General features: G+C 41.9%; 1 protein-coding gene across 6 annotated transcripts; it reads left to right on the top strand.

The window, feature by feature from the left end:
- The first annotated feature begins 18,081 nt into the window (after window positions 1-18,081).
- Window positions 18,082-57,100, top strand: si:ch211-106e7.2 (uncharacterized). Of its 6 annotated transcripts, XM_021598890.3 has the most exons (5): window positions 18,084-18,420; window positions 19,005-19,054; window positions 43,390-48,167; window positions 49,671-49,739; window positions 52,390-57,100. In XM_021598890.3, the coding sequence occupies exons 3-5, from the start codon at window positions 43,415-43,417 to the stop codon at window positions 52,518-52,520; spliced, it is 4,953 nt and encodes a 1,650-aa protein (XP_021454565.2). In that variant the 5' UTR covers window positions 18,084-18,420; window positions 19,005-19,054; window positions 43,390-43,414; the 3' UTR covers window positions 52,521-57,100. The 6 variants fall into 6 exon arrangements, with proteins under 6 accessions (XP_021454563.2, XP_021454565.2, XP_036825387.1 ...); XM_021598888.3 differs by lacking the exon at window positions 19,005-19,054 and having other exon boundaries at window positions 18,082-18,420; XM_036969492.2 differs by lacking the exon at window positions 18,084-18,420 and having other exon boundaries at window positions 18,517-19,054.
- The last annotated feature ends 2,131 nt before the right edge of the window (window positions 57,101-59,231 follow it).

Raw genomic sequence — 59,231 nt, 5'->3', positions numbered from 1 at the left:
CCTGCATAAAATTAATGAAAGTTCACGCTATGGGCAAAAGCAACTGTGACGAGCCATGTTGCTAGAGCATCACACAGGATGGCACTCGAAGTTAAAAGTCCTACCCCTGGTAACATGTAGAAAGGAATACAACAACCATACTTTGTAACTAAACGTTAATTAGTTAGCTAGATTATTCCGTCTCTTCGTGGTTGGGTAAAGTAACTTTAACGTTACAGAATTATTTGGTCAAATTAACGTTTGCTATTGTAAGCATGAGCACTTAGCTGAGTTCGTTATAACCAGGCCTTTTGCTATAACATATTAACTTCAGCATATTAACTTCATCTGTCTACTGTAAGGAAGTGCTATTTCTTATGCAGGTGACCAGCCTACTGCTATTACATTGCTATAACTGAGACAACGTATTTTCACAGTAAAACATGTTAGGTCCCATACAGGATAGCTCCCACACCCACACACACAGCACACACACATTACACACACTAACTGCCGAGGACACACAGATAAGACATACACCCACACATTGGGAGGAAGAGACAGCCTTGACTTGCAGAAACCAGCGCACACACCTAATCTTCTTAGCTGAACATTGTGTGACAAGGAACGGCACGACAAGACTCAGAGGGATGACGGACGGCCCAACAGGACCAACCAGAAGACCAGAACTTCTAGACTCAACCTACTTTCTGTACTGTATATAACATACATGCACTCTGTTATCGGGGCTTCTTTTCTGCTGGTTCCTTAAGAACCGAATGAAATGGGCCTGTATACGTTGTACCAGATATCTTTACTCATAATTAAACTGTCACTTGTCATACAATAGACCACCTTGTCTGAATCGATCCTTGACCGGCTCACCCTCCTACATATCCCATTATCAACACTACCAAGTATTACTCAATAGGAAACATCACTCAATAAAGCTTACACAAGCAGGCTGATGTCTCTACTCACAGCACATAAAAAGGAACTGGCCCAACCACAATGCCTTAAGTCTCAGTATCGGCCAACGGCTGGCTATGTGAAAACAGGAACTGCACATACATTAAGACACACAAACTCATTGCACACATAAGCTGCACAAGATTATAAACTTATCTAGGACACACACCCACACACCCACCCTGGACTCAGGAAAACAACAAGGACATTGAGCAACGGCTGAAGCGATGGGCTGCAGGAGCCAATCATCGGAGGCTACGCCTGGACCTGATCCAACCAGAGAACCAGGACTTCAAGACTCAACCTACTTTCTGTGCTGTATAAAACGTAAACAAACTGTATTAGGGGCTCTTCCTCTTTTAGCTCACTCGGAGTTACTTGACTGAGCCCGTGCACGCTGTACCAGATATCTTTACTCTGAATAAACTGTCGCTTGTCATACAATAGATCTCTTTGTCCGAATCGTTCCTTGGCCGACTCGTCCACCTGCACATCTCATTTTATCAACACTATGTTGTTAGCTAATGTTATCTAGATGTGTCAGTCAGTTCTCCCACAGAATCACACCTGTCAATATAGTGCTAGCTAGCTAACGTTAGCTAAGTTCACGTTAAGTTAGCCAACTTGCGGCAAGCAGAGCTGGACAGGTAACATTTCAAATGATTGACAGTTTGCTAACGTTAGCTGAAAGTTTACATTTAGTTAAAGGACGTTAACTAGAATCGTTAGTGACACGTTACATGACTGATGCCAGCTAGCTAGTCATTCATCAGACTTGGACATTCATTTTCTTATAGCTCCCACTCTATTGAACTATGTGGGAAAGTCACCGTCATCTACATCACCACCTAGACAATCTTATACAACTACTACCACATTCACCACCTCAAGACAGTCTGTCATAACTGGCGTTCCCAGAGGACACATTGTGGGCTGAGACATTGTGGTGTCTGAATATGATGGAGTCTCACTACTCTTTCCACTGTAGTGAACACACAGGTGAGTGGCATGGTTTTTAAACTCACCTGTAACGTTAAATTATTTTTATGGGCATGTTATGTTTGTTTTTATATTTCATATTCTCTCTCTGTGAAACACACGTACACACATGCTAGAAACAGAAATGTGTTTGATTTCAATATTCTATTTATTTTTACTGTTAGGTGTGCTGTTCTCAGCGACGTTCCCAGACAGTGCAATAGCCAAGACCTTCACATGCAGGGCAAGAAAGTCCAGCTATATGTGCACACATGGCTTGGCTCCTCATTTCAAACACTTGTCTAAAAATACTAGGGAGGAGGACTATCTCTCTTTGATGAGAGCCTTAACAGGAAAACAGTCAAAGCAGTGTGAATTCCACGTCCGTTTATGAGATGAGGACAGTTGTGACGTTTTTATGATTCTAAATTTATGGGATATGCGACCTCTTTGGACCTTAAAGCGGTCTGAGAAGAGCACCGAAGATCTACCAAAGAAAAACATGGTTCAGGTCTCCATGGATGGACCAAATATAAATTAGTCATTTTACTCATAGTCCCACCTAGATTTTGATGTACACCTTATAAACATTGGTAGTTGCGGTCTCCATATTGTACATGGAGCATTTCAGAAGGGAGTGGAAGAAACAGTGGAAAGTTGACAGTGTACTTCATGCTATTTACCAACTTCTGAAGGATACTCCAGCCCGCAGGGAGGACTACTTTAACATCATTGGATCGCCAGATCCCCCAATGCCACTTAAGTTTTGCAAGACACGGTGTGTTGAAAATGAGCCCGTGCTTGAAAGAGCTTTAGAGTTTTTACCCCATATGGTAACAACATATGTGAAGGCTGTCGAGAAGAGATGTTCAAATCCAGGCACAAAGTAATTTGAGGTGATTCAGGAGGCCCTTAAGGACCCTCTCATGACGGCAAAACTGAATTTAATATTTTCAGTGAGCAAGGACGTGACACCATTCCTCACGCGCTACCAGACCGATAAGCCTGGTAGCGTGGTAGCGGGAACAACTTCCGGCGCCGACAGAGATGGCCGCCTCGCTTCGCATTCCTAGGAAACTATGCAGTATTTTTTTTTTTTTTTCGTGTTATTTCTTACATTGGTACCCCAGGTAATCTTAGGTTTCATTACATACAGTCGGGAAGAACTACTGAATATAAGAGCAACGTCAACTCACCATCAGTACGACCAGGAATATGACTTTCCCGAAGCGGATCCTGTGTTCTGCCTTCCACCCAGGACAACGGAATGGATCCCAGCCGGCGACCCAAAACAAAGACGTCGTAAAAGAGGGAAACGAAGCGGTCTTCTGGTCAGGCTCCGGAGACGGGCACATCGGGCACCACTCCCTAGCATACTACTCGCCAATGTCCAGTCTCTTGACAACAAGGTTGATGAAATTTGAGCATGGGTAGCATTCCAGAGGGACATAAGACACTGTAACGTTCTTTGCTTCACGGAAACATGGCTGACTCGAGAGACGCTAACGGAATCGGTGCAGCCAGCTGGTTTCTTCACGCATCGCGCCGACAGAAACAAACATACTTCTGGTAAGATGAGGGGCGGGGGCGTATGCCTTTATAATTAACGAGATGTGGTGTGATCACAACAACATACAGGAACTCAAGTCCTTCTGTTCACCTGATTTAGAATTCCTCACAATCAAATGTCGACCGCATTATCTACCAAGGGAATTCTCTTCGATTATAATCACAGCCGTATATATAACACCCCAAGCAGACACATCGATGGCCCTGAACAAACTTTATTTGACTCTTTGCAAAATGGAAACCACATATCCTGAGGCTGCATTCATTGTAGCTGGGGATTTTAACAAGGCTAATCTGAAAACAAGACTCCATAAATTGTATCAGCACATCGATTGCGTAACCAGGGCTGGTAAAACCTTGGATCATTGCTATTCTAACTTCCGCGACGCATATAAGGCCCTCCCCCGCCCTCCTTTCAGAAAAGCTGACCACAACTCAATTTTGTTGCTCCCTGCCTACAGACAGAAACTAAAACAAGAAGCTCTTGCGCTCAGGTCTGTTCAACGCAGGTCCGACCAATCTGATTCCACGCTTCAAGACTGCTTTGATTGTGGATTGGGATATGTTCCGCATTGCTTCCAACAACAACAACATTGATGAATACGCTGATTCGGTGAGCGAGTTCATTAGAAAGTGCATTGACGATGTCGTTCCCATAGCAACGATTAAAACATTCCCAAACCAGAAACCGTGGATTGATGGCGGCATTCGCGTGAAACTGAAAGCCCGAACCACTGCTTTTAACCAGGGAAAGGTGACCCTAACACTAACCGAATACAAACAGTGTAGCTATTCCCTCCGCAAGGCAATCAAACAAGCTAAGCATCAGTATAGTGACAAAGTAGAGTCACAATTCAACGGCTCAGACACAAGAGGTATGTGGCAGGGTCTACATTCAATCACGGATTACAAAAAGAAAACCAGCCCCGTCACAGACCAGGATGTCTTGCTCCCAGGCAGACTAAATAACTTTTTTGCCCGCTTTGAGGACTATACAGTGCCACTGACACGGCCCGCAACCAAAACCTGCGGACTCTCCTTCACTGCAGCCGAAGTGAGTAAAACATTTAAACGTGTTAACCCTCGCAAGGCTGCAGGCCCAGACGGCATCCCCAGCCGCGTCCTCAGAGCATGCGCAGACCAGCTGGCTGGTGTGTTTACAGACATATTCAATCAATCCGTATCCCAGTCTGCTGTTGCCCCATGCTTAAAGTGGGCCACCATTGTTCCTGTTCCCAAGAAAGCTAAGGTAACTGAGCTAAATGACTACCGCCCGTAGCACTCACTTCCGTCATCATGAAGTGCTTTGAGAGACTAGTCAAGGACCATATCACCTCCACCCTACCTGACACCCTAGACCCACTCCAATTTGCTTACCGCCCAAATAGGTCCACAGACGATGCAATCTCAACCACACTGCACACTGCCCTAACCCATCTGGACAAGAGGAATACCTATGTGAGAATGCTGTTCATCGACTACAGCTCAGCATTTAACACCATAGTACCCTCCAAACTCGTCATCAAGCTCGAGACCCTGGGTCTCGACCCCGCCCTGTGCAACTGGGTACTGGACTTCCTGACGGGCCGCCCCTAGGTGGTGAGGGTAGGTAACAACATCTCCACCTCGCTGATCCTCAACACTGGGGCCCCACAAGGGTGCGTTCTGAGCCCTCTCCTGTACTTCCTGTTCACCCACGACTGCGTGGCCACGCACGCCTCCAACTCAATCATCAAGTTTACGGACGACACTACAGTGCTAGGCTTGATTACCAACAACGACGAGACGGCCTACAGGGAGGAGGTGAGGGCCCGGAGTGTGGTGTCAGGAAAATAACCTCACACTCAACGTCAACAAAACAAAGGAGATGATTGTGGACTTCAGGAAACAGCAGAGGGAGCACCCCCCTATCCACATCGAGGGGACAGTAGTGGAGAGGGTAGCAAGTTTTAAGTTCCTCGGCGTACAGATCACAGACAAACTGAATTGGTCAACCCACACAGACAGCGTCGTTAAGAAGGCGCAGCAGCGCCTCTTCAACCTCAGGAGGCTGAAGAAATTTGGCTTGTCACCAAAAGCACTCACAAACTTCTACAGATGCACAATCGAGAGCATCCTGTCGGGCTGTATCACCACTTGGTACGGCAACTGCTCCGCCCACAACCGTAAGGCTCTCCAGAGGGTAGTGAGGTCTGCACAACGCATCACCGGGGCAAACTACCTGCCCTCCAGGACACCTACACCACCCGATGTCACAGGAAGGCCATAAAGATCATCAAGGACAACAACCACCCGAGCCACTGCTTGTTCACCCTGCTATCATCCAGAAGGCGAGGTCAGTACAGGTGCATCAAAGCAGGGACCGAGAGACTGAAAAACAGCTATCTCAAGGCCATCAGAATGTTAAACAGCCACCACTAACATTGAGTGGCTGCTGCCACTTTAATAATGGGAATTTGTGGAAATTATATCACTAGCCACTTTAAACAATGCTACTTAATATAATGTTTACATACCCTACATTACTCATCTCATATGATATAGAGTACAGTATATACATATACATCTACTGCATCTTTGTGTAATACATGTTTCACTAGCCACTTTAAACTATGCCACTTTGTTTACATACCCTACATTACTCATCTCATGTATATACTGCACTCTCATATGTATCTACTGCATCTTGCCTATGCCGTTCTGTACCATCACTCATTCATATATCTTTATGTACATATTCTTTATCCCTTTACACTTGTGTGTATAAGGTAGTAGTTTTGGAATTGTTAGGTTAGATTACTCGTTGGTTATTATTGCATTGTCGGAACTAGAAGCACAAGAATTTCGCTACACTTGCATTAACATCTGCTAACCATGTGTATGTGACAAATACATTTGATTTGATTTGAAGCCCATGGTGCCATTTTTCTCTACAGAGCTGCTTGATGAGCAGATTCCTAAAGCCAGACCTCATGAAAGAAGCGAAGACCCCTCAAAAACTTCTTGATGTTGAGGTGAGCCAGTCGTCCAATCACATCGACTTCGGCTTCGTTACTCGAAGAATTGTGAGACTTGAACGCAGGAAAGAAAATTGGACAGAAACATTGATGGACTTCAAAATCGTTTGCAAGAAGTGTATGCTCACAACTGTAAACAAACTCATTGAGATCTCCATTGAAGTACTCTCTGGTCTCGCATCTTTGTTGGATCCAAGGGAAATGGCAGGCACAAATGGAAAGATGCCGTGTACAGCCAAATTTAAGGACTTCACCTACCTTGTAAGTAGTCATCGGGTGAAGGAAGAAGATTGTGATGACATCATTTGACAGTACTCACATTTTATTGATGACATTGTCTAAGCCCAAACACTCAGTTTGTAAACGTTGATCCTGCCCAAGAGAGCGTGGACACATTTTTACATGAGTATATGTCAAAGGACAAAGAGCTCAGAAATCTACGGAGACATTCCTCTAACGCCTCTTACTGTCACATGGGCAAGCCTCAGTAGGGAGTGGATTCTCCATCAATCGGCAGATTGAAGTGGAGAACTTGAAGGAAGATTCATATGTAGCACAGAGATGTATAGTTGACCACATAAGAGCTGTGGGTGGCATACATAATGTGTGCATTGACAGACCTCTGCTGATAGAGGTACGTGACACATCAAGAAGAACAGAGACAGAAGAATGGATGAGCAAAAAAACAGGAGGAAAGAAATTATAGATTAAATAGATGAATTTAAAGGGAGGAATAGAAGACTGACCGATGACATAAATGCTCTCGACCTCAGCAGATAAATATGCACTCAAAAGTGGAGAGCACAGGCAACCTCACTTTTATTGCCAAGTCCAATAGCTTGATAAAGATGGTGGTAAAGATAAGAGCACAAAATAGCTGAAATAGAAACACTACTCAACGAAAAAGTGAATGACCTGAAAAGCAGATGAAGGGGCATAGCAGCAAAAAGCAAGGGTTGAGCACTGTTTTAACAGTTTGAGAAAGGGCAAAACACTACTCAGTAAGTGATACATTTTTTATTTTTTATTATTCTTATTATATTTTTTTTATAAAGCTAATGAACCAAAAATGCCAACAAACCCATAACACAATGGTTAGGGAAATGTTTTATTCATTTTGATCCAATTTATTTTACATATAATCTTTTATTGTTGCAAAACATTTTATTTATGGTCATATGTTTTTGTTTATCTATTCATTTGGTCATGTTCGTGAAAAAAAGGTCATGTTTTTGCTCTGCAACATGTTTTGTGGTGTTAAGCTGGTGCTAATGAAATAAACTAAGTGACTTAACTCTTCAACTCATAAATAAGTCTGTCGCTCAACTTACACAATATATTGTTTTGCTGTGTTAGAGAAGGCAAGAGACCACGTAGTCTGCCATCACTGTAACACAGCACAATTTAGACGTGTTCACACATTCAAGCCTCTCTCTTTTTTATTGTTGTCTGTGAGCTTCTGTAAATCCTGCAAGTTTTCATGATAAAAATTGTCAGTGTTGTAACAATAATGAATTAACCTTGATCTGTGTCTCAAACTATGCCATTTTTCGTTTTGAGGGAATTGGGCCTGGAAAGTCCTTGAATTTGATGTTTAAGAAGGTGTAGGAACCCTGCCTCATGTCTACCTGCATTTTATGTTGTGACATTAAAGACTGAAGAACCACAACTGTATCTCCGTTTGTCTACACTTCTCAATTTTGAGGTTTGCATCTGAATTCAGGGGGCACAATATATCGGTGAACATATCGGAATCGGCCGAAATTAGATAAAAATGCCAACATCGGTATCGGGCCGATGTTTAATTTAACGGCGATGTGCAAAACCGATGTCAAAGCTGACGTGCCTACCTATATAACGTGACGTGATGACGCCACATAAAATTTTGCGCTACACGTGCAACACTGCATTCCTAACCTTGCCCATAATGTCTGCTTTGTGGATCGAGCAGTCAACAAGTCGAGCAGTCATTTGAAAGAGTAAGAAAATTTCAGCGAGACAACTCAAAAGGCGAAAACCATTAACTTCTCTAGGCTAGGTGGGATGTTAGCGTCCCACCTGGCTAACATCCGGTGAAATAGCCGAGCTCAAAGATTCTAAATACACCATTCGTAATATTAAACGTTCTTGTAAATACATGAATCTAACATCATTTAAAAGCTTAACTTCTTCTTAATCCAACCGCTGTGTCAGATTTAAAAAATTATTTTTGCCGAAAGCATACCATACGATAATCTGACGACAGCGGGCCGCACACACAAGTATTACTAGCATTTTCCAACCAAGCATTAGCGTCACAAAAGTCAGAAGTAATCAATTACCTTTGAAGATCTTCTTCTTTTGGCAATACAAAAGGTCCAATCCTCACAATAAATGGTTGTTTTGTTTGATTAAATCATATTTTATAGCATAACACTACACATTTTGTAAACGGCTTGTGTCATGAATTCCGTATCCTTCAACTTTCAACGAAACATTCAATGTAATTACTCACACTAAATGTATGTTTATCTAGTCATGGTTTCATTGCAATCCTCTCTGTTAGTAACACAACCATACCTGATGGTTCTTTTTACGGGACGTATTGACCGAAAGGAACTGATTTGAACACACCAAACAATGACCTCATTGCGCGCCAATGATATGACTGGTGCTTCTTTGATTGACTGTATTTCTGCCCAATGACCACTGATCGTCTTGAAATCTAGCTTGGTAGAGAGCCAATGAGCTGAGGTAAACGGCAATATCTGATGGTTATATCTGGGAAGACAGCTCTTGAACAAAAGTCGAGCGTAACACAGCCATTTGCCATTGAAATTTCTACCTGAAGGAGCCACTTTGTTTGCACGTAGCAGTATTGAGTCGAGATCATTTACACTATTTTATTGAAAGAATTATGGCAAGTAAATCTGGAAAATCAAAGGCAAAGTCCAGGTATACAGATCTACACGATATTATTGACGAAATTGAGAGAGAAAGTGACAGAGTTACTAGAAGATTTGTCAGATTGTGAGACAAGTTTGAACTCCCAATTCGAATAAATGTTTTTGCATGGAGAAGACCCAATTCTCGATTGGTATGTAACTCTCATGCTGTTGTTTGAAATTAATAATATCAAATATTATTCATTTGAGTTGTTTTGGAGATATTTTTATTTTATTTGACATTGATATATATAAAATCAGTAATGAAATGTGTGAAGTACACATGGCTCTAAATTGTGGGTGTGTGTCTGTCTGTCTGTATATATTAGATATTTTTACATGTGTTTTATCTAAACATGGGACTGAACAGCACCTCACCTTAGTGATTTTAGATTCCCTACTCTATATATAATCTGTGTCTGTATATATTAGATAATTTTTACATGTATTTTATCTAAACATGGAACGGAACAGCACCTCACCATAGTGATTTAGGTTCCCTACCCTATATATAATCTGTCTGTCTGTGTCTTTATTTCACAGTCCCTCCGATTCTGATTGGGAGCCCCCACTGCCACGGTGCCCATCACCAAAAGGAGCTGGATCATCTAACCGGACCCCTGCTGTCTCCGGCTCCACACCTACCCCGCCTTGCCAGGTGTGAAGTCTGTGACAAAGAAGCGGAGGTGGGGAAGAGATAAACCTGCAATCGGAGAGGAGGAGGGTCGTTGGCACTCTGTGCTGGAGGAGGATGTGGCCCCACCACTTCCAATATTCAGACCAAAAAGGCTCCAGCTGGACATGACCTCCAAGTACAGCCCCATGCAACTTTTTCAGTTGTTTTTCACCTCGGCAGTTGTTGATTCCCTTTTGTTGAACACAAATAAGTACGGAGCTAAGAAGCAGGAAGACAAGAAAGAGGGATGGAAGCCCATTTCCATGTCAGATCTTTTTTGTTACCTGTCAATGGTCATTTACATGGGTCTTGTGAAGCTGAAAACCCTGAAAGACTACTGGAAAACTACTCCCCTCTATCAACTGCCTTTCCCCTCCACTGTCATGTCATGCAAAAGGTTTCTGACAATCTTACGGGCGCTTCATATCAGTGACCCAGAAGTTGATGATGACAACGAGAAGACGAGAGGCACAGCAAAGTTTGATAGGCTCTGCAAAATAAAACCTCTCTACCCCAGCATCTTTGAGGCCTGCAATACCTATTTTCAGCCTGCCTTTCCACATTTCAGGCTTCAAACATAAAGATATAAAACTGTATTTTTTTGTGAAGAATCAACAACAAGTGGGACACAATCATGAAGTGGAACGACATTTATTGGATATTTCAAACTTTTTTAACAAATCAAAAACTGAAAAATTGGGCGTGCAAAATTATTCAGCCCCCTTAAGTTAATACTTTGTAGCGCCACCTTTTGCTGCGATTACAGCTGTAAGTCGCTTGGGGTATGTCTCTATCAGTTTTGCACATTGAGAGACTGACATTTCTTCCCATTCCTCCTTGCAAAACAGCTCGAGCTCAGTGAGGTTGGATGGAGAGCATTTGTGAACAGCAGTTTTCAGTTCTTTCCACAGATTCTCGATTGGATTCAGGTCTGGACTTTGACTTGGCCATTCTAACACCTGGATATGTTTATTTTTGAACCATTCCATTGTAGATTTTGCTTTATGTTTTGGATCATTGTCTTGTTGGAAGACAAATCTCCGTCCCAGTCTCAGGTCTTTTGCAGACTCCATCAGGTTTTCTTCCAGAATGGTCCTGTATTTGGCTCCATCCATCTTCCCATCAATTTTAACCATCTTCCCTGTCCCTGCTGAAGAAAAGCAGGCCCAAACCATGATGCTGCCACCACCATGTTTGACAGTGGGTATGGTGTGTTCAGGGTGATGAGCTGTGTTGCTTTTACGCCAAACATAACGTTTTGCATTGTTGCCAAAAAGTTCAATTTTGGTTTCATCTGACCAGAGCACCTTCTTCCACATGTTTGGTGTGTCTCCCAGGTGGCTTGTGGCAAACTTTAAACACTTTTTATGGATATCTTTAAGAAATGGCTTTCTTCTTGCCACTCTTCCATAAAGGCCAGATTTGTGCATTATACGACTGATTGTTGTCCTATGGACAGAGTCTCCCACCTCAGCTGTAGATCTCTGCAGTTCATCCAGAGTGATCATGGGCCTCTTGGCTGCATCTCTGATCAGTCTTCTCCTTGTATGAGCTGAAAGTTTAGAGGGACGGTCAGGTCTTGGTAGATTTGCAGTGGTCTGATACTCCTTCCATTTCAATATTATCGCTTGCACAGTGCTCCTTGGGATGTTTAAAGCTTGGGAAATGTTTTTGTATCCAAATCCGGCTTTAAACTTCTTCACAACAGTATCTCGGACCTGCCTGGTGTGTTCCTTGTTCTTCATGATGCTCTCTGCGCTTTTAACGGACCTCTGAGACTATCACAGTGCAGGTGCATTTATACGGAGACTTGATTACACACAGGTGGATTGTATTTATCATCATTAGTCATTTAGGTCAGCATTGGATCATTCAGAGATCCTCACTGAACTTCTGGAGAGAGTTTGCTGCACTGAAAGTAAAGGGGCTGAATAATTTTGCACGCCCAATTTTTCAGTTTTTGATTTGTTAAAAAAGTTTGAAATATCCAATAAATGTCGTTCCACTTCATGATTGTGTCCCACTTGTTGTTGATTCTTCACAAAAAAATACAGTTTTATATCTTTATGTTTGAAGTCTGAAATGTGGCAAAAGGTCGCAAAGTTCAAGGGGGCCGAATACTTTCGCAAGGCACTGTATATGAACATTGCATTTACCACTTATTGCTTAGCTAATAAAAAATACATAGTATACAATTGGTAACTCATTGTCATGTTTATCCTGATACCAGATTCGAATTGAGTGCAAATTAGGTCAAATAAGGAAGTTAAGGCAATAAATAGGCCATGGTGGTGAAGTAATTACAATATGGCAATTAAATACTGGAATGGTATATGTGCAAAAGATGGATGTGCAAGTAGAGATACTGTGGTGCAAAAGGAGCTAAATAAATAAATACAGTATGGGGATGAGGTAGATAGATGGGCTGTATACAGATGGGCTATGAACAGGTGCAGTGATCTGTGAGCTGGAATGACAATCAAATGGTACAGTTCAGTGGAATAATTTAAATTCATATCTAACCTGAACATCATCCACACCAAAAGTCCTCCAAGGTCCAGGGAACAAGATCCGAGCAATGTTTCTGTGAACACAGTGTATGTAAAAGTGAAGAAAAAGTACAATTCAACACCTTTTTATACTCCAGCATGCATAACAGTTTTAAACACAGTTGGAACTGAATTAGCCCAAGTATTTTTCACAACATGTATGGGTGTTGCTGGTCCATAAAATGTATTTTCAACTGCAAACACACCATTTCTCACATCAATACACTCACATGCCAAAACTCTTTCCTTGGACACTGTTTCAAAGCAATGTGTATGCTTTCTTCGTAAATGTGTTTTCAAGTTTTTCTTATTTAATAACTTCAGTTTACAGTGTGGACAAGTTACAATGACTTTTCTTGACTTGCCATGTATGTTGGGAGAGACATGTATCATGTAAAATATTTGATTTTATTGTTATGAAACAGGCAGGGAGCAGGTCTCGAACCCTCGACCTTCTAGCCCGAGGTCCGGCGCGCTATCGACTGTGCCACAAAAGCATGCTCGTGCGGCAAAGTCGATTTCCACGCTTATAAACCCAGGGTAGTTACATTATTTAACTCAGCAGGTCAATTAAGAACAAACCCGGAAGACGCTGGGCCAATTGTGCGCCGCCCTATGGGACTCCCAATCACGGACAGTTGTGATGCAGCCTGGATTCTAACCAGGGTGCTTGTAGTGCCTAAGACCGCTGCGCCACTCGGGAGCCCACTAATTATATTGGTTGCATACAATCGAAATGCTTGTTTAGTATAGTCATAATATTTGGCTGTACTGAAAGACCAGTTGAAAAACGGGGAAGGTTTGGATCAAGCCACACATAGGCGGAAATCCCAGGGGGGACGGGGGACACACGACCCCCCATCCTGGGAAAAATATGATTTGTCCCCCCCAATACATCACTGTAAACATAACTATGTAATTTCAATAATATTAATAATACGCAATGAAAGCACTTGTGCTGATTATAGACACTTAATAGCGTGTTTTTAGTTTCAAACAATTGTGACCCCCCGCCCTTTGTCTCACAATGGTTTGATTCACTGCCAGTTCCTTATCTGGCAGGTAAGTATCTTTTTTTTTTTTTAAAGGTTTTAAATTCATTTATATAAAATAAAATAAAACATTTATCCACTGAAGCAGAACAAATATCCATCACTTGTATCTTCTTTAGTTCGGAACATATACAATCTGAAGACAGACTCGTCAGGTTGTCGGAAGAGAATTAAATAATCAAGCAAAGGGTCTGTCCACACACCGAAGTCACCACAGCCAAGGATAACGAGAGAAACAAAAACATTTTACCAACTGCAGATCTGGTCTGGTTTTAAACAGCTATTTTCTTCTGTTAAATGTACAGTTAAAGCTAGAATCCTTAGTTGCTTCATCCATTTTCTGACTTGAATGATATATACCCATCTAATCTTGAATAATAACTTAAACGCCTAATGAGCTTAGTTCAACTCTCGTACCCCATCAAAATATAAACTTGTTCTTACGCTAATGTTTGTAAACAATGGACATGTAAAGCACGGTATAGTCTCAAAACATGGTTAAAACCCACAATTGTGATATCATGGATGGTCAGTCCTGGCATCCATAGCCCCGTCTGTCAATCTGAGAGTGGTTACATTTCTCCAGGCCCATCCCTCAGCTTTTGACCAAAAACAGGTGGAGTGACCCCTCTGGTATAGTTTCAACTAAGGATTCAAGCGTTAACGGCTCGGGTACTTTTCTGTAGTCTGTTACATGAAAGCTCGATGAGGAGGCATCTGATCAACTACACATGGAATTAGTATGTTTATATCTTACTGGTTATCTGTGCAAGTATGAAAATATGTAAGTGTAAGAAAGCAAATTGATTTGGATATGACAGAATGTGGATTTGACAGGGGGGAAAAACACTCCATTGATAGAATTGTAAAAAGAAACGACACTGAACAGAAAAAAAGTCCACATACAAACTAACAGCGAGAATGTTGAAGTTCAGGTGGAGTGATTGAAATGTCAGACCCCACTTCTGTAATGCTTTCTTTATTTCAATTATTATTACTTGTTTTACCTATATAAATGAAAATACATCCAAAACAGATCCTATGGTCCACATATGAACAATAAAATACTGCATTTCTACTTACAGCAGCAATAAGGCTAGGTCAGTATATGAAAGGCTAGCTGCCAAAGGTCCAGGAATTGTCATGTCATGTTTGGGTCAAATGCTTCTCATGCTGCCAGTTGGTCACTTCATCCAGTCACCCCATGGGTCCGTTGAGTGGTGCTCTTGACCGTGGCCCCAATCTGCACTGAGGTAGTTGAGACAGAGGTACCGTGCGACCGCCAGGCTAACATGGGCCTCAGTCAAACTGCTCGCTGCAGGTGGTCAAAGTTCAGCTTATCATGTTAAAGGTTAATTGTTGTTAAGGCTTCCTGTGGTCTTGGAGTAGTCGTGAGAGTTCGTATCTACTTTCTGAAAGGCACTCAATGCACGTAACTGACGTGAGGTTATTCCAGTCAATCGCGCCATAGCAATGTTTTTTTTTTATGTTGGCAGGGTTTACACACACACTAGCTGAATTTGCAGAGCTAGGGGCAAACATTAACTACTAAACTAGCTAGTACCTATTTCATTTATATGGCGTCGTCAAAGATGGAATCACAGATACGGAATTGGTGCTCGCTAGCTTTGCAAATTCAGCTATTGTTGGAAGCCAGCCAAAATGAAACAAACTATATTAAAATTACAAAAGGTTGCAGCATATGTTGTGTAAATGGTGAACTCATGAACTCATACAGCTGTCAACTCTTGTCACTGCAATCCGTTTCACATTTGCTAGCTACCTTTTAGATCGAAGCTCATATAGAATGATAGAAGATAAGATGATATAAGCCCATCTCCTACTACTATTGCGCAGATAGCCAGCCTGCCAGGTAGAAAAATGTCAGAAAAAAGTAAAAAGACAGACATCAGAGTATTTTTCAGTACACCAAAACGCAAAGCAAGAACCCTAGTAGCCTAAGACTAGTTGATCATTTGTTTAAGGCAATGGTATTTCTGTTGTGATTAATTGTGTAGTTTTGGGTACTGGTAGTTAGGAGTACGGCAAACACCTTATTTATTTTATAGGAGACAGACTGTGAGGCAGTGAGGGTGGTAAAAGGGAAAGAGCCAGGGAGAGAGACTTCAGAGGACAGTGTCACAGCCACGGCAGGACCAGGTGTCAACTTTGTTGCCTGCAGCACCAGTATAGGAGACAGTGGCGCAGCCACGGCAGGACCAGGTGTCAACCTTGTTGCCTGCAGCACCAGTATAGGAGACAGTGGCGCAGCCACGGCAGGACCAGGTGTCAACCTTGTTGCCAGCTGCACCAGTATAAGGGACAGTGGCACAGCCACGGCAGGACCAGGCGTCAACCTTGTTGCCAGCAGCACCAGTATAAGGGACAGTGGCACAGCCACGGCAGGACCAGGCGTCAACCTTGTTGCCAGCAGCACCAGTATAGGGGACAGTGGCACAGCATTGTCCAGTTACCTCAGTGATGGCACAAAACCATATCAGCCACACCCACAATTTATAGAACCGCAAACTCTTGCCAACAGATTGTTGACGTTTCAAGAGAGATGGTTTTGCGATATCCCCTGGCTACATTATAATCCATCAGTAAAAGGAGTGTTGTATTCACTGTAGCCAAGGGTTTTCAAGCCAGCCATCTTTTGGCCAAAGAGCAGATGCTGCCTTCATTAGTGCAGGATTTAGGAACTGGAGAAAAGCCATTGTAAAATTCACAGCACATCAAAACTGCCAAACCCACCGCCACTGTGTAACTGTAACAGCACACCAGCTAAATCCAATCAGTGTCCAGTTATCCAGGGCGTGTGGTAAACAGCAGAAATGACGAAAGCTACCTTGCACTGTATGAGAAAGCAACAACATTGATTGAATCCATTGAGACACACTCAAGAAGATTTGCTGGCAAAGCAGTGGATCATTATAGGGCAGAATTTTTTAAAGTGCTGGATGGTGTGGAGGTTCATTTTGGCGACCGTTTTGACCAGAACAGTCTAAACATTCTGTAAAAGTTGGAAAGAGTGCTTCTCACGGGGGAGTTGGATGAGTCTCTAGATCAGTACCCTGAGCTGAACATAGATTCTCTTTCAGTGCAGTTGCCTCTCTTTCGCAACAAATAACCCTGTAGCAGCAGTTGAGAGGCAGCAGAGGTCCTCAGGAGGCTTCCAGTGGAGGTGCGGGGGTTGGTTGACCAAGTTGAGGTGCTGATCAGAATTTTGTCTGTAATGTACATAAAGACAGGCTGGACAGTCTTGAGGGAAAATATCTGCCATCAATTTGTTGGATCCATTGAAACCCTCAAACATAGGTTCGGTTCTTTTGTTCAGTGGTGTGTATAGCAGTGGTTCTCAACCTTTTTTGAGTACTGGAAGCCCTGCATATTTTGAGGAAAGGCAGGCAAGGTTTTGAGTGGTCCTCAGGGACCTCCACCCCCTCTATATTATATGTAAAGTTAGTGAAATCCTTGTGCTGCTGAATACGTTCATTACACTTTTTTTATTTCATGGACCCCTTGCCATTACACCAGGGACCCCTAGGGGTCCACCTACCCTGTTTGAGAACCCCTGGTGTATAGTATGATATTTGTTATTTTGTTTAGTCGTTTTTAGTACATGACAGTACACTTACTAATTATTTATTTTATTTTATTTAAAATTGCATACTTTGTGTGACATACTTGTCCATAGCTGTTGTTTGAAGAGTTGAGACACTGACTGAACAATAACTAAGTATTTCTGAAGGATATTTTGGTTGACTTGTTTGGGTTTTTCATTGAAGTAGTTATCTTGCTTTTAGAACTGTACTTATTCAGAGCGTTTTGTTTTTGTAAAGATGTTGTAATAGACTCAAACCAGTGTCACATATTTAATGACTATAGAAATGAATCAGAAAAAGTTCAATAAAAAGGTCAGTTCAGTGCGTAGACTAACTTTGTGATGGTTCTCAATGGAGATTCTTTGAGATGAGATCTCACCATGTTCATTGTATTTATGAAACCTGCACCCATACAGTGTACAGTACCATTACCCCATACCGGCCTTGCTTGGTATTGCTGGTTGTAAATACAAATACCTGCAAACATACTAGACTGATAAGGAACACTGCTATAACTATTATTAGTAGTAGTATTATAAGGATTTAAACAATTTAACAAGTTGGGACAACCCTTCATTTAACTACTGTACCTATCAATTATCCAGTAGTAGTAATTATGGTTCATCAATATACATTTAACATATTACAACGTAGGCTATGTGTTACAGCACTACTTTTGGTGTCACCCTCAGGAATTGCTCTTGAGAAAATGTAATGTAATTGTCCCCTCCAAAATTAATATCAGATTTTCACCCCTGAAGCCACACCCACCAAATGGGAACAAACGTACCAAGAACGTTTTGGGGGAAACGTGTGGTTCATTACAAACAGTTCCGCAACGTAGCAAAAGTTCAAGCGAATTGAACGCACCTCAGAAAAAAGTTACCGTAGCAAACGTAGTTGATGAAACTGGAGTCAAAGGAGCAATTTGAGGATTACGGGTTTTAACAGACAATGTGTTTTTAGGATAGGATATTCTGTAAATGCCTTTTCAGAAAAAGTTACCGTAGAAAACGTAGTTGGTGTGGCTGCTGAAGCTGGAGTCAAAGGAGCAATTAGAGGATTACGGGTTTTAACGGACAAGGTGTCTTTAGAATAATCTGTAAGTACATTTTCTAAAATATAATTTTAGGTCTATCTCTTACTAACATGAAGTAAATAGTTATCTGTCCATGCTGGACAGCAGATAACTCAAACTGTAGGCTAATGTTTTCTGACTAAAGCAAGGCAATTCTGTAGGGCAGTGTTTATTTGACCGACTGAAAAGTAAGAAAGTAGGCTATATTAGGCTAAATGATCCTGCCTATGATATTGTGATTTATTAATACATTTTCGAATTCCAAAGCGCATAGCAACTCAGACTAGCATGATACACACGTGACCCAGGGTGGTCCATCGTAGCTGACTAAACTCAACCCATCGTGAAGGAAGTTTCTGATGAACTCCAACGGAGTCGAGCAGAGAACAGGCTTTGTGGAATTAATCTCCGACTAAATAGATTCGCTCAGGGTCAATACTTAAAAAAAAAAAAAATTGAGTTCAGAAACGCATACATTGAATCTCTGACGACAGGCCTAGGTCTCCAAATACTTATTGAGCATGCGCATTTTCGCTTTGTTGCCATCTTCGAGAAACATAAATGAGCATGCAGCCAATGGTATTTTATTAACTTTTGAAAACTTATAGATTTCAGCAAACAAAGGCACGCATCTACAGAGGACAAACATAGGCACAAGGTAAGCGTTTTATAATGTACATTAAAGTAGGCTATAGACCTTGGGTGAATGGAGTAGTCGTGCCCTTACAAAACATATTGTAGTTTTGAAACTGCAGTATAACAAAAGTTATACTGCACTATAACTGCAGTTACACTGCAAAATTACAACTGCGAAAAAACGTTGTTTTGGACGAAGTATTTGCAGCATACTGTAGTTATATTGCACGCTGACTGCGATCTTTTTTTGTAAGGGCGTAACGTTAGCTGAACTCCACGAAGCCTGGGGCCTCATTTATCATTAACAGTGCTTACATTTTTGACGAAATTCTGACGTAAATGGAGATTTTAGGATTTGTGTGCGCCACAAATTATGGGGATTTAGAAAACTGTCACACACAACATAGCCTAGTATGTTTTCATTGATAAAACAGTGCCATAATATATTTGTGCTTTGTGAACGAGCGCTAAAACCTGTGGAAGTTACATAGAACAAAGACATGTATTAGACCACGAGAGGAAAAGGCGACATGTACATGTATTTGCTAGTCTGGAAAGGGCAGCATACCAAAGATTAGGATAAATGGACATACTAATGATGGAGGGACACACACAGTATATTTAGTCGTAATAAGGGCAACATACCAAAGAGCACACTGAGCTAAAAGTCCATAGGATAGCTATACATATATTATTTTTAGGACAATGAAGGGTCCTGCCACCATTATAAACTAACTGAAAGCAGATATGGGCGTGAACAAACAGGACACTTACATTAAAAGATAATGGTGGCAGATGGACTGGGAGAAGTAAATTCATTTGCATGTGGGATGAACTCATATGCTGTATGTGTAAAAATACAGAGCCAGTGCTTAAGGAAGTTGGTTGTTCCGCAGACTGATATTTTTTATTGAAAGCCTTTATTGAATTCACAGGTTCTTGTAAGTGTTATATTTGTAAAGACGATTTTCCACCACAAACCCTGTCGTGAAATGCCTTAGTTCACATTTTATGGTAAAAAAAACACCCTAATTTGGAGATGTTGGAACTGGGCCATGAAAGTTCCTTAAAGAAAGCACAATGGCAAATTTCGGCAGAGGTGTGTGTAGAACGTCTCAGTGGTTTTTCCAAAATTGTTTTTCAATATTTTTTGATCTGTGAATGATTGGTTTCATCTCCTGGTTTCGATATATGCGCCGAAATTTAGAGGTGCTACATATAATATTTTAGCATTGTAGTTATAAAAAAAAAATGTCTTTAATATATCTACAGTAGTAGAGGAATAATAGTGTTTAAAGACATTTCCCCCCCAAATAATGCATTTTAATGTTGCAGCCTTCTTATTGGTGAGCTGCCCGCTAACCAAATCAAATTTATTTATATAGCCCTTCGTACATCAGCTGATATCTCAAAGTGCTGTACAGAAACCCAGCCTAAAATCCCAAACGGCAAGCAATGCAGGTGTAGAAGCACGGTGGCTAGGAAAAACTCCCTAGAAAGGCCAAAACCTAGGAAGAAACCTAGAGAGGAACCAGGCTATGTGGGGTGGCCAGTCCTCTTCTGGCTGTGCCGGGTGGAGATTATAACAGAACATGGCCAAGATGTTCAAATGTTCATAAATGACCAGCATGGTCGAATAATAATAATAAGGCAGAACAGTTGAAACTGGAGCAGCAGCACGGCCAGGTGGACTGGGGACAGCAAGGAGTCATCATGTCAGGTAGTCCTGGGGCATGGTCCTAGGCCTCAGGTCCTCCGAGAGAGAGAAAGAAAGAGAGAAGGAGAGAATTAGAGAACGCATACTTAGATTCACACAGGACACTGAATAGGACAGGAGAAGTACTCCAGATATAACAAACTGACCCTAGCCCCCCGACACATAAACTACTGCAGCATAAATACTGGAGGCTGAGACAGGAGGGGTCAGGAGACACTGTGGCCCCATCCGAGGACACCCCCGGACAGGGCCAAACAGGAAGGATATAACCCCACCCACTTTGCCAAAGCACAGCCCCCACACCACTAGAGGGATATCTTCAACCACCAACTTACCATCCTGAGACAAGGCTGAGTATAGCCCACAAAGACCTCCGCCATGGCACAACCCAGGGGGGTGCCAACCCGGGGGGGGGGGGGGTGCCAACCCAGACAGGATGACCACATCAGTGAATCAACCCACTCAGGTAACGCACCCCCTCCAGGGACGGCATGGAAGGGCCCCAGTAAGCCAGTGACTCAGCCCCTGTAATAGGGTTAGAGGCAGAGAATCCCAGTGGAAAGAGGGGAAACGGCCAGGCAGAGACAGCAAGGGCGGTTCGTTGCTCCAGAGCCTTTCCGTTCACCTTCCCACTCCTGGGCCAGACTACACTCAATCATATGACCCACTGAAGAGATGAGTCTTCAGTAAAGACTTAAAGGTTGAGACCGAGTTTGCATCTCTGACATGGGTAGGCAGACCGTTCCATAAAAATGGAGCTCTATAGGAGAAAGCCCTGCCTCCAGCTGTTTGCTTAGAAATTCTAGGGACAATTAGGAGGCCTGCGTCTTGTGACCATAGCGTACGTGTAGGTATGTACGGCAGGACCAAATCAGAGAGAGAGGTAGGAGCAAGCCCATGTAATGCTTTGTAGGTTAGCAGTAAAACCTGTGTCAGTGTAGAGAGGCTAGCACTGGAGTAATATGATCCAATTTTTTGGTTCTAGTCAGGATTCTAGCAGCCGTATTTAGCACTAACTGAAGTTTTTATTTAGTGCTTTATCCGGGTAGCCGGAAAGTAGAGCATTGCAGTAGTCTTAACATAGAACTGACAAAAGCATGGATTAATTTTTCTGCATCATTTTTGGACAGAAAGTTTCTGATTTTTGCAATGTTACGTAGATGGGAAAAAAGCTGTCCTTGAAATGGTCTTGATATGTTCTTCAAAGGAGAGATCAGGGTCCAGAGTAACGCCGAGGTCCTTCACAGTTTTATTTGAGACGGCTGTACAACCATTAAGATTAATTGTCAGATTCAACAGAAGATCTCTTTGTTTCTTGGGACCTAGAACAAGCATCTCTGTTTTGTCCAAGTTTAAAAGTATAAAGTTTGCAGCCATCCACTTCCTTATGTCTGAAACGCATGCTTCTAGCAAGGGCAATTTTGGGGCTTCACCATGTTTCATTGAAATGTACAGCTGTGTGTCATCCGCATAGCAGTGAAAGTTAACATTATGTTTTCGAATAACATCCCCAAGAGGTAAAATATATAGTGAAAACAATAGTGGTCCTAAAACGGAACCTTGAGGAACACCGAAATTTACAGTTGATTTGTCAGAGGACAAACCATTCACAGAGACAAACTGATATCTTTCCGACAGATAGGATGTAAACCAGGCCAAAACTTGTCCGTGTAGACCAATTTGGGTTTCCAATCTCTCCAAAAGAAGGTGGTGATCGATGGTATCAAAAGCAGCACTAAGGTCTAGGAGCACGAGGACAGATGCAGAGCCTCGGTCCGATGCCATTAAAATGTCATTTACCACCTCCACAAGTGCCGTCTCAGTGCTATGATGGGTCTAAAACCAGACTGAAGCATTTCGTATACATTGTTTGTCTTCAGGAAGGCAGTGAGTTGCTGCGCAACAGCCTTTTCTAAAAAAATTTAGAGGAATGGAAGATTCGATATAAGCCGATAGTTTTTTTTATATTTTCTGGGTCAAGGTTTGGCTTTTTCAAGAGAGGCTTTATTACTGCCACTTTTAGTGAGTTTGGTACACATCCGGTGGATAGAGAGCCGTTTATTATGTTCAACATAGGAGGGCCAAGTACAGGAAGCAGCTCTTTCAGTAGTTTAGTTGGAATAGGGTCCAGTATGCAGCTTGAAGGTTTAGAGGCCATGATTATTTTCATCATTGTGTCAAGAGATATAGTACTAAAACACTTGAGCGTCTCTCTTGATCCTAGGTCCTGGCAGAGTTGTGCAGACTCAGGACAACTGAGCTTTGAAGGAATACGCATATTTAAAGAGGAGTCTGTAATTTGCTTTCTAATAATCATAATATTTTCCTCAAAGAAGTTCATGAATTTATCACTGCTAAAGTGAAAGTCATCCTCTCTTGGGGAATGCTGCTTTTTAGTTAGCTTTGCGACAGTATCAAAAAGGAATTTTGGATTGTTCTTATTTTCCTCAATTAAGTTAGAAAAAGAGGATGATCGAGCAGCAGTAAGGGCTCTTCGGTACTGCACAGTTTTCCAATTTTCTGGAAGCTTGCTTCAGAGCTCGGGTATTTTCTGTGTACCAGGGAGCTAGTTTCTTATGAGAAATGTTTTTCGTTTTTAGGGGTGCAACTGCATCTAGGGTATTGCGCAAGGTTAAATTGAGTTCCTCAGTTAGGTGGTTAACTGATTTTTGTCCTCTGGCGTCCTTGGGTAGACAGAGGGAATCTGGAAGGACATCAAGGAATCTTTGTGTTGTCTGTGAATTTATAGCACGACTTTTGATGTTCCTTGGTTGGGGTCTGAGCAGATTATTTGTTGCAATTGCAAACATAATAAAATGGTGGTCCGATAGTCCAGGATTGTGAGGAAAAACATTAAGATCCGCAACATTTATTCCATGGGACAAAACTAGGTCCAGCGTATGACTGTGACAGTGAGTGGGTCCAGAGACATGTTGGACAAAGCCCACTGAGTCGATGATGGCTCCGAAAGCCTTTTGGAGTGGGTCTGTGGACTTTTCCATGTGAATATTAAAGTCACCAAAGATTAGAATATTATCTGCTATGACTACAAGGTCCGATAGGAATTCAGGGAACTCGGTGAGGAACGCTGTATATGGCCCAGGAGGCCTGTAAACAGTAGCTATAAAAAGTGATTGAGTAGGCTGCATAGATTTCATGACTAGAAGCTCAAAAGACGAAAAAAGCATTTTTTTTGTTTGTAAATTGAAATTTGCTATCGTAAATGTTAGCAACACCTCCGCCTTTGCGGGATGCACGGGGGATATGGTCACTAGTGTAGCCAGGAGGTGAGGCCTCATTTAACACAGTAAATTCATCAGGCTTAAGCCATGTTTCAGTCAGGCCAATCACATCAAGATTATGATCAGTGATTAGTTCATTGACTATAATTGCCTTTGAAGTAAGGGATCTAACATTAAGTAGCCCTATTTTGAGATGTGAGGTATCATGATCTCTTTCAATAATGACAGGAATGGAGGTGGTCTTTATCCTAGTGAGATTGCTAAGGCGAACACCGCCATGTTTAGTTTTGCCCAACCTAGGTCGAGGCACAGACACGGTCTCAATGGTGATTGCTGAGCTGACTACACTGACTCCACTATGCTGGCAGGCTGGCTAACAGCCTGCTGCCTGGCCTGCACCCTATTTCATTGTGGAGTTAGAGCCCTGTCTATGTTGGTAGATAAAATGAGAGCACCCCTCCAGCTAGGATGGAGTCCGTCACTCCTCAGCAGGTCAGGCTTGGTCCTGTTTGTGGGTGAGTCCCAGAAAGGGGGCCATTTATCTACAAATTCTATCTGTTGGGAGGGGCAGGAAACAGTTTTCAACCAGCGATTGAGTTGTGAGACTCTGCTGTAGAGCTCATCACTCCCCCTAACTGGGAGGGGGCCAGAGACAATTACTCGATACCGACACATCTTTCTAGCTGATTTACACGCAGAAGCTATGTTGCGCTTGGTGATCTCTGACTGTTTCATCCTAACATCGTTGGTGCCAACGTGGATAACAATATCTCTATACTCTCTACACTCGCCAGTTTTAGCTTTAGCCAGCACCATCTTCAGATTAGCCTTACGTCGGTAGCCCTGCCCCCCGGTAAACAGTGTATGGTCGCTGGATGATTTGTTTTAAGTCTAATACTGCGGGTAATGGAGTCGCCAATGACTAGAGTTTTCAATTTGTCAGAGCTAATGGTGGGAAGCTTCGGCGTCTCAGACCCCGTAACGGGAGGAGTAATGGGGAAAACCGGTTGAAAGTTTCTGTCGGCTGAATGAGCGACACCGGTTGAGCGTTCCTACAGCATTTCCTTCCAGAAGCCGTGAGAAAGTTGTCCGGCTGCGGGGACTGTGCCAGGGGATTTATACTACTATCTGTACTTACTGGTGGCACAGACGCTGTTTCATCCTTTCCTACACTGAAATTACCCTTGCCTAACGATTGCGTCTGAAGCTGGGCTTGTAGCACAGCTATCCTCGCCGTAAGGCGAGTACAGCGACTGCAATTAGAAGGCATCATGTTAATGTTACTACTTAGCTTCGGCTGTTGGAGGTCCTGACGAATCGTGTCCAGATAAAGCGTCCGGAGTGAAAAAGTTGAGGAAATATATATATATAAACGGTAATTAAACATTTAAATAAAAAAAAACGTACATTTGTCAGGTAGCAAAACAGGTTGGCAACAAAACGCACAGCCTCATGCTGTGCCTATAGGGGATTTTCCATTACATGTGTTATGTATCTTAGAGTACTAAGCAGAATCAATATAGGCTTTACCGTATGTGTGTGTCTGGGTCATTAGGCTAAGGGAAGGGTCATTAGGCATTTTTTTGTATCATTGCTATGGTTACGCCACCAGTAGAATCTATGCTCGGAAGTCTGTGCCATTAAGAGGAGGGATATCCAAGTTAAGATGGGTGTAAACAAGGTAGAAGCAAGACGACGAGATAAGCCAGCAGCATACCACCCTGCATCCTACTGCTGGCTTGCTTCTGAAGCTAAGCAGGGTTTGTCCTGGTCGGTCCCTAGATGGGAGACCAGATGCTGCTGGAAGTGGTGTTGAAGGGCCAGTAGTAGGCACTCTTTCCTCAGGTCTATTTACCTTTGAGAATGCTTGGCTATTGAATGAGTGATTTGATAAATGCTAGCCTACTATTTGTTGTGGGGTGGGAATAATTTATACCACTTATGTCAGAAAAGGAGAGATGTCCTGCAATAAGATTATTTAGGCCTATACAAGTCAAGGAAACATATTAGACGACATGCTGCTATCTCCTTACCAACGGCAAATGCACTGTTTTATCATTAGGCCTACGTTTTTATTAGCCTACCATTATTAGAATTCCTGTGCATCAAACACCTCCCATTTCTCCAAATGAACAATATGCCTATATCAAATCAAAGTTTATTTGTCACATGCACCAAATACAACAGGTGTAGTAGACCTTACAGTGAAATGCTTACTTACTGGCCCTAACCAACAGTGCAATTTAAGTAAAAAATAGGTATTAGGTGAACAATAAGTAAGGAACTAAAAAAACAACAGTAAAAAGACAGTGAATAATAACAGTAGTGAGGCTATATACAGGCACCGGTAAATCGGACTAATTGAGGCAGTATGTACATGAAGGTATGGTTAAAGTGACTATGCATATATGATAAACAGAGTAGCAGCAGTGTAAAGAAGGGTGGGGGGGAGGCACAATACAAATAGTTCTGGTAGCCATTTGATTACCTGTTCAGGAGTCTTATGGCTTGGGGTAAAAAAAAAAGTGTTTCCTGAGAGGGAATAGGCTTTGTCGTGTGCCCTCTCCACGGCTGTCTTGGTGTGTTTGGACCATGTTTCTTTTTTGGTGATGTGGACACCAAGGAACTTGAAGCTCTCAACCTGCTCCACTATAGCCCCGGCGATGAGAATGGGGGCATGCTGTGTCCTCCTTTTCCTGTAGTCCACAATCATCTCCTTAGTCTTGGTTATGTTGAGGGATAGGTTTTTATTCTGGCACCACCTGGCCAGGTCTTGACCTCCTCCCTATAGGCTGTCTCGTCATTGTCGGTGATCAGGCCTACCACTGTCTATATATTTGCAATACAGTTAATCAACCTTCTATACTGAACAAAAATATAAACGCAACAATTTCAAAGATTTTGCTGAGTTACAGTTCATATAAGGAAATCAGCCAATTGAAATAACCTTAACTTCTTATGTTATAGGGGCCGCTTGCGTCCCACTTGGCCAAAAGCCAGGCAAAATGCAGCGCGGCAAATTCAAATAAAATGATATAAAAATCAAACTGCCATTAAATCACACATTTAAGATACTAAATTAAAGCTACACTTGTTGTGAATCTAGCCAACATGTCAGATTTTAAAAAGGCTTTTCGGCAAAAGCATAAGAAGCTATTATCTGATGATAGCACTACAGTAAACAAAGAGGGTAGCATATTTCAACCCTGCAGGCGCTACACAAAACGCAGAAATAAAATATAAAACATGCCTTACCTATGACGGGCTTCTTTTGTTGGCACTCCCAATATGTCCCATAAACATCACAATTGGTCCCTTTGTTTGATTAATTCCGTCCATATATATCCAAAATGTCCATTTATTTGGCTCATTTGATCCAGAAAAAAACAGCTTCCAAATTGCGCAACGTCACTACAAAATATTTCAAAAGTTTCCTGTAAACTTTGCCAAAACATTTCAAACTACTTTTGTAATACAACTTTAGGTATTTTTAAACGTTAATAATCGATCAAATTGAAGACGGGTCTATCTGTGTTCAATACAGGAAGACAACAAACCAAGCTACTTTTCAAGTCTTGCGCAACTCTCAACAGTGGTACGCAGTTCCTATATGGCCGTACTTCTTCATTGTACAAATGAATAACCCCCTATCCCAAAGAAGTTAAACGTTAGCTTTTTTCATGGCACATATTGCACTTTTACTTTCTTCTCCAACACTTTGTTTTTGAATTATTTAAACCATATTGAACATGTTTCATTATTTATTTGAGGCTAAATTGATTTAGTGTATTATATTAAGTTAAAATAAGTGTTCATTCAGTATTGTTGTAATTGTCATTATTACAAGTAAATAAATAAAAAAAATTGGCCAATTAATCGGTATCGGCTTTATTTGGTCCTCCAGTAATCGTTATCGGCGTTGAAAAATCATAACCGGTCAACCTATAATTAGGAGCATAGGTTTGTTTTGCATTAGCACCATTAGACATGCATGTGCCTTGGGGGTCTGTTTATTTTTGGACCATTGCTATGGTTACGCCACCAATAGAATCTATGCCCTAATGTCTGTGCCAATAAGAAAATGGAAACCAAGCTGAAGTGAGTGCAAGGCAAAAAGATAATGGTGGCTAAATGCCAGAGTCATTAACATAAAGAGGAATTACTATGTGTGTGACGTAAGGATGAAAACTATAGAAAGTGTGTGCCGAGGCTGGAAAGTTGGTTGATCCATGAACCAGCTCGGCTTGTTACTTTGTAATAAATTCTATTTGTATTCACAAGTTCCGGTAGCTTAGAAATGGAATAAAGCAAATATTTCTACAACACGTTGTAACTGACTAAAGTGGTCAAATGCCATTGGCATGCTGGAGAACTGTGCTCTTCATGAATGAATCCCGGTTTCAACTCTACTTGGCAGATGACAGTGTGTATGACTTTATGTGGTGAGACCGGTTTGCGAACAGAGGTTGGGTTATGGATTGGACCGGCATAACCTACAGACAACGAACACAAGTGCATTTTATTGATGGCAATTTGAATGCACAGAGATACCGTGACAAGATCCTGAGTTCTTCCATGGCCTACATACTCATCAGACATGTCACCCGTTGAGCCTGTTTGGGGTGCTCTGGATCAATGTGTACGACAGTGTGTTGCAGTTCCCACCAATATTTCCGGACAACATTCCACAGGCCACAATCAACAGCCTGGTCAACTCTATGCAAAGGATATGTATGTGTCGTGCTGCATGAGGCAAATGGGGGTCACCAGATAGTGACTGGTTTTCAGATCCAGATCCAGATTCTCAGACACCGCCTCGCGTGTATGTCCTGGATGGCTGTGAGCTCCTCCCAGTGATGTGCTGGACAGTCGGCACCACACTGTATAGGGCTTCCAGTTGAGGGTTGTGTACTTGCCATACCAGACGGTTTTACAACCAATCAGGATGCTCTCGATGGTGCAACTGTAAAAGTTCCTATGGATCTAATGGGCCATGCCACATTTTTTCAGCCTCTTGAGGGAGAAGAGGCACTGCCATGCCTTCTTTACGGCTGTGCTGGTGTGAGAAGACCATGTTAAGTCCTAAGTGGTATGGACACAAGGAACTTGAAGCTCTTGACCCTCTCCACTGCGGCCCCGTGGATGGGGATGTGCACCCGCCCCTGTTTCCACCATTGGCACCTTGGTCTTACCTGTCGTTGAGGGAGAGGCTGTTGTCCTTGCACCACACTGCCAGGTCTCTGACCTCATCGCTGTTGGTGATCAGGTCTACCACCGTCGTGTCATCAGCAAACTTGTTGGAGTGGTGAGTGGAAACAGTCATGGGTGAACAGGGAGTACAGGGGGCTAAGCACACACCCCTTGGGGGGGCCCAATGTTGAGGGTCAGCATGGCAGAGTTGTTGCCTACTCTTACTATCTGGCTTGTCAGAAAGTCCAGTTGCAGAGGGAGGTGTTGCAATGTATGTGGATCTATCTGTTGGGTCGGTATGCAAATTGGAGTGGGTACAGGGTGTCTGGGATTATAGAGTTCTGTGCCATGACCAGCCTTTCAAACCACTTCATTATTACAGATTTGAGTGCTACAAGGTGGTAGTCATTGTGGCAGGATGCCTTACAGTTTTTGGGAACCGGAATGATGGTTGTCAGCTTGAAACATGGCATTACAGACTGGGACAAGGAGTGGTTGAAAATGTCTGTGAAGACGCCTGACAGCTGGTCTGCACATGCCCTGAGGACACGCCCTGGAACACCGTCCGGACTTTCTCACCGAGGCTGATGTGAGATCACCCTAACCTTGTGCGTAATTCTCCTAACCTTTTGCGTAAGTTGACCTAGTTTCCCCTGCTAGTCAAAACCATCAGACCTGCCCTGAAAGCAGTGAGTATCCACTAATATTACAGTGTAGCCTAGCTGATGTGACTCACGTGGCACACAGCAAAGGGAGAGCTGTCTGGACAGTAGTTGTAAATGGGTATCTTTCCAGTTAGCGCACCTGATTCAACTTGTCTACTAATTATCAAGCCCTTGACTACTTGAATCAGGAGATCTTAAGGTAACTGCCAAAATAAAGGAAACACCGGAGTAATTGAGAGACAAAGTATATTGAAAGCAGATGCTTCCACACGTGTGGTTCCTGACTTAATTAAGCAATTAATATGCTTAGGGTAATTTATAAAAATTCCCAGTTGCCCATTATTTTGGCCACTGTTGGTGTTGAATTACAGGAGAGTGACACCAAATCATGGACGCTGGACAGAGTGGATTTCAGTTGTAACAAAAACGCAGTTTATTGAGTCAAAAGATATCTTGTCCTGCAGTTTAACGTGCACGGACCTGATTCATAAAGCTCAGAAGGAGTTATCTGAAAAAGGGACCTAGACAAAGGTTGTAGCAGATTATATACATGGAATAATGTAGGTGGAGTCTTGTCTTGGTGGTCTTCTGACTGCTCCCGAAGAGTTGGAGACGGGCCTGCTCCAGCCAGAGCACGAGCCCCAATGGTGCACAGCAGAGTCCTCTGCTCTTGGCACCCGACCAGTAGAGGGGGGTGGAGTGTGAGTGTGCAGTGCTCATGAAATGTTTGTGTGTCAAGGAAGCGTGACATAGGGGGAACTGAAACTGGCAGTTTATGGTTGGGGGTAGGGTGCTTCCTGTTTGGACAGGGGTGCGTGCAATGACTTGAGTCAGGCGGCTTAATATATGTGCTTGATATATGAGCTATGTATATGAATATGTGTATATATGACACCACCATGGCTAGAAGAGATCTGTGACTTTGAAAGAGGGGTCTGAAAGGAGCATAGTGGGCTTATTAAGGGGTGTGTGTGTGGCTGCATTTACACAGGGAGCCCAATTCTGATATTTCTCCACCAATTGGTCTTTGGACGAGTCATATCAGATCTTTTCACAGAAGATATTTTTCAGAGCTGATCTGATTGGTAAAAAGACCAATAATATATATATTTTTTAAAGTTCAGAATTGGGCAGCCTGTGTCTGTAACCAGGGCTGCATTCCAAACACTTAAAATACACACCTTATTCCCTCAGCCCTCAAATTAAGTGGACACTTCTGATGACGTATCATGATGCCTGACTAGTGTACACTTGCAGGGTGAGGGAGGAAGGAATTATTTTTAAATGGACCGCCCTTGCCTGGAAAGTCATCAGTCGTGCATCCCGCAATGATTGTGTTTTCAACAACCGGTAGCTTGTGGGTGCTTTATATGCGCTACAGTAAATTATGATTGCATGTCTACTTATATTAGCTATATAGTTATTAATGTATGGCTACTGTATGATAGCTAGCAAATGAATTAGCTAACTTACGTTAGATTGCCTAGCTGGAACTTCTGAAGAACTCAACAGCCTTGGTTTCTCATGACTGTCTCGCCTGGTTCACCAACTACTTTGCAGACAGAGTTCAGTGTGTCGAATCGGAGGGCCTATTGTCTGGACCTCTGGCAGTCTCTATGGGGGTACCACATGGTTCAATTCTCGGACCGACTCTTTTCTCTGTATATATCAATGATGTCGCTCTTGCTGCGGGTGATTCCCTGATCCACCTCAACGCAGACAACATCATTCTGTATACTTCTGGCCCTTCTTTGGACATTGTGTTAACTAACCTCCAGATGAGCTTCAATGCCATACAACTCTCCTTCCGTGGCCTCCAACTGCTCTTAAACACTAGTAAAACCAAATACATGCTTTTCAACCATTCGATGCCCGCACCCGCCTGCCCGACCAGCATCACTACTCTGGACGGTTCTGACTTCGAATATGTGGACGGCTACAAATACCTAGGTGTCTGGCTAGACTGTAAACTCTCCTTCCAGACTCATATTAAACATCTCCAATCCAAAATTAAATCTTGAATCGGCTTCCTATTTCGCAACAAAGCCTCCTTCACTCACGCCGCCAAACACACCCTCGTAAAACTGACTATCCTACCGATCCTTGACTTAGGCGATGTCATTTACAAAATAACCTCCAACACTCTACTCAGCAAATTGGATGTAGTCTATCACAGTGCCATCTGTTTTGTCACCAAAGCCCCATATACCACCCACCACTGCGACATGTATGCTCTAGTCGGCTGGCCCTCGCTACATATTTGTCGTCAGACCCACTGGCTCCAGGTCATCTATACGTCTATGCTAGGTAAAGCTCCGCCTTATCTCAGCTCACTAGTCACGATAACAACACCCACCCGTAACACGCACTCCAGCAGGTATATCTCACTGGTCATCCCCAAAGCCAACTCCTACTTTGGCCGCCTTTCCTTCCAGTTCTCTGCTGCCAATGACTGGAACGAATTGCAAAAATCGCTGAGGCTGGAGACTTATATTTCCCTCATTAACTTTAAACATCAGCTATCAGAGCAGCTTACCGTTCGCTGCAGCTGTACATAGCCCATCTGTAAATAGCCCATATATATATATATATATATATATAATATAATAATAATAATAATATATAATAACAATCTACTTACCTCATCCCCATATTGTTTTTATTTACTTTTCTGCTCTTTTGCATACCAGTATTTCTACTTTTTATTTATTTTTATTTATTTATTGGTGGTTTTCCACCACCATCAACAAAACATCAAATGATGGTCACATCCCCCCAATAGAGTTCTAAACACCTGTAGAACCTGTCCCAAGGTGCATTGAAGCTGTTCTGACGCCCTATTATACACTGTTAGCGTTTCCTTTATTTTTGCAGTTACCTGTAGATCATGGCTACAACCAAACTTTGAAATGTCTGGGGTCTCCCAGGAGAGGTTTGAAAACCGCTGACCTATGACAGCTAACCTAAGTTTATTAGATATGAGGGACTGATCTGATAACACACCATGAATGACTGAGTAGGTTTACATGCACACTAATTTTGGCAATAAACAGATTATGCAATAGTCATAAATACCTTACTCTGCTTAAATTCAAAATCGAAGTAAGCATACGCCGATTAAAAACACCTGGTTTTCTTAGCAATCATTCTAATTATTAGGACATGTAAACTAGGGATGTTAATGGTCAACCGTTAATCAGTTAGCTGCCGAAAAATACATTTGACCGGTCACGCTTATCGTTTTATGGGTTAATTTGCATAATTGTGCGGAATTACATTTGCGCATGTATTTTCGTTAGTTGTCATGCATTTTATTTGTCACATGTGCGCAGCATACAGAGCCTAGTTTGAGGAGTGGAATAGCCTACCACCTGTCAGACAGCAATAGAGTATCTCCTCAAAAAGTCTGTAGGCTACTGGAGTGAAGCTTGCTTTTGTAATCCGTGATTGCACAACAAATAACAATTTGAAATACAATCGTGTGTTAACTTTGGTGGCCACAATAAAACAAAAAGAGGCGCGCGCCTCTCATTTGCCAATCGGATACATAGGCTATAGCCTGCCTACCGTTGACTATCAGCGTGTCATCCAGGTAGAATAAGGAATTCTCCAGGGCAGGTGCGATGTTTAGAACTGTGCTAGAGGATGTCACTGCAGACCCGGGTTCATTCCCGGGCTGTGCCACAACCTGCCGTGGCCGGGAGTCCCATATGACGGTGTACAATTGGCCAAGCGTCGCCCGGGTTAGGGGAGGATTTGGCCGGGTGAGCTTTACTTGGCTCATCGTGCCCTAGCGAGTCCATCGTGCATGATGACCGTTAACGGTTGACACAACAGCTTGATCACCGACAACGGCAAGACAGCCTGTAGGGAGGAGTTCAGAGACCTATCCATGCGTTGCCAGGAAAACAACCTCTCCTTCAACGTGATCAAGACTAAGGAGATGATTGTGGACTACAGGAAAAAGAGGACCGAGCACACCCCCATTCTCATCAACGGGGCTGCAGTGGAGCAGGTTGAGAGCTTCAAGTTCCTTGGTGTCCACATCACCAACAAACTAACATGGTCCAAGCACACCAAGACAGTTGTGAAGAGGACCCGACCAAACCTATTCACCCTCAGGAGACTGAAAAGATTTGGCATGGGTCTTCCGATCCTCAAAAGGTTCTACAGCTGTACCATCGAGCATCCTGACTGGTGTCATCACTGCCTGGTATGGCAACTGCTCGGCCTCCGACCGCAAGGCACTACAGAGGGTAGTACATATGGCCTAATACATCACTGGGGAGACAGGCTTCCTGCCATCCAGGACCACTATAGCAGAAAAAGGCCCAAAAAATTGACAGACACCACCCACCCCAGTCATAGACTGTTCTCTCTGCTGCCACACGGCAAGCGGTACCGGAGCACCAAGTCTAGGTCCAAGAGTCTTCTAAACAGCTTCTACCCCCAAGCCATAAAACTCCTGAACATCTAATCAAATGGCCACTCAGACTATTTGCATTGCCCCCCTTCTTTTACACCACTGCTACTCTCTTGTCATCTATGCATAGTATGTACATGTAGAGTTATTAAAGTGACTATCTCAAATAATCGGTGCCCCCGCACATTGACTCTGTACAGGTATCCCCCTGTATATAGTCTCGCTATCGTTATTTTACTGCTGCTCTTTAATTACTTGTTACTTTAATTTCTTATTCGTATTATTTTTAAACTGCATTGTTGGTTAGGGGCTCTTTTTAAGTAAGCATTTCACTGTAAGGTCTACCTGTTGTATTTGGCGCATGTGACTAATAAAGTTTGATTTGATTTGTGGCGGGCCTGGTTCCTCCAGGCTGACCCCGGTCATCGGCTGAACGATGTTTCCTCCAGCTGGCTTCCGGGTGAAGCTGGCATGTGTTAAGGAGCGTGGTTCGGCAGGTTATGTTTCGTGGGACGCATGACTTTGCCTCTCCTAAGCCTGTTTGGGAGTTGCAGCGATGAGACAAGATCAAAATTGGGGATAAAAGGGGGGGGGGGGGGGTAAAATATATATATATATTTTTTTTTTTTAATACTGAAATAAAATTGTGTTTTCTGCGAATTGCATTTTGGGAAATATTTATTAGCTGCTTCATTACAGGAGTTGCATGTTCACTAATAGGTGATTTAGCCTTTTGACTGCCTTGCTATTGTTCCATGTTTCCAGTCCTTGTATGCATGCATAGTATCAGAGGAAGAGACAAAGTAAGAGGTTTCACTCTGACCAAAAGTCCAATGTGTTTCTATGGGCTGAATTTGGGCATAAACTTGTCGCCTACCTTCCTGCCTTGGGACAACTCCCATTGTTATGGTGGAAACATAAGCATCTCGTCATTATATACACCTCTTTCATTGTATTTTTCTGTTGGTCACGTCATTTTACTGTTAGGAAAAAACGTTACCGTTTATTGACCGGTTAATGAGGGTCAGTTAGTCTGCAGCAAAATTGACAGACATTTGCATCCCCAATGTAAAGACCTTAATCTGCGTTCCAGTGGTGTATTTGATCTGCGCATGTGCTAGCACCAGCCGAGCGAGCCTCCCTCTAGCGTGATTGAAGTGTGTTTGGAACAACTGAATGAATGCGTCTTTGAAGTAGTTTTCACATACAAGCTTTATATGTTCGAATTCAAATGTGCTTCACAAAAATAACATTTAAGCTCTGATAGAACGTTTATTTTGATTGCCAATTTTCTGCATTGTAAACAGAATTATAAGGGACATCTTCTTGCAAAGCATGTAAAAGTTTTAACCAAACTATTATATTAATCTGACTAGCCACAATAATCGCACTATTGTGTGCATGTAACCACACTCACTGGCTGATGGAAAGCAATGAATTATGATTGATGCTACTAGCCTATCATAGTGATAACTAGGGATGGGCATTTGACATTATTTTACTATTTTGAATAATATGAGATTTTTTTCGGCTATATGGATAGTCGAAGTTTCATTAAATGAATAATACTCTTGACCAATCAGAATGACGCAAATGCACATGAGGTAAACAGCGGATGGGCTCCTTCTCTCCTGTGTTTTTTCCCCCGCTAAGAGTAACAGTGAAAGAGAAGTCTGATTCAGTGATATTCCATTTTTGTAGGGTTAAACCATACATCCAAATGAACGAATCCTCGTTCACTTTGCCTTGGGTGGGAAACTGTACCCACACTGATGCACATGTTCCATTCTATCTTGTGATCTAATTTCCCTCATAATGGCTCCCCCAACTAACTTTCTAGAGGGGCACGCACCCCTCGTGTTTGCCCAATCTATCAGTCGTCGGTTCGCTTCCTCGTTTCTTCCTGCGAATGCTTGTTAACGTAATTGAATTATGCCAATGTGCTTTCATTAATTGAAAACCCTTAATCTATTTTATGAGAATGTGTAAGATTATTTTTTGCATAAAATAGACGCAGACCAGTCTTTTAATAATAGGTAACAGAATTTATTCTCAAAGCGCGCTGCCACTTAACCACGAACAACAGTTTATATACAGATCATGATGTCATTTCATTGCTTTAACAGAATCCCCCCCTCTCGACAAAGGGACAAAGTGAGGTGAAAAGTTAATTCTAACTTACTAACATACTCCCAGGTAACTTTTGACCCCTCAACCTTATCGATCACCACTGAGCTGACAGGTCTAATTAACAGAAACTTAGGAATGCACTCACTGTCTTATCTAAAAACCCCAGAGCTAAGTTTCTGTAGGTTCAACGCGAGGTTAACGACCTTGTGTTTACACAGTCCCCAACCCATTCGTTTCTTCCTAGTTGGAATGGTGTTCATTAACTTTAATTACTCCTTGTCCGTGTCACACAATCCCTTCTTATGAACTAATATTGTTAATCAGATATAATAAAACAGAGTATAAGTTTACTTAGTTACAATTCTATTTAAAATGGGGATATTGTTTATTCATTTATTCATAATAATTCCAACAATGCTGGAGCTACTCCCAACATTCCGGGTGAGGGATAATGCCCCCCTGACCATCTATGAAAGTGGGGGATCCCTGACTCTTTTAGATTGCCATGGGCTGAAATACAATGATATCTCGCCCAGGCTTCTGTCTTATTCGTGGGGAGTTTAACCCATTGGTCATAATAATGTTGTGCTGTTTTTCCTTTTTTCCTATGGAACATATTGTTTGGTTCTTGTCCCCAGTTCCATAGGGGAGCTTCAGCACACATTTCCTGCACCATCTCTAGACTAGGTTGATAATTTTCCTACAAACTTCGAAAGTCTAGAGTGGTCCATGGGGTTGACCTAGGGTAGGCCATTCCCGGGTTTGAACAACAGTGCCTTGCGAAAGTATTCGGCCCCCTTGAACTTTGTGACCGTTTGCCACATTTCAGGCTTCAAACATGAAGATATAAAACTATTTTTTGTGAAGAATCAACAACAAGTGGGACACAATCATGAAGTGGAACGACATTTATTGGATATTTCAAACTTTTTTAACAAATCAAAACCTGAAAAATTGGGCGTACAAAATTATTCAGCCCCTTTACTTTCGGTGCAGCAAACTCTCTCCAGAAGTTCAGTGAGGATCTCTGAATGATCCAAAGTTGACCTAAATGACTAATGATGATAAATACAATCCACCTGTGTGTAATCAAGTCTCCGTATAAATGCACCTGCACTGTGATAGTCTCAGAGGTCCGTCAAAAGCGCAGAGAGCATCATGAAGAACAAGGAACACACCAGGCAGGTCCGAGATACTGTTGTGAAGAAGTTTAAAGCCGGATTTGGATACAAAAAGATTTCCCAAGCTTTAAACATCCCAAGGAGCACTGTGCAAGCGATAATATTGAAATGGAAGGAGTATCAGACCACTGCAAATCTACCAAGACCTGGCCGTCCCTCTAAACTTTCAGCTCATACAAGGAGAAGACTGATCAGAGATGCAGCCAAGAGGCCCATGATCACTCTGGATGAACTGCAGAGATCTACAGCTGAGGTGGGAGACTCTGTCCATAGGACAACAATCACTCGTATATTGCACAAATCTGGCCTTTATGGAAGAGTGGCAAGAAAGCCATTTCTTAAAGATATCCATAAAAAATGTTGTTTAAAGTTTGCCACAAGCCACCTGGGAGACACACCAAACATGTGGAAGAAGGTGCTCTGGTCAGATGAAACCAAAATTGAACTTTTTGGCAACAATACAAAACGTTATGTTTGGCGTAAAAGCAACACAGCTCATCACCCTGAACACACCATCCCCACTGTCAAACATGGTGGTGGCAGCATCATGGTTTGGGCCTGTTTTTCTTCAGCAGGGACAGGGAAGATGGTTAAAATTGATGGGAAGATGGATGGAGCCAAATACAGGACCATTCTGGAAGAAAACCTGATGGAGTCTGCAAAAGACTTGAGACTGGGACGGAGATTTGTCTTCCAACAAGACAATGATCCAAAACATAAAGCAAAATCTACAATGGAATGGTTCAAAAATAAACATATCCAGGTGTTAGAATGGCCAAGTCAAAGTCCAGACCTGAATCCAATCGAGAATCTGTGGAAAGAACTGAAAACTGTTGTTCACAAATGCTCTACATCCAACCTCACTGAGCTCGAGCTGTTTTGCAAGGAGGAATGGGAAAACATTTCAGTCTCTCGATGTGCAAAATTGATAGAGACATACCCCAAGCGACTTACAGCTGTAATCGCAGCAAAAGGTGGCACTACAAAGTATTAACTTAAGGGGGCTGAATAATTTTGCACGCCCAATTTTTCAGTTTTTGATTTGTTAAAAAAGTTTGAAATATCCAATAAATGTCGTTCCACTTCATGATTGTGTCCCACTTGTTGTTGATTCTTCACAAAAAATAGTTTTATATCTTTATGTTTGAAGCCTGAAATGTGGCAAAAGGTCGCAAAGTTCAAGGGGGGCGAATACTTTCGCAAGGCACTGTGTATTATGGGTCGTAAGACATACCCACCCTGTGGTAGAATATTTTATTGGTTTTTCTCTGCTCTTGCGGAGTGGGGGATGTCATATCCCCATACTCCATTCTGTGGAATCTATCCATAGAGCCGCTAATGAATCCTGGGTAGTTAAGTTCTGTTTTTCGCATACGGTAAAGTAATGCCATTGCTCCCTCCTAATATTCTGTTGTCCCATGAGGAGGCATTACCTGGGTGCAAATACAGTACTACATCTGTTAACCATTTAGTCTGAGGGTTTCCTGAGTTTCGTGCCCTATGGTTCATATTTCTTCGTATTCTATATTTTGCTTTGGTCCCGCTGCCTTTAACACATAACACGTTCAATGTCTCTGTGATTTCCTGTGTTTTGTTTTTGTGCCTCAGCTGATGTGTCAGTTGAGGTATTCACACTAGGCCTGTTTCCTGTGCTACTGTTTCCTGAAGCACTTGGGGTTACGGTCGTGCTTGCAGTTGGTGTGGTTAAATTAGTCATACTGCTCGTGTTATATTCCGAGACAGCTAGGCTCTAGGGTGTCATGGTAATAGACAGAGTTTTTGATGTCGGAGGCCAGCTCGTGGTGTTCATTGTGGCCTTAGGGCTGTGGCACTCCACCTCCGTCCATGGCTGACCATGAGTAGCTTGATCGTAGATAAATGTAATCTCTGTTACGTTGCTACTGTCTCCCAGTTGCCCTTTTCATTGGCCCCCTTTATAAGAGTTAGTATATTGGCCATTTTCACAGGTTTGATTAACTAACACCGCTCCTTGGGTTATGTTTACTAGCCATCCTTGCAGGGTGTTGTTAGTTATTGATTTCCATAGTACCACCAGACTGCTATTATTGTTCCAGGTATCATTCCAGTTGGTATTATTCCATTTTTGTTTTAATTTTACCGATGGATATCCCGGACAATCTGTCCTATTTATTGGGGTGCACTGTATTGGTATTCCCCATCTTTTGGTAAAGGCTCTATACGTGGGGATGCTACTCTGACATCTTTATTGTTCTTTTTCTATGCCTTTTTAATACTTCTCTTTCTTGTTACTCATGAATAACCCCTAGGGTTAATCCAAATACTTGGCACTATGATTATGGTGGAAAGAATACTTACCCACCAACACCATCCTACCTTACACTCCCTATGCCTGGTTCTATATTCCCCCAGCCTCATGTTTCCCTGTGGAGACAGAGTAGGAGTACATTAGTTTCTTATTTTTTATAGATGGGGGACCTAGTATGGCCTGTGTCCCTTTGCCTTGATGTACCCTCTCCAGGGTCTTGCATGTCAGTGGTTGTTTTTCTTTTTAATAGGTTTATAAATTGTCTCAGTTTCCCTTGTGGCTCAGGAGGGGCAGTTTAATTTCTACCCCTTCCCTCTCCAGGAACTGCCTTCCTGTCCACCAGCATATGGCAGGAATATACACAGTCCAATTTGGTCTTTGGGTCTTGGGCAATATACAACTGCCACCCCAACTTGACCATGTGCTGCTTCCTTTTGTCTCCTTGCACCGGCTCAGTGTCTTCCACTTCCATGAACCTTGTCACACAAGGCACCACGTTCTGCCGTCCTTGGGTAGGCGGAGGGAGTCTGGAAGTTCATCTAGGAATTTTTGGGTTGCTTGAGAATTTATAGCACAGCCTTTGATTTTTGGTTGGGGTCTGAGCAGATTATTTGTTGCGATTGCAAACGTAATAAAATGGTGGACCGATAGTCCAGGATTATGAGGACAAACATTAAGATCCACAACATTTATTCAACGGGACAAAACTAGGTCCAGAGTATGACTGTGGCAGTGAGTAGGTCCGGAGACATGTTGGACAAAACCCACTGAGTCGATGATGGTTCCGAAAGCCTTTTTGAGTGGGTCTGTGGAGTTTGCCATGTGACTATTATCTGCCATGACCATAAGGTCTGATAGGAACTCAGTGAGGAATGATGTATATGGCCCAGGAGGCCTGTAAACAGTAGATATAAAAAGTGACTCAGTAAGTTGCATAGATTTCATGACTAGAAGCTCAAAAGACGAAAAGGTATTTTTGTTGTAAATTGAAATGTTCTATCGTAAATGTTAGCAACACTTCTGCCTTTGTGGTATGCACGGGGAATATGGTCACTAGTGTAACCAGGAGGTGAGGCCTCATTTAACACAGTAAATTCATCAGGCTTAAACCATGTTTCAGTCAGGCCAATCACATCAAGATTATGATCCGTGATTAGTTCGTTGACTATAACTGCCTTGGAAGTGAGGGATCTAACATTAAGTTGCCCTATTTTGAGATGTGAGGTATCTCAAACTCTTTCAAAAAATGGCAGGAATGGAGGAGGTCTTTATTCTAGTGAGATTGCAAAGGCGAACACCGCCATGTTTAGTTTTGCCCAAACTAGATCGAGGCACAGACACGGTCTCAATGGGGATAGCTGAGCTGACTACACTCTCATTGTAGAGCTAGGGGAGTTAGACAGGGCTCTATGTTCATAGATAAGATGAGAGGACCCCTCCAGTTAGGATGGAGTCTGTCACTCCTCAACAGGCCAGGCTTGGTCCTGTTTGTGGGTCAGTCCCAGAAAGAGGGCCAATTATCTACAAATTATATCTTTTGGGAGGGGCAGATCGCTCTGGCCCCCCTCCCAGATGTTTCCTTACTCTTCAACTATTGTTGGCTGTTGAGTTCCACCACCTTCTCGGCCTAGTTTCACAAGAACTAGCTTTGCTTAACAGGAACTGAGACCCAACTGTTGCTCTTTTACATACTTCCTTAACCTGTAGTGACACCCCATCCCATGAACGGGACCGTTGTCATCATCTGACACTAATTAGCATAACGCAACGGACATAAATCTTCCTTGAAAATATTCCTATTCATGAAAATCACAAGTGAAATATATTGGAACACAGCTTAGCCTTTTGTTAATCACCCTGACATCTCAGATTTTCAAAATATGCTTTACAGCCAACGCTAGACAAGCATTTGTGTAAGTTTATCATAGCCTAGCATAGCATTATGCCTTGCTAGCAGCAGGTAACCTTGTCACAGAAATCAGAAAAGCAATCAAATTAAATCGTTTACCTTTGAACTTCGGATGTTTTCAATCACGAGACTCCCAGGTAGGCAGCCAAAGTTCATTTTTTCCCAAAATATTATTTTTGTAGGCGAAATAGCTCCGTTTGTTCTTCACGTTTGGCTGAGAAATCGCCCGGAAATTGCAGTCACCACAACGCCGAAAAATATTCCAAATTAGCTCCATTTTTATCGACAGAAACATGGCAAACGTTGTTTAGAATCAATCCTCAAGTTGTTTTTCTAATATCTATTCGATTATATATCCGTCGGGACAATTCGTTTTTCACTAGGACCGATTGGAATAATGGCTACCTCTATTTTACGTGAGAATCTCTCTCGGAGCCACCATGTGACCACTTACGCAATGTGGCTGCCTACGGCTATTCCTCAACAGAAATGCGTAAAACTACGTCACAATGCTGTAGACACCTTGGGGAATACGTAGAAAGCGTAAGCTCGTTGATGGTACATTCACAGCTGAATAGGGAGTCATTGGATCGAACGCAGCGCTTTCAAAACCTGGGGCACTTCCGGATTAGATTTTTCTCAGGCTTTCGCCTGCAACATCAGTTCTGTTATACTCACAGACAATATCTTTACAGTTTTGGAAACGTTAGAGTTTTCTATCCAAATCTGTCAATTATATGCATATTCTAGCATATTTTCCTGACAAAATATCCTGTTTTAAAACGGGAACGTTTTTTTTCCAAAAATGAAAATACTGCCCCCTAACACCAAGAGGTTCATCTTAATATACAGAACTAAAATTGTCTGACCTGAAACCGACACTTTCTGTACTTACACTTTTTGCTAAAATAACGCACATAAGCTCCAACAACCTAACACATACTAATGAGCTAATTTATACAATAAAAAGGTGCGCAAGTCATACAGTTTCCATCATTGGAAACAATACAGCACAGATTGAAAATGTACCGTAAATAAAGAAAATTAAGCTCTGTGATAAATCCATCTCCTGTGACAAACTCATGTTTTATGAGAGACATGACATAGTCATGAGAATGTAGTGAAGAATGTATCATTAATTAAGTCAATGTATAACCTTGAGTTCGAGAGAGGGTTCAATTTATAGTAGCCGTTTTATCTTGACGTGACCGCTTGTACTTCTACTGGACTCAAGTCTCCTCCTTTACCTTGAGTACATCTGATGATTTTTGTCTTCAGTTCCCATCAGTGCATTCTAACGGGGAGTAAACCAATGTACCGTTCCAGACCCCTCAACCTTGGATGTGTGTATGAGTTGATCTGTTGCTTACCCTAAGTCATGGGTGTAGTGCTGATGCAATGTGCCCACATCTTGGGTGTCTCCAGTCGAGCGACCCACCTCCGTTTAGATTAGTGGCGAAAAAATAGCAGCTAGCCTACCGATCACTTCTATGCTTTCAAAGAATATGATGGCTTTCTGGCACCAGATTGCCGTACCCTAAATTTTTACTATTGGATTCGAGCTATATTTGTTACTGTGCGTTTTGTGGGCTAATCCTGGTTTTTCATTTCAGAAATGGTTACGTTCTGCCATACCACATGGCAGAAGGCGAGACTGAGAAGCCAAGGAGAATGCAGACTACCTGGCCCCAAAGTGGACCGGATCGATCAGTCACTGGACAATCCTCAAGTCCTCAAGTCACCAGTGGTCAGCTGAGTGGGAATCCGAGCACCTCTTCTCATCAATATGGGATGGTCAGACCATCGGTGGCGTATACACTAGGTAGGGAAGTCGGACCAGTGGTCCCATATACTCAAGGTGGTGAATGCTTACCACACAGCAGTCAAGTAACCAGTGTAGGTTACTTGAGTGGACAGACCCAGAATCAACAGGCACCCACAAAAGGGCAGACCCTAATGGCCACTAGTCCCCTTTTGACATCACTCTTGACTAACAATGCAGCTGCACAATTAACTGGTGTTACATCACAAAGTGGATACCATCACACCCTGCCTGGAAGGGTTAACGATGCTTTTCAAACTACTTTCCAGCAGGGACATAGGTCTTTGGGTGTTAATGGTAACAATTCACAGAGGTTGGTACAGGATGGTCAGGGTGCAACCATTCACTGCCCCTCTGATATTAATGCATCACTGAATACAAATTGTATTTATCTCCAAAGACCAGCAAGTGGCAGTCAGCAGCTGGTACTTGACAGACAAGAGGGGACCTCCAGTGGTACCTCTGCTGCTCTTGCAATGGGTAGGAGTCCCAATCATGTCAATCATCAATGGACTGTAGTGAGTGGAAAGGATTCAAGTAGGATGGCGGTTCAAGCTCTTCATCAGGGATATCCACAAACACCAAACTCTTTGCAAATTGCACAGGAGACAAGTAGTGTGCCATCAAGGACATCTCCACGGTCTCCCACAGCATATAAACAACTGTATTTGATTCTAAATCAAAACAATAACAACAGGACTGAGATGAACAGGGTTCAACATGGCACACCTGTCCAAACTGACCCATCAAACCACAGTCAAATGTATCCCTTCCAACCTCTCACGGACAGCAACAACCAGGTCAATCTACCAAATGCTACAGTGGGGCAGTCAATGCCAATGCATAACATTAGCCAGAATCCTCAATACAATGTTATGCATAACCCTTCTCTTAATCATTTTCAAAGATATCGCCCTGCAGGCCTTACCAACCCACCACAACAGAACAGACTTGTGTCAAATTGTGCAAATATGAACAGTCAGGGAGGGGCCATTAAAAATAATGCACACCATGCCCCATATCCTAGGCCCCATATCGAAGGCGTATCCAACCTACATTACAAGGCAGACGTTCTGGTGTCCAACACTGGACCATCTTCATCTGTGCCAAACAATAGTATACAGTCTTCAGTCGAGCACACCCGTGAGTCCGCTCCTCCACCATACCCAGGCCAGCACTCACATGGACCCATGCTGAACAAGACGAGACATGTGGTTGGGGCAAGAGCACATTCTCTGCAATACATACCAAACCAAGGCTCAGCCCATACACTACATTACAAGCCAAAAAACACCTATGTTCTGATATCCAACACTGGACCATCTTCATCTGTGCTAAACCATGGTATGCAGTTTTCAGGCCAGCAAAACTGTGAGTCTGTGCCACCGTCATACCCCATAAGACAGGGCTATTACGTAACGGTAACAGAGGACAAAAGTGGAAATGGATTTAGAGCAGAAAATGTTATTTTGATAGGAGATAAACCTAATGAAAGTGCTCTGGTACGGCAAGGATCATCTGCAAGTAATGCCCCCTCTGTTCCTACGGTGCAGAAGGCCATCGCCGTTGTACAACCACTATCGCAGTGTATGCAGACAAACACATCTCTCAACGTGGCTGATAGAATGCCCTTGACTACCCAAGGTATGTCGTTCTCAACTAGTGGTGAAAATGTGAGCAACCCTGGGGAAGAATCTTGTGACCAGAGTCCATCACAAGCCCAAACAACCCTTACTGTATCTGCTTCTTTGACAAATGAATTTGGACAAAAGGTCAGACCGGAAGCTACATTAGAATTGGGTGCTGGAAGAACAGTGACTCAGAATTCAGAAACTTCAGTTGTTGAATTGACCAAGACATATTCATATTTTGAGTCTGAACCGTCACTATCGAACTGCTTACATGTAGAGAAAGTGGATTCTCAACCATTATCTAATTTGAAATGTCAAGCCACTCAGAGAAAAGAATTAGCTGGCACAGAAATGACCACTCATGTGCATGTTAACCAATTGAGTGAGGAAACAAATGAAAAAGTAGTTTCAGATGAGGACATTTTTGAATTGTCCTCAGTTCCTGTAATCAAATGGAGACTTGGTAAATTGAAGGACTTGGTAGACACTGTGCAACATCCAAAATGCTCTGAGACACTGGTTGAAAGCAAGCTACTAAGCCTCTATTGGGATGGAGATGGGCAGAAGCTTATAGATGCTGTAAGATCTGGTATCTTCCAGAATATAATGCGAGAGGTTAGATCTGTGTGTGGCAAAGATGTGTCATCACAGTCTGTCATATTTTCACAAGTCAGGCGCAAAAACTGGGCTCAAGTTGAAGAGAAGTGTGTCATTCTTAAACATGATTCTGTTTACCCCGTGGTCCCGGGTCAAGAGTCCTCATGGCTGAACACCAATAAGCAGCTTGATGACATAGACAGGGAGTTTGGATTCCCTTCGTCACTAATATATCACCAACAGACTTTTCGAAGAGGAGATGAACAACCAAAACGTAATTGTACCGAAAATGAAAATTCTGTAGAAAATGACGACTCTGCCAGTGACATGCAGACTGAGATGATTCAGACAGAGAGACCAGCACCCTCTGAATCTGATGCTAAAGAAATTCAAGGGTCAAGTTTGGCACACAGCTCTACACACACCCTCTCACCAGTTAAGAAAGAAAGTGAAAACACCATTTTATGTGACCCATTTTCCTCCCTGGAGATCAACGTGCTGACACCAGAAGAGGCTATGCGGTTTTTCAATGGCCAGCTACTGCAAGACAAAGTGGGAGAAGACCAGTTGAAATTGCCAGTGGATGTGGAGCTGAATGAGTTGAAAGATTACTCCGTGGAGGATAAATCATCTGAGAGAGTAGATTTAAAGTTGACGACTGTAAAATATGAAGTGGATGTCCAATCAGAAGATTACTGTTGTCTCTCACGTTGGAAGGCAGTGTTCAGTGGGTCCACCAATTCTGTGTCCTGCAAATGCCAGTACAAGACTGAATTGGGTTTGACAAAGGCCACTGTGAATGCAAAGATGTTTGTCGAGGGAACTTTGGCTGTTGAACCGAGCACAACAAATGCAGAACAAAGGGAAAGCCTGGATTTATGGAAATCAAATGGCACAGCAGAAAGAAAGAGGGAAGGGAATCCTGGTAAAAATGGGAATCCCCAATCAGGAAAATCTACAGGCATTGAATGCCAAACTATTTTCTTGTCTGATAGTGAATCTGAGACTGATCGCCCATACACTAATGGGGCGAAGAGCTTGCCATTGTCAAAACCCCCATCACTGTGCCTGCCCAGCAAGTGCCCAAACATTGTTGAAGTTGAAATTGAAGATGTCTTCTCGAGCTATGAAGACTTTCTCAAAGTATCCACCCCAATGTCTGAGCTAGTGTGGGACAATGTACAGCCAAAGCAGCAACTACCAGGTCCACTCCAGAAACAAATTGAATGTGTAGAAGCACTTAGTGTCTCTTTGGAAGAAAGGAACCTTGGGGGTAGTGAAGTCATTCCTACAGTTACCATTCCTACTTCTAATCTGCTACGCCAACCAGCAGAGAAAATCAGTTTTCTAACATCACTCTCCTTGGCGCAAAGATGTCACAAGCATCTATCGCCTAAATTAAATTGTAGCTGGAAGGTTAAACAAAAAGGGGTTGGACACAAGAGATGTGTTGAAGGTCCTCATTCTGTCCCAAGAAAGCGAAGGAAAATAAGGCAAGGTTTGGGTCCCTTCATTCAACTTGTTCCTGAGGTCAACTTGACTGACACAGATGACGATTTCGAGTCCCCCAATACAAGTGCTTCTAAGTCTTTGGAAGAAGACCGACCTTCAAACGGTCGCAATCTCCAGAAGCCAGCAGAACCTGGAATTGGGACCAAGATTTCAAGGGTCACAACAGTAAGTCTGGCCTTGTTTGGTTCCTCGCCCCAGAGGACAAATGGGACTGTAGTAACTGGCCAACGCAAGGACCATAATTCTTCTCGACCTAGACCTTTTGCAGACAAAGCTCCAGCACCTCCTTTAACCCTCAGTGTGAATGTCAAGTCCTGGAAGATAGAGCCCTCCGAGACCAGCCCGCCAGTGGAAAGCCCAGTCAGACAACGGCTCTTCAACGAGTGGGAGAACAGTTTTGTGCCAACAAAGAAGACAAAGTCCAGGGGCAGACCAAGACTACGAAACAGAAGAGGCTTTGCTCCGAAGATTGTTTGCGCTGAAGTTGCCAAAAAGACTGTTACCTCGACCAACACAGATGGTAGTGCATTATCCTCTGAAAGACGAGCCACACCAGAAAGAACCGTAAGGGCCAAGCAGACTTTGCGGCACTTTGAAAGAGAGAGCATCTTAAATGGCCTGAAACTCAGACTGAAGAAATCTAGGATCAAGGCAGTGCCTTCCAGCAAACCTGTTACAGTGGAAAAAAGTACAATTAAGATCAGGAGCCCTGCTCCTTTGCCTCTTGAGGAGAACAGTGTTCTGAGGTTCAGTGTGCTGCCAGAGTCGTTCAACTTCAAAGATGGACAAGAACCCATGGATACTCGGACACAGACTGGTTCAATGAAGGGTAAGGAGTACCAAAACAGATATCCTTGCTCTGTCTTACTTAGGGCTGGGCGGTATAGCATATTTGACTGGGTCCCGGTATTGATGCAAGGACCAGTTTGGGTTTTAACTTTACCTTCTAAAACTATATTTCAGTGTTTGGTTTGTTAAATGTGATATGCAACTCTGGCGTGTGAAATGTCTTCTTTTAAAAAAAAATGTTTTACTCCGTTTGCTTCTTGCAAGTCGTCCCTCTCCTCGATGCTGCTTTCTAAGTATTCTGTAATTACACTACTAGTTTGTGTACCTTAGTCTGCAAACATCTAGTTTGCCTTTTCTTGGCACGTTGGGGCTAAAATAAATCATGTTCGTCACTAATGCTAATCGCTAACTAGTTATCCAAATGTAATCAGTCGGCGCAAACGTAGCTAGCCAATAATGCAGCCTGATTGATACCATTGCCGATGCAGGATGTTTCTAAATCAGAGAGGAATAGACAGGCTGATTGTTTAGCAACACAACCGATGCATGCGTAACTGTGGAGTAAAACATTTGTTTAGTTGTTGACATGTAAACTATATTTCTTCAATGTTTATTGAAAACAAATACATTTGCTCAATAAGCACTTGTCTCTCAAATACATTGTTACAGTTGTTGGTTAGCTAGCGATTTTTTTTGTTTGTTGCCATATTAGCATTGACATGAAATCAGTCAAAACACCTCAAGACATTTGTATCAAGAAAAATATTATACTAACTGAAACAAGTCCTTTACGATTCCCCACATGACAGTTTCTTGTATTGTTGGTAGATATCTGGCTATCCAGAATCACAACAACTCAAACTTCTGTCCCATTTGAAGCGTGCGGCTCTTTTTCGTGACGTCAGCTAACCCATCTTTAGGCGAAGCATGATTTCGAGCTAGCTACATGATGTAAGAGAATACACACATAACGTTGTATAGGGTCCCCTAGGAAACACTGAACAACACGTTCCTATCCTGTCAAAATAATTCCTCCCTGGCTTATTAATTTGTTGTCATGTCAAATAACAATGTATTCAAAGTGATGCCCTCTATATTCCAACTATTGCATTACAATAATCATTATACTTCCACGATTTCAACACTTCGCCAATAAACTACTGTAGGCCTAGATTTGTTTTCTCCCTTATCTATCATGCAGCCCTACGGGACCGTGTGAAAATGATACAAAAAGTGCAGGAAATGCAGAAGTTTGGTTTGGTTGAAGTTGTTTTATACTGTTCAATCAGAATCTAGAATGCCACATTGAAATCACATAATGTATGTGTTGCCATCCTAGGCTCCTGAATATTTAGATCTTGTATTATTCAAAAACATAAAATGCTGTCATATCGTCAAAAATGTGAACAATATTGTTATATGAGATGTTGGCCATATCGCCCAGCCCTAGTTTTACTCCAATTATGGTTACTCCAATTACGATTACCTGTAATTAGACATTTATACCTACCCTTTTCACATTGAAACACTTTTTTCCCATAAGAAATGGCTGGTGCTGGTGCTGTTGCTGCGACGACTGAGAGTACTAAAACAATAGTCCGGAAATCCCAAGGTAATAAATAGCATGCTCTATCCAACCACATGTTAAAAATGTATGTATTATGGCTTCCTACATTGCATGTCTTTTGTAAGGAAAGTGTTTTTTGTACACTACCGTTCAAAAGTTTGGGATTACTTAGACATTTCCTTGTTTTTGAAAGAAAAGCACAAAAAAATGTATTTTAAAATAACATAAACTTGATCAGAAATACAGTGTAGACATTGTTAATGTTGTAAATTACTATTGTAGCTGGAAACGGCTGATTTTTAATGAAATATCTACATAGGCGTACAGAGGCCCATTATCTGCAACCATCACTCCTGTGTTCCAATGGCACGTTTTGTTAGCCTTTTAAACTGATAAACTTGTATTAGCTAATTGATCATTAGAAAACCCATTTGCAATTATGTTAGCACAAATGAAAACTGATTTAACCTCTCTGGGATATGTGGGACGACGGAAAATGCAGAGCGCCAAATTCAGATAAATTACTATAAAAATGTAACTTTCATTAAATCACACATGCAAGAGAGCAAATTAAAGCTACACTTGTTGTGAATCCAGCCAACATGTCAGATTTCAAAAAGGCTTTTCGGCGAAAGCAAACGATGCTATTATCTGAGGATAGCACCTCCGTAAACAAGAGAGAAACCATATTTCAACCCTGCAGGACGCAGAAATAAAAATATAATTCATGCCTTACCTTTGACAAGCTTTTTTTGTTGCCACTCCAATATTTGGGGTGGCAGGGTAGCCTAGTGGTTAGAGCGTTGGACTAGTAACCGGAAGGTTGCAAGTTCAAATCCCAGAGCTAAGAAGGTACAAATCTGTCATTCTGCCCCTGAACAGGCAGAATGTTCCTAGGCCGTCATTGAAAATAAGAATTTGCTCTTAACTGACTTGCCTAGTCAAATAAAGGTAAAATACTTTTTTTTTTAAATAAAAAATGTCCCATAACATCACAAATTGTCCTTTTGTTCCATTAACTCCATATCCAAAATGTCAATTTATTTGGCGCGTTTGATCCAGAAAAACACTGGTTCCAACTTGCGCAACGTGACCACAAAATATCTCAAAAGTTACCTGTAAACTTTGCCAAAACATTTCAAACTACTTTTGTAATACAACTTTAGGTGTTTTTTTTACGAAGATAATCGTTAAAATTGAAGACAGGATGATCTGTGTTCAGTACCGGAGTAAAACAAACTGTAGCTAGCTTTCTGGTCACGCGCCTCCTATCTAACAGTACACTTCAAGTGACCCTCGTTCACGATGCCCGTACTTCTTCATTCCAATTTCTAAATACTGTTGACATCCAGTGGAAGCGATAGGAACTGCAAGAAGGTCCCTTTAGAAATCTGGATTCCCAATGAAAATCCATTGAAAAGGGAGTGACCCCAAAAAATCAAAAACAAATTTGAATGGTTTTTCCTCTGGGTTTCGCCTGCTAAATAAGTTATGTTATACTCACAGACATGATTCAAACAGTTTTAGAAACTTCAGCGTGTTTTCTGTCCAATACTACTAATATTATATTTCTATCCAATACTACTATATTAGCATCTGGGACTGAGGAGCAGGCAGTTTTCTCTGTGCACCTTATTCATCCAAGCTACTCAATACTGCCCTCCTGTCACCAAGAAGTTAAATAGTACCCGCAAAACACCAGTCTCAACGTCAACAGTGAAGAAGCAATCCCGGGATGCTGGCCTTCTAGGCAGAGTTGCAAATTTTAAAAAACATACCTCAGACTGGCCAATAAAAGATTAAGATGGGCAAAATAACACAGACATTGGACAGAGGAACTCTGCCTAGAAGGCCAGCATCCAGGAGTCGCCTCTTCACTGTTGACTTTGAGACGTGTTTTGTGGGTATTATTTAATGAAGCTGCCAGTTGACGACTTGTGAGGCGTCTTTTTCTCAAACTACGACACTCTAATGTTCTTGTCCACTTGCTCAGTTGTGCACCTGGCCACCCACTCCTCTTTCTATTCTGGTTAGAGCCCGTTTGGGCTTCTCGGTGAAGGGAGTAGTACACAGCCTTGTTCCAGATCTTCAGTTTCTTGGCAATTTCTCGCATGGAATAGCCTTGATTTCTCAGAACAAGAATAGACTGACGAGTTTCCGAAGAAAATACTTTGTTTCTGGCCATTTTGAGCCTGTAATCGAACCCACAAATGCTGATGCTCCAGATACTCAACTAGTCTAAAGATGGCCAGTTTAATTGCATCTTTAATCCACACAACAGTTTTCGGCTGTACTAACATAATTACAAAAGGGTTTTCTAATGATCAATTAGCCTTTTTTAAATGATAAACTTGGATTAGCTAACACAATGTGCCATTGGAACACAGGCGTGCGTGATGGTTGCACATAATGGGCCTCTACACCTATGTAAATAATCCAATGAAAATCAGTTTCCAGCTACAATAGTCATTTACAACATTAGCAATGTCTACACTGTATTTCGGATCATTTTGATGTTATTTTAATGCTCAAAATGTGCTTTTCTTTCAAAAACAAGGACATTTATAAGTGACCCCCAACTTTTGAACGGTAGTGTATCTATGCAGTTCCCGATATCTATTTATTCCTTTCTGTCAAATGTGAGGTGTTTTTTTTGGTTTTATTTATTGTAACAAATGAACTATTACACTCCCAGTAGGTTTATGGTCTGCTGGCCCTCAGAAGAGATATTGTCCTCTCACCTCTTCGCCCACTAAAATCCCCAAGTCTTCCTCCACTGCCTTCCAGGAGTTTCAGAGGAAATTCAAGCGGCTATCCCAAGACTAGTTTGTATTGCCTCCAGTTAAGGAATGGAGGAGTGGAGTGAGGACTGTTGACAATCTGATTATTGTAACTTGTTTCCCATGGAAATATAGTCTGTGTACAATTTCATTTTGTTTTGTTTATGATAACCTTTTTCAGAACAAAATTGTTATTTTTGAATGCAGAATTTGACCTTATTGTGGTAAGGTTGGGCAGTTCATAATATGGTTATTTTTTATCGTAGTTATTGTTTATATTCTTAAATGACTGAGCCAATATATCTGACAGTATCCTCCTCTACCTCAGGCCTCAAGGTCAACATTGCAAGACTTTGTCATTAAAAAACATTAAATGAAGTTTTGTGGCCAATTGGATGGCTATTTTCTTGTCACTGTCATTTCAGACTTTTAAAAAAAAGTTTGGGGTTAACAATATTTTATGCAAACCTCATGTTTATTGTTTGCGTGGATCACAGAATTTGGACTATGAAAAATGTACTGCAGTTTATTTGAATTTGTAGGCTACATAATTTCACTTCTTGACTCTTACCTTCTACATTCTCATATCTTATCAATAGTTTCATTCTCAATAGTTATTTTGCTGGAATTCAAACCAATTCCTTTTGTTGACACAGGATGAACAGGACTGTATGGTTCAAGATACTGAGACAGCTTAAACAATTTTGCATTGCAGTAGTTAGACCTTTTTGTATTCTGGTTCTGTATTTTAGTATTCAACTTTTATACTTCTTCGTAGTTATAGATTCACATTTGTGACAGACAACTGAGCCTGTGGCAGACAAAAACAATCAACCCTGTCAGGGTTACCGTATGGTGCATTGATGTGCATATATTTTTTGTATTTTTTTTTTTTTTTTGTACCTAGTGTTATTTCTTTAATATGTTGATTTCTTTTGTTATTTGTTTCTAAAATAAATATTTTACATACTTACATTGATATTTATCTCTAGAGCATCCTTCACTTGGATATTCTTGTTGACTTTAGAGTGTACTTGCAGGCTGGGTACATTCTGTTGCCAGAGCCAGATGTGTCTATTGGTTAGGTGTGAATGCTAATCCAGAGCAATTAGCACTAGTCTGTGACACTTGGGTGTCAATTGGTTAGGCTCCCAGAGTTGTTCTGGATTGCAAACAAAAGTTGTTCTCACATAAAACCCTTTTGAATTCTTAGGATGTTTTTTTGATGGCCTCTTTCAAACCACTTTTGTTTACCTCCACCTTTGTTCAGACACTCAGAATGTGGAGGTCGTTGCAGAATGTCCAGAACGCTCTAGCTCTGTGTTCTAGCTCCAACAATGCAGCAACATCTAGCAATACAATAACACACACATCTCTTGTTTTTTTAACTTTTGGATTAAGATTTATCAGAAGAGCAAGGTCAAGAGTCTGGAATATAAATATGCAGTATATGTATGTGAATGTTGTGTATAGACAGTATATGAATAGAACATGTGTGTACAGCAGTAGTTTATATAGCATTAGCCAGAATACACTATATACAGTTGAAGTCGGAAGTTTACATACACCTTAGCCAAATACATTTAAACTCAGTTTTTCCACAATTCCTGACATTTAATCAGAGTAAAAATTCCCTGTTTTAGGTCAGTTAGGATCACCACTTTATTTTATGAATGTGAAATAATAGTAGTGACTTAATTTCAGCTTCTATTTCTTTCATCACATTCCCAGTGGGTCAGAAGTTTACATACGCTCAATTAGTATTTGGTAGCATTGCCTTTAAATTGTTTAACTTGGGTCAAATGTTTTGAGTAGCCTTCCACAAGCTTCCCACAATAAATTGGGTGAATTTTGGCCCATTCCTCCTGACAGAGCTGGTGTCAGGTTTGTAAGGCCTCCTTACTCACGCACACTTTTTCAATTCTTCCCACAAATGTTCTATAGGATTGAGGTCAGGGCTTTGTGATGGCCACTCCAATACCTTGACTTTGTTGTCCTTAAGCCATTTTGCCACAACTTTGGAAGTATGCTTGGGGTCATTGTCCATTTGGAAGACCCATTTGCGACCCACGCTTTAACTTCCTGACTGATGCCTTGAGATGTTGCTTCAATATATCCACATAATTTCCCTTTCTCATGACGCCATCTATTTTGTAAAGTGCACACTTGTGGGGGTGCTTACCCTCCTGCAGCAAAGCACCCCCACAACATGATGCTGCCACCCCCGTGCTTCACGGTTGGAATGGTGTTCTTCGGCTTGCAAGCCTCCCCCTTTTTCCTCCAAACATAACGGTCATTATGGCCAAACAGTTCTATTTTTGTTTCATCAGACCAGAGGACATTTCTCCAAAAATTACGATCTTTGTCCCCATGTGCAGCTGGCTTTTTTTATGGCGGTTTTGGAGCAGTGGCTTCTTCCTTGCTGAGCGGCCTTTCAGGTTATGTCAATATAGGACCTGTTTTACTGTGGCTATAGATACTTTGGTACCTGTTTCCTCCAGCATCTTCACAAGATCCTTTGCTGTTGTTCTGGGATTGATTTGCACTTTTCGCACCAAGGTACATTCATCTCTAGGAGACAGAACGCGGCTGCGTGGTCCCACGGTGTTTATACTTGCATACTATTGTTTGTACAGATGAACGTGGTACCTTCAGGCATTTGGAAAAAAATGTCTGAGGTCTTGGCTGATTTCTTTTGATTTTCCCATAATGTCAAGCAACAAGGCACTGAGTTTGAAGGTAGGCCTTGAAATAAATCCACAGGTACACCTCAAATGATGTCAATTAGCCTATCAGAATCTTCTAAAGCCATGACATTTTCTGGAATTTTCCAAGCTGTTTAAAGGCATAGTCAACTTGGTGTATGTAAACTTCTGACATTGAATTATAAGTGAAATAATCTGTAAATAATTGTTGGGAAAATGACTTGTCATGCACAAAGTAGATGCCCTAACCGACTTGCCAAAACTATAGTTTAACAAGAACTTTGTAGAGTGGTTGAAATACGATTTTTAATGACTCCAACCTAAGTGCATGTAAACTTCCAACTTCAACTTGTACATAGATTGGGTAGAACAGTATGTAGTGGACATTTGTGTCCTGTATCTGCAAATGTGTGATATGTAGCGTGTTGTTTCCTGACTGTTAGGATGTTCTGTGACTTTGCTCTCAGGGAGGGAACTGATAGAAGAGCAGAAAGAATGGAACCCATTTGTACTTTTTTGCCCAACGCCTAGAAACTGTGTACAAGGTCATTATCAGTTTATGCACCCTAAGAGCAGACGCTTCTGACAGACTTGTGCTTTAAGTATTGTTTGTTGTAACCTCTCCGGCCTGATATTGTGGGAGATAATTCGATGCCACTAATTGCATTTTTTATTTATGAGAAGATCTAATGCCAATAATTACATTGGCTAAATGTAGAAATGATGTCACCTAGTGCATATGCTGTTTGAGCAAAACCCATGCAATGATTACATTAGCTAATGTACATGACTACATTAGCAAATGCCCATAACTACATTTGTTACATCTGGACATACTAATGTCAGGTGAACATGGAGACAGGATGGCAACAAAATGACCAATACGTGAAACATTTGTATACAAAAAAAGACACTAGGCCTTTACTAGTCTTGCATTATCAGACAGATATACCTGTCTGTAGTGAATGCAAAATAATTACAATTCTGTATCACCCCCAAACATCTTCCAGCGGCTATGGCTGAACCGATGACTCATTATGGTTAACTACATAATATTACTCAATCACAAGTCAATATATTTAAGTCAGGCAAGTCAATTTCAACATTTTAACATTTATTTTATAACAATTCTGCTTCAGTCTAGTATCTTTCTTCATTCATCCCCTTCTCTCGCTTCTGACGTTAATGTTCACTGTTTTCTGTGTGTCCTGCGTGTGTGCATAAGGGCAGTCAGCTGGCCTTATAATGCAGGCCAAATTGACTCTCTTCAACATTGTGAGCTGTTCCTTTTGTCCTGTGGTAGTAAAGACACATAAGTGGGTTTGTTGTAACTGGGCTAGAGGTCACTAGCATCAGCCCTGACAGAACAGACTTGTATCAACCTAACAATCATTACTATTCATTATCCTTAAACATCCCAGCTTCAGTCTGCTCCATTTACTATCAAACCTTCAGAGTATCCACTCCCCCAGCGCTGCTGTTGCCTCCCCTGCAGAACAAATCAATCACAGCTGCTTCCTGCCACAGACCAAGCAACAGAATACAGTACACCCATGTACTAGACAGCAGACGGAAACAGCAGAAACACACAGCTCTAACTGAATACTCCCAGATGGCATATTCTCAATGCAATTATTCAGTTTGCATCTCAGCTACAGATCAGACTGGATGGGGAAACAAATGGATTTACACAACCCACACGGTTACAGCCCTGCTACACTGTTCGTATAGCAGACAGACTCGATGCATGCAAGAATATAGACCTGATAATACTGTATAACACATTTTACATAGCAAATATTTGTATTACTATTTGGCATTGTTTTGTATAGCCCATTTATTTTTTCCTATGGTGTAGGCTTTACCATGACTGTTTGTAATTTTGGAAAAATGTAATAAAAAAATTGAAAATAACAGATAATTGGACCCATTGTGTCGTGAATGATGTCATGTGAGATTAAATGGATAATAACATGAGTGAACTGGTGCTGATGCCTATTCATCAACAACAAAAATATTGAGCACATGGAAAGATTCATTAGGTTTTTTACTTTGTTGGCATGAAAGCCAAGGCACATGAAATTGACTTTATCCAAAGTCACCATTTGATTTAATATTGCATGCTATCTACACTGAGTGTACAAAACATTAGGAACACCTGGTCTTTCCATGACATGACCAGGTAAATCCAGGTGAAAGTTATGGTCCCCTATTGATGTCACTTGTTAAATCCACTTCAATCAGTGAATATGAAGGAGAGGAGACTGGTTAAAGGAGACAATTGAGACATGGATTGTGTATGTGTGCCATTCTGAGGGTGAATGGGTAAGACAAAATATTTAAGTGCCTTTGAATGGGGTATGGTAGTAGATGGCAGGCACACCGGTTTATGCAAGAACTGCAACATTGCTGGGTTTTTCACGCTCAACAGTTTCCCGCGTGTATCAAGATTGGTTCACCAACCAAAGGACAACCAGCAAACTTGACACAAGTGTGGGAAGCATTGGAGTCAACATGGGCCAGCATCCCTGTGGAACGCTTTCGACAATTTGTAGAGTCCATTCCCCGATGAATTGAGGCTGTTCTGAGGGCAAAAGTGGAGGGCGCAACTCAATATTACGAAGGTGTCTTTAATGTTTTGTGCACTCAGTGTATCTTGATTACATAAGAATTCAACCCCCTGAGTGAATACATGTTAGAATCACCTTTGGCAGTGATTACAGCGGAGTCTTTACAGGTAAGTCTCTAAGAGATTTCCACACCAGGATTGCACAATATTTTCACATTATTATTCTTATTCTTATTATTCTTTTAAAAAATTATTCCAACTGTCAAGTTGGTTGTTGATCATTGCTAGATAGCCATTTTCAAGTCTTGCCATATATTTTCAAACTGACTTAAGTCAAAACTGTTAACTAGACCACTTAGGAACATTCAATGTCGTCTTGGTAAGCAACTTCAGTTTGCACTTCTCGGTGAAAGAAGTAGTACACAGCGTTGTACGATATGTTCAGTGTCTTGGCAATTTCTCGCATGGAATAGCCTTCATTTCTCAGAACAAGAATAGACTACGAGTTTCAGAAGAAAGTGTTTTGTTTCTGGCCATTTTAAGCCTGTAATCGAACCCGCTGATGCTCCAGATACACAATGAGTCTAAAGATGGCCAGTTTTATTGCTTCTTAATTAGCACAACAGTTTTCAGCTGTAACATAATTGCAAAAGGGTTCTCTAATGATCAACTAAATTAGTATTTTAAACTGATAAACTTGGATTAGCTAACACAACGTGCCATTGGAACACAGGAGTGATGGGAGCTGATAATGGGCCTCTGTATGCAGTCATTTACAACATTAACAATGTCTACACTGCATTTCTGATCAATTTTATGTCCTTTTAATGAACAAAAATGTGCCTTTCTTTCAAAAACAAGGAAATCTCTAAGTGACCCCAAACTTTTGAACGGTAGTGTACAGTACCAGTCAAAGGTTTGGACACACCTACTCATTCAAGGGTTTTTCTTTATTTTTTTACTATTTTCTACATTGTAGAATAATAGTGAAGACATCAAAACTATAAAATAAAACTTATGGAATCATATAGTAACCAAAAAAGTGTTCTACAAATTAAAATATATTTTATATTTGAGATTCTTCAAAGTAGCCAACCTTTGCTTTGCACATTCTTGGTATTCTCTCAACCAGCTTCACCTGGAATTATTTTCCAACAGTCTTGAAGGAGTTCCCACATATGTTGAGCACTTGTTGGCTGCTTTTCCTTTCCTCTGCGGTCAAATTCATCCCAAATCATTACAATTACGGAGACGTAATTCATAGATCGGCAGGTATGGGTGCTCTCGAGCGGTTAAATGTTCTTTACCATTCGGCCATCAGATTTGCCTCCAATGCTACTTATAGGACACATCACTGCACTCTATGCTCTTCGGTAAACTGGTAATCTCTGTATACTCATCGCAAGACACACTGGTTGATGCTTATTTATAAAACCCTCTTAGGCCTCACTCCCCCCTATCTGAGATGCCAACTGCAGCCCTC

The sequence above is a fragment of the Oncorhynchus mykiss genome, chromosome 4, assembly GCF_057628025.1.
Source record: "Oncorhynchus mykiss isolate SJ-2025 chromosome 4, ASM5762802v1, whole genome shotgun sequence".
NCBI classification, from domain to species: Eukaryota; Metazoa; Chordata; class Actinopteri; order Salmoniformes; family Salmonidae; genus Oncorhynchus; species Oncorhynchus mykiss.
Note: the sequence above shows the minus strand (reverse complement) of the source record. Positions and strands in the feature narration are given on the sequence as shown.

What these genes read in the sequence shown, in the direction of transcription:
- si:ch211-106e7.2 (XM_021598888.3), top strand. Translation starts at nt 43,415, where the DNA reads ATGGCAGAAGGCGAGACTGAGAAGCCAAGGAGAATGCAGACTACCTGG. An exon ending in ACAGACTGGTTCAATGAAGG is followed by an intron (nt 48,168 to 49,670) that starts GTAAGGAGTACC and finishes TTTTCCCATAAG; the next exon opens with AAATGGCTGGTGCTGGTGCT. An exon ending in AATAGTCCGGAAATCCCAAG is followed by an intron (nt 49,740 to 52,389) that starts GTAATAAATAGC and finishes TTACACTCCCAG; the next exon opens with TAGGTTTATGGTCTGCTGGC.